General features: G+C 44.7%; 6 protein-coding genes across 9 annotated transcripts; 1 reads left to right on the top strand and 5 right to left on the bottom strand.

Annotated features, from left to right (window-relative positions):
* Positions 1-27366: 27366 nt before the first annotated feature.
* Positions 27367-28389, bottom strand: LOC109761667 (uncharacterized). Its single transcript, XM_020320489.1, has 4 exons — positions 28378-28389; positions 28051-28284; positions 27810-27962; positions 27367-27726 (listed from the first exon to the last, which is right to left on the bottom strand). Exons 1-4 carry the CDS (start codon positions 28387-28389, stop codon positions 27367-27369), a joined length of 759 nt encoding a protein of 252 aa, XP_020176078.1.
* A 2378-nt stretch (positions 28390-30767) lies between these two features.
* Positions 30768-32411, top strand: LOC109761677 (thylakoid lumenal 16.5 kDa protein, chloroplastic). Its single transcript, XM_020320498.4, has 4 exons — positions 30768-31521; positions 31637-31776; positions 31870-31942; positions 32027-32411. Exons 1-4 carry the CDS (start codon positions 31143-31145, stop codon positions 32134-32136), a joined length of 702 nt encoding a protein of 233 aa, XP_020176087.1. The 5' UTR covers positions 30768-31142; the 3' UTR covers positions 32137-32411.
* A 113-nt stretch (positions 32412-32524) lies between these two features.
* On the bottom strand, positions 32525-40584 carry LOC109761676 (uncharacterized). 4 transcript variants are annotated; one of them, XM_073505015.1, is made up of 9 exons: positions 40229-40584; positions 39910-40144; positions 39353-39813; positions 38684-38863; positions 37284-37389; positions 34092-34274; positions 33348-33824; positions 33158-33241; positions 32525-32855 (listed from the first exon to the last, which is right to left on the bottom strand). In XM_073505015.1, the coding sequence occupies exons 4-9, from the start codon at positions 38801-38803 to the stop codon at positions 32851-32853; spliced, it is 975 nt and encodes a 324-aa protein (XP_073361116.1). In that variant the 5' UTR covers positions 38804-38863; positions 39353-39813; positions 39910-40144; positions 40229-40584; the 3' UTR covers positions 32525-32850. The 4 variants fall into 4 exon arrangements, with proteins under 4 accessions (XP_073361116.1, XP_040250471.1, XP_020176085.1 ...); XM_040394537.3 differs by having other exon boundaries at positions 39910-40404; XM_020320496.4 differs by lacking the exons at positions 38684-38863; positions 39353-39813; positions 39910-40144; positions 40229-40584 and adding exons at positions 37722-37806; positions 37919-38224.
* Positions 40260-42653, bottom strand: LOC109761675 (putative pentatricopeptide repeat-containing protein At5g40405). The gene has a single exon (XM_040394536.2). It carries the CDS (start codon positions 42571-42573, stop codon positions 40345-40347), a length of 2229 nt encoding a protein of 742 aa, XP_040250470.1. The 5' UTR covers positions 42574-42653; the 3' UTR covers positions 40260-40344.
* A 424-nt stretch (positions 42654-43077) lies between these two features.
* Positions 43078-45018, bottom strand: LOC109761668 (tyrosine N-monooxygenase-like). Its single transcript, XM_020320490.3, has 2 exons — positions 44174-45018; positions 43078-43814 (listed from the first exon to the last, which is right to left on the bottom strand). The coding sequence occupies exons 1-2, from the start codon at positions 44975-44977 to the stop codon at positions 43179-43181; spliced, it is 1440 nt and encodes a 479-aa protein (XP_020176079.2). The 5' UTR covers positions 44978-45018; the 3' UTR covers positions 43078-43178.
* Positions 45019-50705: 5687 nt separating this feature from the next.
* LOC109761669 (tyrosine N-monooxygenase-like) lies at positions 50706-52771 on the bottom strand. Its single transcript, XM_020320491.2, has 2 exons — positions 51797-52771; positions 50706-51437 (listed from the first exon to the last, which is right to left on the bottom strand). Exons 1-2 carry the CDS (start codon positions 52769-52771, stop codon positions 50802-50804), a joined length of 1611 nt encoding a protein of 536 aa, XP_020176080.1. The 3' UTR covers positions 50706-50801.
* Between the last annotated feature and the right edge of the window lie 17985 nt (positions 52772-70756).

Below are 70756 nucleotides of genomic sequence, written 5' to 3'. Positions count from 1 at the left end.
ACCGTGGGCCTGCCAAACTAATCCAAATCTGAAAGGTTGGGATGTCGTTTATGAAGTGCCGCCACGTGCTAGACTATCTCCCCCAAAGGAAGAGGATTATGAACCTCACATTAACCCAGACACATATGAAGGAGAATTCTTCCAAGAGACACGTCTTTCCAAAAAGCGTTTCAAGAACCGCTATACTTCACCCCAAAACATTGAAGTAGACAGCGACAGTGAATCCGACATCACCCCAGAGGAGGAACCAGAAGAGCCGGAACAAGAAGAGGTTACTGCTGCGGATGACCTGTCATTGCTTGACCGATTACGTCAAGGTGGCCTTCCACATGTTGATGCCACTGAACCCTATGAGCCCGTCATTGAATGGACATTACTTGCTAGTCTTAACATTTGAGTGTCATCATGCTAACAAGACATTGGAAATGATCTTTGGTGCAGCGTAACTCCAGACAAGCATCGCACGATCCTTCTCCAGCTACCGACACGAGCCAGCCCGCTCCTACACCTCCTGGATCTTGGTAAGTTTATCTAGTGTTTTGCTTAACACATGCATAAAGACCTAGACTTAGCTTTATTTCCTCCAATGCTTACCATAATGACCTAGACTTAGCTTCTTCTCCTCCAAAATGACTTAATAAGCTTACTGACCTCCAAAACCATCCATTTTACCTAAGTTAGCTCTAAAACGATCTGTACTTAGCTTACTTATGTCAAAAATTGCATAATTAGCTTAGTTAGCTCATAGACGATCCATTTTACCTAAGTTAGCTCTAAAATGACCCATTTTACCTAGGTTAGCTTATAAATGATCCACTTCATCCAAGTTAGCTCAAAAATGACCCATTTTACCTAGATTATCTCCTAAATGATCCATTTTACCTACGTTAGCTTTAAAATGACCCATTTCAACTAGGTTAACTCCAAAATGACCCATCTTACCTAGGTTATCTCATAAACGATCCATTTCAACTAATTTAGCTCATAAACGATCCATTTCACCAAGTTAGCTAAAAAAACGATCCATTTCACCTAAATTAGCTCTTAAATGATCCATTTCACCTAAGTTAGCTCAAAAAGATCCATTTCAACTAAATTAGCTCATAAATGATCCATTTCACCTAAGTTAGCTCAAAAACGATCCATTTCAACTAAGTTAGCTCATAAATGATCCATTTCACCTAAGTTAGCTAAAAAACGATCCATTTCACCTTAGTTACCTCAAAAACGATCCATTTGACCTTAGTTAGCTCATAAACGACCCATTTCAACTAAGTTAGCTCATAAATGATCCATTTCACCTTAGCTAGCTCATAAACGACCCATTTCAACTTAGTTACCTCATATATGATCCATTTCACGTAAGTTAGCTCATAAATGACATACTCTTCTTGTTCTAGTCTTCTTCTTGTTCTAGTCTTCTTCTTGTTCTACTCTTCTTGTTCTAGTCACCTATTTCTAACTTTCTTATTTTGCCATTTTGCAGATTTCATTCACTTCATGGAAGCTACTCTTCTTGTTCTAGTCTTCTTGTTTATGTATGGATGGAACTTTGTTTATGTATGAAGGCTCTTTGTGATATGAATGGAACTTTGTTTATGTATGAAGGAACTTTGTTTATGTATGAAGGAACTTTGTTTATGGATGGAATTTTGTGATATGAATGCCTGTGAAATATATCTATATATGTCATATATATTTGCTGTGAAAATTGTTGGATTTAATAAAAAAACAGAAAAAAGAGCCAATATGCAGGCTCTTTGCCGTCTGCCACCGACGGCAACGGGCTCTTTGCCGTCTGCTGCGGACGGCAAAGAAGACACGTGGCATCCAGCTGTGCTTCCTGGGAGCTGACCCATTTGGTCAGTTTGCCTACAGTGGCAGACGGCAAAGAGTAAACGAGTTTGCCGTCAGCGGCGGACGGCAAAGGCCTGCCATGTAGTGACGTGTAGATGACATCATACGGCGGACGGCAAAGATAGTAGAAAGTTTGTCGTCCGCTGGCAGACGGCAAAGGCACTAGAAAGTTTGTCGTCCGCTGGCAGACGGCAAAGGCCTGCCGTTAGCCACTTAACGGACTGAGAGCACAATTATTGCCGTCCGCCCTCTTTGCCGTCCGCCGCAGACGGCAAAGGGCCTTTGTCGTCAGCCGCCAGGAAGCAGACGGCAAAGTAGCTGTTTACCGTAGCCTACTTTGTCGGAGCCTTTTGCCGTCCGTGGCTGACGGCAAAGGCCTTTGCTGTCCGCCGTTCATGCCTTTGCCGTCCGCCATGGCAGACGGCAAAATAGCTGATTCCTCTAGTGATGTATCCAGATTGAGACTTAGAGTCATCCGGATCAGTGTCAAAGCTTGCATCGACGTAACTCTTTACGACGAACTCTTTTATCACCTCCATAACCAAGAAATATTTCCTTAGTCCTCTAAGGATAATTTTGACCGCTGTCCAGTGATCTACTCCTAGATCACAATTGTACTCCCTTGCCAAAATCATGCTAAGGTATACAATAGGTCTGGTACACAACATAGCATACTTTATAGAATCTATGACTGAGGCATAGGGAATGACTTTTCATCCTCTTTCTATTTTCTGCCGTGGTCGGGTTTTTAGTCTTTACTCAACTTCACACCTTGCAACACAGGAAAGTACTCCTTCTTTGACTGTTCCATTTTGAACTACTTCAAAAATCTTGTCAAGGTATGTACTCATTGAAAAATCTTATCAAGCGTCTTGATCTATCTCTATAGATCTTGATGCCCAATATGTAAGCAGCTTCACTGAGGTCTTTCTTTGAAAAACTCCTTTCAAACACTCCTTTATGCTTTCCAAAAAAAATCTACATTATTTCCGATCAACAATATGCCATTCACATATACTTATCAGAAATGCTATAGTGCTCCCACTCACTTTCTTGTAAATACAGGCTTCTCAAAAAGTCTGTATAAAACCATATGCTTTGATCACAATATCAAAGCGTATATTCCAACTCCGAGATGCTTGCACCAGTCCGTAGATGGATCGCTGGAGCTTGCACACTTTGTTAGCACATTTAGGATTGACAAAACCTTCTTGTTGTATCATATACAACTCTTCTTTAAGAAATCCATTAAGGAATGCAGGTTTGACATCCATTTGCCAGGTTTCATAAAATGTGGCAATTGCTAACATGATTCGGACAGACTTAAGCATCGCTACGAGTGAGAAAATCTCATTGTAGTCAACACCTTGAACTTGTCAAAAACTTTTTGCGACAATTCGAGCTTTGTAGATAGTAACACTACTATCAGCGTCCGTCTTCCTCTTGAAGATCCATTTATTCTCAATGGCTTGCCGATCATCGGGCAAGTCAAGTAAAGTCCATACTTTGTTCTTATACATGGATCCCATCTCAGATTTCATGGTCTCAAGCCATTTCGCGGAATCTGGGCTCATCATCACTTCCTCATAGTTTGTAGGTTCGTCATGATCTAGTAACATGACTTCCAGAACAGGATTACCATACCACTCTGGTGCGGACCGTACTCTGGTTGACCTACGAGGTTCGGTAGTAACTTGATCTGAAGTTTCATGATCATCATCATTAGCTTCCTCACTAATTGGTGTAGGAATCACTGGAACTGATTTCTGTGATGAACTACTTTCCAATTCGGGAGAAGGTACAATTACCTCATCAAGTTTCACATTCCTCCCACTCACTTCTTTCGAGAGAAACTCCTTCTCTAGAAAGGATCCATTCTTAGCAACGAATATCTTGCCTTTGGATCTATGATAGAAGGTGTACCCAAAATTGGGTATCCTATGAAGACGCATTTGGGTTCGAACTTATCAGGTTCAAGCTTTTTCACATAAGCATCGCAATCCCAAACTTTAAGAAACGACAACTTGGGTTTCTTGCCAAACCACAGTTCATATGGTGTCGTCTCAACGGATTTAGATGGTGCCCTATTTAACATGAATGCAGTTGTCTCTAATGCATAACCCCAAAACGATAGTGATAAATCGGTAAGAGACATCATAGATCGCACCATATCTAATAAAGTACGGTTATGACGTTCAGACACACCATTACGCTGTGGTGTTCCAGGTGTTGAGGAACGTAGCAGAAATTCAAAATTTTCTACGCATCACCAAGATCAATCTATGGAGTAATCTAGCAACGAGGGGAAGGGGAGTGCATCTACATACCATTGTAGATCGCGATGCGGAAGCGTTGCAAGAACGCGGATGAGGGAGTCGTACTCGTAGCGATTCAGATCGCGGTTGATTCCGATCTAAGCACCGAAGAACGGTGCCTCCGCGTTCAACACACGTGCAGCCCGGTGACGTCTCCCACGCCTTGATCCAGCAAGGAGAGAGGGAGAGGTTGGGGAAGACTCCGTCCAGCAGCAGCACGACGGCGTGGTGGTGGTGGAGGAGCATGGAAATCCTGCAGGGCTTCGCCAAGCACCGCGGGAGAGGAGGAGGGAGAGGGGTAGGGCTGCACCATGAGGAAGATGTGTTCTCATCTGTATGGCAGCCCCAAAACCCCAATATATATAGGGGAGGGGGAGGGCTGCGCCCCCATCTAGGTTTCCCCCCCCCCAAGGGGTGCGGCCAGCCCTAGATGGGGCTTGGGGGGCGGCCAAGGGGGAGAGAGGGGGGCGCCCCACTAGATGGGCCTTAGGCCCATCTGAGTCTAGGGTTTCCCCCCTTCCCCCCTTTCCTGCGCCCTGGGCCTCTTATGGGGGGGTGCACCAGCCCACCTGGGGCTGGTCCCCTCCCACACTTGGCCCAGCAGCCCTCTGGGGCCGGTGGCCCCACCTGGTGGAACCCCGGGACCCTCCCGGTGGTCCCGGTACATTACCGATAGCACCCGAAACTTTTCCGGTGACCAAAACAGGACTTCCCATATATAAATCTTTACCTCCGGACCATTCCGGAACTCCTCGTGACGTCTGGGATCTCATCCGGGACTCCGAACAACATCCGGTAACCACATACATACTTTCCCTATAACCCTAGCGTCATCGAACCTTAAGTGTGTAGACCCTACGGGTTCGGGAACCATGCAAACATGACCGAGACGTTCTCCGGCCAATAACCAACAGCGGGATCTGGATACCCATGTTGGCTCCCACATGTTCCACGATGATCTCATCGGATGAACCACGATGTCGGGGATTCAATCAATCCCGTATTCAATTCCCTTTGTCTATCGGTATGCTACTTGCCCGAGATTCGATCGTCGGTATCCCGATACCTTGTTCAATTTCGTTACCGGCAAGTCTCTTTACTCATTCCGTAACTCACATCATCCCGTGATCAACTCCTTGGTCACATTGTGCACATTATGATGATGTCCTACCGAGTGGGCCCAAAGATACCTCTCCGTTTACACGGAGTGACAAATCCCAGTCTCGATTCGTGCCAACCCAACAGACACTTTCGGAGATACCTGTAGTGCACCTTTATAGCCACCCAGTTACGTTGTGACGTTTGGTACACCCAAAGCATTCATACGGTATCCGGGAGTTGCACAATCTCATGGTCTAAGGAAATGATACTTGACATTAGAAAAGCTCTTAGCAAACGAACTACACGATCTTGTGCTAGGCTTAGGATTGGGTCTTGTCCATCACATCATTCTCCTAATGATGTGATCCCGTTATCAACGACATCCAATGTCCATGGTCAGGAAACCATTACCATCTATTGATCAACGAGCTAGTCAACTAGAGGCTTACTAGGGACATGGTGTTGTCTATGTATCCACACATGTATCTGAGTTTCCTATCAATACAATTCTAGCATGGATAATAAACGATTATCATGAACAAGGAAATATAATAATAACCATTTTATTATTGCCTCTAGGGCATATTTCCAACAGTCTCCCACTTGCACTAGACTCAATAATCTAGTTCACATCGCCATGTGATTAACACTCATAGGTCACATCAGCATGTGACCAACATCCAAAGAGTTTACTAGAGTCAACAATCTAGTTCACATCACTATGTGATTAACACTCAATGTGTTCTGGTTTGATCATGTTATGCTTGTGAGAGAGGTTATTAGTCAACGGGTCTGAACCTTTCAGATCTGTGTGTGCTTTATGAATATCTATGTCATGCTACCACGCGCTACTTGGAGCCATTTCAAATAACTGCTCTACTATACGAATCCGGTTCACTACTCAGAGTCATCCGGATTAGTGTCAAAGTTCGCATCGACGTAACCCTTTACGATGAACTCCTTTTCACCTCCATAATCGAGAAAATTCCTTAGTCCACTAGATACTAAGGATAAGTTCGACCGCTGTCACGTGATCCTTTCCCGAATCACTATTGTACCCCTTGACCAACTCATGGCAAGGCACACTTTATGTGCGGTACACAGCATAGCATACTGTAGAGCCTACGTCTAAAGCATAGGGGACGACCTTCGTCCTTTTTCTCTCTTCTGCTGTGGTCAGGTCTTGAGTCTCACTCAATACTCACACCTTGTAACACATCCAAGAACTCCTTCTTTGCTGATCTATTTTGAACTCTTTCAAAATCATGTCAAGGTGTGTGTTATTTGAAAGTATCATCAGGCGTCTTGATCTATCTCTATAGATCTTGATGCCCAATATGTAAGCAGCTTTTATCCAGGTCTTCCTTTGAAAAACTCCTTTCAAACAACCCTTTATGCTTTCCAGAAATTTTACATCATTTCGGATCAACAATATGTCATTCACATATACTTATCAGAAATGTTGTAGCGCTCCCACTCACTTTATTGTAAATACAAGTTTCTAACAAACTTTGTATAAACCCAAAAACTTTGATCACTCCATCAAAGCGTATATTCTGACTCCGAGATGCTTGCTCTAGTCCATGGAAGGATCGCTGGAGCTAGCATACCTTTTAGCATCCTTAGGATCGACAAAACCTTTCTGATTGTATCACATACAACCTTTCCTTACGAAAACTGGTAAGGAAACTTGTTTTGACATCTATCTGCCAGATTTCATAAATGCAGCTAATGCTAACATGATTCCGACAGACTTAAGCATCGCTACGGATGGGAAAATCTCATCGTAGTCAATTCCTTGAACTTGTGGAAATACTCTTTGCCACAAGTCGAGCTTCATAGACGGTAACATTACCGTCCACGTCCGTCTTCTTCTCAAAGTTCCATTTATCTCGGATTTCATGGCTTCTAACCATTTGTCGGAATATGGGCCCACCATCGCTTCTCCATAGCTCATAGGTTCATCGTTGTCCAACAACATGACTTCCAAGACAGGATCACGTACTACTCTGAAGTATTACGCATCCTCGTCGTCCTACGAGGTTTGGTAGTGACTTGATCCGAAGTTTCATGATCACTATCATAAGCTTACACTTCAATTGGTGTAGGTGCCACAGGAACAACTTCCTGTGCCCTGCTACACACTAGTTGAAGTGACGGTTCAATAACCTTATCAAGTCTCCACCATCCTCCCACTCAATTCTTTCGAGAGAAACTTTTCCTCAAGAAAGGACCTGTTTCTAGAAGCAATTACTTTTGCTTCCAGATCTGAAATAGGAGGTATACCCAACTGTTTTGGGTATTCTATGAAGACGCATTTATCCGCTTTGGGTTCGAGCTTATCAGCCTGAAACTTTTTCACATAAGCATCGCAGCCCCAAACTTTTAAGAAACGACAACTTAGGTTTCTCTAAACGGTGTCGTCTCAACGGAATTGCGTGGTGCCCTTTTTAAAGTGAATGCGGTTGTCTCTAATGCCTAACCCATAAACGATAGTGGTAATTCGATAAGAGACATCATGGTATGCACCATATCCAATAGGGTGCAGTTATGATGTTCGGACACACCATCACACTATGGTGTTCCAGGCGGTATTACTTGTGAAACACTTTCCACAATGTCTTAATTGTGTGCCAAACTCGTAACTCAGATACTCATCTCTATGATCATATCACAGACATTTTATCCTCTTGTCACGACGATCTTCAACTTCACTCTGAAATTACTTGAACCTTTCAATAATTCAGACTTGTGTTTCATCAAGTAAATACACTCAGCATCTACTCAAATCATCTGTGAAGTAAGAACATAACGATATCCACTGCATGCCTCGGCACTCATTGGACTGCATACATCAAAATGTATTACTTCCAATAAGTTGCTCTTTTGTTCCATCTTACTAAAAACGAGGCCTTTCAGTCATCTTGCCCATGTGCTATGATTTGCATGTCTCAAGTGATTCAAAATCAAGTGAGTCCAAACGATCCATCTGCATGGAGTTTCTTCATGCATATATACCAATAGACATGGTTCGCATGTCTCAATCTTTTCAAAAAAAACGAGTGAGTCCAAAGGTCCATCAACATGGAGCTTCTTCATGCGTTTTATCCCAATATGACTCAAATAGCAGTGCCACAAGTTTGTGGTACTATCTTATATCTTTTGGCATGAACATGTGTATCACTACGATCGAGATTCATTTTAGGTGCAAGACCATTGAAGGTATTATTCAAATAAACAGAGTAACCATTATTCTCCTTAAACGAATAACCGTATTGCGATAAACATAATCCAATCATGTTTATGCTCAACGCAAACACCGAATAACAATTATTTAGGTTTAACACCAATCTCGATGGTAGAGGGAGCATGCGACGCTTGATCACATCAACCTTGGAAACACTTCCAACACATATCGTCATCTCACCTTTAGCTAGTCTCCGTTTATTCCGCAGCTTTTATTTCGAGTTACTAACACTTAGCAACCGAACTGGTATCTAATACCCTGGTGCTGCTAGGAGTACTAGTAAAGTACACATTCATATAATGTATTGAAGGAAATATGCCCTAGAGGCAATAATAAAGTATTATATATTTCCTTATATCATGATAAATGTTTATTATTCATGCTAGAATTGTATTAACCGGAAACATAATACATGTGTGAATACATAGACAAACAGAGTGTCACTAGTATGCCTCTACTTGACTAGCTCGTTAATCAAAGATGGTTATGTTTCCTAGCCATAGACATGAGTTGTCATTTGATTAACAGGATCACCTCATTAGGAGAATGACGTGATTGACTTGACCCATTCCGTTAGCTTAACACCCGATCGTTTAGTATGTTGCTATTACTTTCTTCATGACTTATACATGTTCCTATGACTATGAGATTATGCAACTCCCGTTTATCGGAGGAACACTTTGTGTGCTACCAAATGTCACAACGTAACTGGGTGATTATAAAGGTGCTCTACAGGTGTCTCCAAAGGTACTTGTTGGGTTGGCGTATTTCGAGATTAGGATTTGTCACTCCGATTGCCGGAGAGGTATCTCTGGGCCCACTCGGTAATGCACATCACTATAAGCCTTGCAAGCATTGTGACTAAATGAGTTAGTTGCGGGATGATGTGTTACAGAACGAGTAAAGAGACTTGCCGGTAACAAGATTGAATTAGGTATCGAGATACCGACGATCAAATCTCGGGCAAGTAACATACCGGTGACAAAGGGAACAACGAATGTTGTTATGCGGTCTGACCGATAAAGATCTTCGTAGAATATGTGGGAGCCAATATGGGCATCCAGGTCCCGCTATTGGTTATTGACCGGAGACGTGTCTCGGTCATGTCTACATAGTTCTCGAACCCGTAGGGTCCGCACGCTTAAAGTTACGATGACAGTTTTATTATGAGTTTATGTATGTTGATGTACCGAAGGAGTTCGGAGTCCCGGATGAGATCGGGGACATGACGAGGAGTCTCGAAATGGTCGAGACGTAAAGATCGATATATTGGACGACTATATTCGGACTTCGGAAAGGTTCCGAGTGATTCGGGTATTTTTCGGAGTACCGGAGAGTTACGGAAATTCGTATTGGGCCTTAATGGGCCATACGGGAAAGGAGAGAAAGGCCTCAAAAGGTGGCCGCACCCCTCCCCATGGTCTGGTCCGAATTGGACTAGGGAAGGGGGGCGCACCCTTCCTTCTTTCTCCTTCCCCCTTCCCTTCTCCTACTCCAACAAGGAAAGGAGGAGTCCTACTCCCGGTGGGAGTAGGACTCCCCCCTATGGCGCGCCTCTCCTCTTGGCCGGCTTCCTCCCCCTTGCTCCTTTATATACGGGGGCAGGGGGCACCCCAGAGACACAACAATTGATCCTTGAGATCTCTTAGCCGTGTGCGGTGCCCCCCTCCACCATATTACACCTCGATAATACCGTTGCGGAGCTTAGGCGAAGCCCTGCGTCGGTGGAACATCATCATCGTCACCACGCCGTCGTGCTGACGAAACTCTCCCTCAACACTCAGCTGGATCGGAGTTCGAGGGACGTCATCGAGCTGAACGTGTGTAGAACTCGGAGGTGCCGTGCGTTCGGTACTTGATCGGTCGGATCGTGAAGACGTACGACTACATCAACCGCGTTGTGTTAACGCTTCCGCTATCGGTCTACGAGGGTACGTGGACAACACTCTCCCCTCTCGTTGCTATGCATCACCATGATGTTGCGTGTGCGTAGGAAATTTTTTGAAATTAGTACGTTCCCCAACAGTGGTATCAGAGCCTGGTTTTATGCGTTGATGCTATGCACGAGTAGAACACAAGTGCGTTGTGGGCGATATAAGTCATACTGCTTACCAGCATGTCATACTTTGGTTCAGCGGTATTGTGAGATGAAGCGGCCCGGACCGACATTACGCGTACGCTTACGCGAGACTGGTTTCACCGTTCGGAGCACTCGTTGCTTAAAGGTGACTGGCGGGTGTCTGTCTCTCTCACTTTAGTTGAACCGAGTGTGGCTACGCCCGGTCCTTGCGAAGGTTAAAACAGCACCAACTTGACAAACTATCGTTGTGGTTTTGATGCGTAGGTAAAAACGGTTCTTGCTAAGCCCGTAGCAGCCACGTAAAACTTGCAACAACCAAGTAGAGGACGTCTAACTTGTTTTTGCAGGGCATGTCGTGATGTGATATGGTCAAGACATGATGTGATATAATTTGTTGTATGAGATGATCATGTTTTGTAACTGAGTTATCGGCAACTGGCAGGAGCCATATGGTTGTCGTTTTATTGTATGCAATGCAATCGCCATGTAATGCTTTAATTTATCACTAAGCGGTAGCGATAGTCGTAGAAGCATAAGATTGACGAGACGACAACGATGCTACGATGGAGATCAAGGTGTAGCGCCGGTAACGATGGTGATCATGACGGTGCTTCGGAGATGGAGATCACGAACACGGTGCTTCGGAGATGGAGATCACAAGCACAAGATGATGATGGCCATATCATATCACTTATATTGATTGCATGTGATGTTAATCCTTTATGCATCTTATCTTGCTTTGTTTGACGGTAGCATTATAAGATGATCCTTCACTAAATTATCAAAGTATAAGTGTTCTCCCTGAGTATGCACCATTGCGAAAGTTCTTCGTGCTGAGACACCACGTGATGATCGGGTGTGATAGGCTCTACGTTCAAATACAACGGGTGCAAAACAGTTGCACACGCGGAATACTCAGGTTAAAATTGAAAAGCCTAGCATATAACAGATATGGCCTCGGAACACTGAGACCGAAAGGTCGAGCGTGAATCATATAGTAGATATGATCAACATAGTGATGTTCACCATTGAAAATACTCCATCTCACGTGATGATCGGACATGGTTTAGTTGATATGGATCACGTGATCACTTAGAAGATTAGAGGGATGTCTATCTAAGTGGGAGTTCTTAAGTAATATGATTAATTGAACTTAAATTTATCATGAACTTAGTCCTGATAGTATTTTGCAAATTATGCTGTAGATCAATAGCTCGCGTTGTCACTTCCCTGTTTTATTTTTGATATGTTCCTAGAGAAAATTATGTTGAAAGATGTTAGTAGCAAAGATGCGGATTGGATCCGTGATCTGAGGATTATCCTCATTGCTGCACAGAAAAATTATGTCCTTTATGCACTGCTAGGTGACAGACCTATTGCAGGAGCAGATGCAGACGTTATGAACGTTTGGCTAGCTCAATATGATGACCCAACTTGATAGTTTAGTGCACCATGCTTAACGGCTTAGAATCGGGACTTCAGAGACGTTTTGAACATCATGGACCATATGAGATGTTCCAGGAGTTGAAGTTAATATTTCAAGAAAATACCCGAGTTGAGAGATATGAAGTCTCCAACAAGTTCTATAGCTAAAAGATGGAGGAGAATCGCTCAACTAGTGAGCATGTGCTCAGATTGTCTGGGTACTACAATCGCTTGAATCAAGTGGGAGTTAATCTTCCAGATAAAATAGTGATCGACAGAATTCTCTAGTCACCATCACCAAGTTAGTAGAACTTCGTGATGAACTATAGTATGTAAGGGATGACGAAAGTAATTCCCGAGTTCTTCGCGATGCTGAAATCGACGAAGGTAGAAATCAAGAAAGAGCATCAAGTGTTGATGGTTAACAAGACCACTAGTTTCAAGAAAAGGGCAAAGGGAAGAAGGGGAACTTCAAGAAGAACGGCAAGCAAGTTGCTGCTCAAGTGAAGAAGCCTAAGTCTGGTCCTAAGCCTGAGACTAAGTGCTTCTACTGCAAAGGGACTGGTCACTGGAAGCAGAACTACCCCAACTATTTGGTGGATAAGAAGGATGGCAAAGTGAACAAAGGTATATTGGATATACATGTTATTGATGTGTACTTTACTAGTGTTTATAGCAACCCCTCGGTATTTGATACTGGTTCAGTTGCTAAAGAGTAGTAACTCGAAACGGGAGTTGCAGTATAAACAGAGACTAGTAAAAGGCGAGGTGACGATGTGTGTTGGAAGTAGTTCCAAGATTGATATGATCATCATCGCACACTCCCTATACTTTCGGGATTAGTGTTGAAACTAAATAAGTGTTATTTGGTGTTTGCGTTGAGCATGAATATGATTTGATCATGTTTATTGCAATACGGTTATTCATTTAAGTTAGAGAACAATTGTTGTTCTGTTTACATGAATAAAAACCTTCTATGGTCATACACACCAACGAAAATGGTTTGTTGGATCTCGATCGTAGTGATACACATATTCATAATATTGAAGCCAAAAGATGCAAAGTTAATAATGATAGTGCAACTTATTTGTGGCACTGCCGTTTAGGTCATATTGGTGTAAAGCGCATGAAGAAACTCCATACTGATGGGATTTTGGAATCACTTGATTATGAATCACTTGATACTTGCGAACCGTGCCTCATGGGCAAGATGACTAAAACACTGTTCTCCGGAACTATGGAGAGAGCAACAGATTTGTTGGAAGTCATACATACAGATGTATGTGATCCAATGAATATTGAGGCTCGTGGCGGATATCGTTATTTTCTCACCTTCACAGATGATTTGAGCAGATATGGGTATATCTACTTGATGAAACATAAGTCTGAAACATTTGAAAAGTTCAAAGAATTTCAGAGTGAAGTGGAAAATCATCGTGACAAGAAAATAAAGTTTCTATGATCTGATCGTAGAGAAGAGTATTTGAGTTATGAGTTTGGCCTTCAGTTAAAACAATGTGAAATAGTTTCACTACTCACGCCACCTGGAACACCACGGTGTAATGGTGTGTTCGAACGTCGTAATCGTACTTTATTAGATATTGTGCGATATATGATGTATCTTACCGATCTACCACTATCGTTTTGGGGTTGTGCATTAGAGACAGCTGCATTCACGTTAAATAGGGCACCATCAAAATCCGTTGAGACGACGCCTTATGAACTGAGGTTTAGCAAGAAACCAAAGTTGTCGTTTCTTAAAATTTGGGGTTGCAATGCTTATGTGAAAAAGGTTTCATCCTGATAAGCTCAAAACCCAAATCGGAGAAATGTGTCTTCATAGGATACCCAAAGGAGACAGTTGGGTACACCTTCTATCACAGATCCGAAGGCAAGACATTCGTTGCTAAGAATGGATCCTTTCTAGAGAAGGAGTTTCTCTCGAAAGAAGTGAGTGGGAGGAAAGTAGAACTTGATGAGGTAACTGTACCTGCTCCCTTATTGGAAAGTAGTTCATCACAGAAATCTGTTCCTGTGACTCCTACACCAATTAGTGAGGAAGTTAATGATGATGATCATGAAACTTCAGATCAAGTTATTACTGAACCTCGTAGGTCAACCAGAGTAAGATCCGCACCAAAGTGGTACGGTAATCCTGTTCTGGAGGTTATGTTACTAGACCATGACGAACCTACAAACTATGAAGAAGCGATGGTGAGCCCAGATTCCGCAAAATGGCTTGAGGCCATGAAATCTGAGATGAGATCCATGTATGAGAACAAAGTGTGGACTTTGGTTGACTTGCCCGATGATCGGCAAGCAATTGAGAATAAATGGATCTTCAAGAGGAAGACGGACGCTGATAGTAGTATCACTATCTACAAAGCTAGAATTGTCGCAAAAAGGTTTTCGACAAGTTCAAAGTGTTGACTACGATGAGAGTTTTTCACTCGTATCTATAATTAAGTCTGTCCGAATCATGTTAGCAATTGCCGCATTTTATGAAATATGGCAAATGGATAAACAAAATTGCATTCCTTAATGGATTTATTAAAGAAGAGTTGTATATGATGCAACCAGGAAGTTTTATCAATCCTAAAAGTGCTAACAAAATATGCAAGCTCCAGGGATCCATCTATGGACTGGTGCAAGCATCTCGGAGTTGGAATATACGCTTTGATAAGTTGATCAAAGGATATAGTTTTATACAGACTTGCGGTGAAGCCTGTATTTACAAGAAAGTGAGTGGGAGCACTACAACATTTCTGATAAGTATATGTGAATGACATATTGATGATCGGAAATAATGTAGAATTATTCTGCAAAGCATAAAGGAGTGTTTGAAAGGAGTTTTTCAAAGATAGACCTCGGTGAAGCTGCTTACATATTGAGCATCAAGATCTATAGAGATAGATCAAGACGCTTGATAAGTTTTTTCAATGAGTACATACCTTAACAAGATTTTGAAGTGGTTCAAAATGAAATAGTCAAAGAAAGAGTTTCTTGCCTGTGTTACAAGGTGTGAAATTGAGTAAGACTCAAAACCCGACCACGGCAGAAGATAGAAAAAGAATGAAAGTCATTCCCTATGCCTCGGCCATAGGTTCTATAAAGTATGCCATGCTGTGTACCAGATCTATTGTATACCCTACACTGATTTTGGCAAGGGAGTACAATAGTGATCTAGGAGTAGATCACTGGACAGCGGTCAAAATTATCCTTAGTGGAATAAGGAAATGTTTCTCGATTATGGAAGTGACAAAAGGTTCGTCGTAAAGGGTTACGTCGATGCAAGTTTTGACACTAAATCTAGATGACTCTAAGTCTCGGTCTAGATACATATTGAAAGTGGGAGCAATTAGCTAGAGTAGCTCCGTGCAGAGCATTGTAGACATAGAAATTTGCGAAATCCTTATGGATCTGAATGTGACAGACCCGTTGACTAAAATTATCTCACAATCAAAACATGATCACACCTTAGTACTCTTTGGGTGTTAATCACATAGCGATGTGAACTAGATTATTGACTCTAGTAAACCCTTTGAGTGTTGGTCACATAGAAATGTGAACTATGGGTGTTAATCACATGGTGATGTGAATTATTGATATTTAATCACATGGCGATGTGAACTAGATTATTGACTCTAGTGCAAGTGGGAGACTGAAGGAAATATGCCCTAGAGGCAATAATAAAGTATTATATATTTCCTTATATCATGATAAATGTTTATTATTCATGCTAGAATTGTATTAACCGGAAACATAATACATGTGTGAATACATAGACAAACAGAGTGTCACTAGTATGCCTCTACTTGACTAGCTCGTTAATCAAAGATGGTTATGTTTCCTAGCCATAGACATGAGTTGTCATTTGATTAACAGGATCACCTCATTAGGAGAATGACGTGATTGACTTGACCCATTCCGTTAGCTTAGCACCCGATCGTTTAGTATGTTGCTATTGCTTTCTTCATGACTTATACATGTTCCTATGACTATGAGATTATGCAACTCCCGTTTACCGGAGGAACACTTTGTGTGCTACCAAACGTCACAACGTAAATGGGTGATTATAAAGGTGCTCTACAGGTGTCTCCAAAGGTACTTGTTGGGTTGGCGTATTTCGAGATTAGGATTTGTCACTCCGATTGTCGGAGAGGTATCTCTGGGCCCACTCGGTAATGCACATCACTATAAGCCTTGCAAGCATTGTGACTAAATGAGTTAGTTGCGGGATGATGTGTTACGGAACGAGTAAAGAGACTTGCCGGTAACAAGATTGAATTAGGTATCGAGATACCGACGATCAAATCTCGGGCAAGTAACATACCGGTGACAAAGGGAACAACGTATGTTGTTATGCGGTCTGACCGATAAAGATCTTCGTAGAATATGTGGGAGCCAATATGGGCATCCAGGTCCCGCTATTGGTTATTGACCGGAGACGTGTCTCGGTCATGTCTACATAGTTCTCGAACCCGTAGGGTCCGCACGCTTAAAGTTACGATGACAGTTTTATTATGAGTTTATGTATGTTGATGTACCGAAGGAGTTCGGAGTCCCGGATGAGATCGGGGACATGACGAGGAGTCTTGAAATGGTCGAGACGTAAAGATCGATATATTGGACGACTATATTCGGACTTCGGAAAGGTTCCAAGTGATTCGGGTATTTTTCGGAGTACCGGAGAGTTACGGGAATTCGTATTGGGCCTTAATGGGCCATACGGGAAAGGAGAGAAAGGCCTCAAAAGGTGGCCGCACCCCTCCCCATGGTCTGGTCCGAATTGGACTAGGGAAGGGGGGCGCACCCTTCCTTCTTTCTCCTTCCCCCTTCCCTTCTCCTACTCCAACAAGGAAAGGAGGAGTCCTACTCCCGGTGGGAGTAGGACTCCCCCCTATGGCGCGCCTCTCCTCTTGGCCGGCTGCCTCCCCCTTGCTCCTTTATATACGGGGGCAGGGGGCACCCCAGAGACACAACAATTGATCCTTGAGATCTCTTAGCCGTGTGCGGTGCCCCCCTCCACCATATTACACCTCGATAATACCGTTGCGGAGCTTAGGCGAAGCCCTGCGTCGGTGGAACATCATCATCGTCACCACGCCGTCTTGCTGACGAAACTCTCCCTCAACACTCGGCTGGATCGGAGTTTGAGGGACGTCATCGAGCTGAACGTGTGTAGAACTCGGAGGTGTCGTGCGTTCGGTACTTGATCGGTCGGATCGTGAAGACGTACGACTACATCAACCGCGTTGTGTTAACGCTTCCGCTATCGGTCTACGAGGGTACGTGGACAACACTCTCCCCTCTCGTTGCTATGCATCACCATGATCTTGCGTATGCGTAGGAAAAATTTTGAAATTACTACGTTCCCCAACATGTATATCCAATATACTTCTGTCGACCTTGCCTGCCTTCTCATCTACCAAGTATCTAGCGTAGTTCTGCTTCAGTGACCGTTCCCCTCATTATAGAAGCACTTAGTCTCGGGTTTGGGTTCAACCTTGGGATTCTTCACTAGAGCAGCAAATGATTTGCTGTTTCATGAAGTATCCCTTTTGCCCTTGCCCTTCTAGAAACTAGTGGTTTTACTAACCATCAACAATTGATGCTCCTTCTTGATTTCTACTTTCACGGTCTCAAACATCGCGAGTTACTCAAGGATCATCATGTCTATCCCTGATATGTTATAGTTCATCACGAAGCTCTAATAGCTTGGTGGCAGTGACTATGGAGAACCATCACTGTCTCATCTAGAAGATTAACTCCCACTCGATTCAAGCGATTGTGGTACTCAGACAATCTGAGCACATGCTCAACGATTGAGCTTTTCTCCCTTAGTTTGCTGGCTTAAGAAACTTGTCAGAGGTCTCATACCTCTTGACGTGGGCATTAGTCTGAAATCCCAATTTCAGTCTTCGGAACATCTCATATGTTCTGCGACGTTTCAAAAACGTCTTTGGTGCCACAATTCTAAACCGTTAGCATTACGCACTGAACTATCACGTAGTCATCAAAACGTGTATGTCAGGTGTTTCGCAACATCTACAAACGACGCTGAGGTTCAGCACACCGAGCGGTGCATTAAGGACATAAGCCTTCTGTGCAGCAATGAGGACAATCCTCAGTTTACGGACCCAGTCCGCATAATTGCTACTATTAACTTTCAACTAAATTTTCTCTAGGAACATATCTTAAATAGTAGAACTAAAGCGTAAGCTATGACATAATTTGCAAAGACCTTTTGACTATGTTCATGATAATTAAGTTCATCTGATTAATGAACTCCCACTCAGATAGACATCCCTCTAGTCATCTAAGTGATACATGATCCGAGTCAAACTAGGCCGTGTCCGATCATCACGTGAGACGGACTAGTCATCATCGGTGAACATCTCTATGTTGATCGTATCTACTATACGACTCATGTTCGACCTTTCGGTCTCTTGTGTTCCGAGGCCATGTCTGTACATGCTAGGCTCGTCAAGTCAACCTAAGTGTTTCGCATGTGTTCCGAGGCCATGTCTGTACATGCTAGGCTCGTCAACACCCGTTGTATTCGAACGTTAGAATCTATCACACCCGATCATCACGTGGTGCTTCGAAACAACGAACCTTCGCAACGGTGCACAGTTAGGGGGAACACGTCTCTTGAAATTTTTAGTGAGGGATCATCTTATTTATGCTACCGTCGTTCTAAGCAAATCAGATGTAAACATGATAAACATCACATGCAATCAAATAGTGACATGATATGGCCAATATCATTTTGCTCCTTTGATCTCCATCTTCGGGGCACCATGATCATCTTTGTCACCGGCATGACACCATGATATCCATCATTGTGTCTTCATGAGGTTGTCACGCCAACGATTACTTCTACTTCTATGGCTAACGCGCTTAGCAATAAAGTAAAGTAATTTACATGGCGTTATTCAATGACACGCGGGTCATACAAAAAATAAAGACAACTCCTATGGCTCCTGCCGGTTGTCATACTCATCGACATGCAAGTCGTGATTCCTATTACAAGAATATGATCAATCTCATACATCACATATATCATTCATCACATCTTCTGGCCATATCACATCACAAGGCACATGCTGCAAAAACAAGTTAGACGTCCTCTAATTGTTGTTGCAAGTTTTTACGTGGCTTGTATAGGTTTCTAGCAAGAACGTTTCTTACCTACGTAAGACCACAACGTGATATGCCAATTTCTATTTACCCTTCATAAGGACCCTTTTCATTGAATCCGTTCCGACTAAAGTGGGAGAGACAGACACCCGCTAGCCACCTTATGCAACTAGTGCATGTCAGTCGGTGGAACCTGTCTCACGTAAGCGTACGTGTAAGGTCGGTCCGGGCCGCTTCATCCCACACTGTCGTCGAAACAAGATAAGACTAGTAGCGGCAAGAAGAATTGGCAACATCTACGCCCACAACTGCTTTGTGTTCTACTCGTGCATAGAAACTACGCATAGACCTAGCTCATGATGCCACTGTTGAGGAACGTAGCAGAAATTCAAAATTTTCTACGCATCACCAAGATCAATCTATGGAGTAATCTAGCAACGAGGGGAAGGGGAGTGCATCTACATACCATTGTAGATCGCGATGCGGAAGCGTTGCAAGAACGCGGATGAGGGAGTCGTACTCGTAGCGATTCAGATCGCGGTTGATTCCGATCTAAGCACCGAAGAACGGTGCCTCCGCGTTCAACACACGTGCAGCCCGGTGACGTCTCCCACGCCTTGATCCAGCAAGGAGAGAGGGAGAGGTTGGGGAAGACTCCGTCCAGCAGCAGCACGACGGCGTGGTGGTGGTGGAGGAGCGTGGAAATCCTGCAGGGCTTTGCCAAGCACCGCGGGAGAGGAGGAGGGAGAGGGGTAGGGCTGCGCCATGAGGAAGATGTGTTCTCATCTGTATGGCAGCCCCAAAACCCCAATATATATAGGGGAGGGGGAGGGCTGCGCCCCCATCTAGGGTTCCCCCCCCCCCAAGGGGTGCGGCCAGCCCTAGATGGGGCTTGGGGGGCGGCCAAGGGGGGAGAGAGGGGGGCGCCCCACTAGATGGGCCTTAGGCCCATCTGAGTCTAGGGTTTCCCCCCTTTCCTGCGCCCTGGGCCTCTTATGGGGGGGAGCACCAGCCCACCTGGGGCTGGTCCCCTCCCACACTTGGCCCAGCAGCCCTCTGGGGCCGGTGGCCCCACCTGGTGGACCCCCGGGACCCTCCCGGTGGTCCCGGTACATTACCGATAGCACCCGAAACTTTTCCGGTGACCAAAACAGGACTTCCCATATATAAATCTTTACCTCCGGACCATCCCGGAACTCCTCGTGACGTCCGGGATCTCATCCGGAACTCCGAACAACATTCGGTAACCACGTACATACTTTCCCTATAACCCTAGCGTCATCGAACCTTAAGTGTGTAGACCCTACGGGTTCGGGAACCATGCAAACATGACCGAGACGTTCTCCGGCCAATAACCAACAGCGGGATCTGGATACCCATGTTGGCTCCCACATGTTCCACGATGATCTCATCGGATGAACCACGATGTCGGGGATTCAATCAATCCCGTATTCAATTCCCTTTGTCTATCGGTATGCTACTTGCCCGATATTCGATCGTCGGTATCCCGATACCTTGTTCAATTTCGTTACCGGCAAGTCTCTTTACTCGTTCCGTAACTCACATCATCCTGTGATCAACTCCTTGGTCACATTGTGCACATTATGATGATGTCCTACCGAGTGGGCCCAGAGATACCTCTCCGTTTACACGGAGTGACAAATCCCAGTCTCGATTCGTGCCAACCCAACAGACACTTTCGGAGATACCTGTAGTGCACCTTTATAGCCACCCAGTTACGTTGTGACGTTTGGTACACCCAAAGCATTCGTACGGTATCCGGGAGTTGCACAATCTCATGGTCTAAGGAAATGATACTTGACATTAGAAAAGCTCTTAGCAAACGAACTACACGATCTTGTGCTAGGCTTAGGATTGGGTCTTGTCCATCACATCATTCTCCTAATGATGTGATCCCGTTATCAACGACATCCAATGTCCATGGTCAGGAAACCGTAACCATCTATTGATCAACGAGCTAGTCAACTAGAGGCTTACTAGGGACATGGTGTTGTCTATGTATCCACACATGTATCTGAGTTTCCTATCAATACAATTCTAGCATGGATAATAAACGATTATCAGAACAAGGAAATATAATAATAACCATTTTATTATTGCCTCTAGGGCATATTTCCAACACCAGGTGCGTGAGTTGCGAAACTATTCCACATTGTTTCAAATGAAGACCAAACTCGTAACTCAATTATTCGTCTCCGCGATCAGATCGTAGAAACTTTATTTTCTAGTTACGATGATTTTCCACTTCACTCTAAAATTCGTTGAACTTTTCAAATGTTTCAGACTTATGTTTCGTCAAGTAGATATACCCATATCTGCTCAAATCATCTGTGAAGGTCGGAAAATAACAATACCTACCGCGAGCCTCAACACTCATCGGATCGCATACATTAGTATGTATTATTTCCAATAAATCAATTGCTCGCTCCATTGTTCCGGAGAACGGAGTCTTAGTCATCTTGCCCATGAGGCATGGCTCGCAAGCATCAAGTGATCCATAATCAAGTGATTCCAAAAGCCCATCAGCATGGAGTTTCTTCATGCGCTTTACACCAATATGACCTAAACGGCAGTGCCACCAATATGTTGCACTATCATTATCAACTTTGCATCTTTTGGCATCAATATTATGAATATGTGTATTACTACGATCGAGATTCAATAAACCATTCACCTTGGGTGTATGACCACAGAAGGTTTTATTCATGTAAACAGAATAAAAATTATTCTTTGACTTAAATGAATAACCGTATTGCAATAAACATGATCCAATCATATTATGCTCAACGCAAACACCAAATAACATTTATTTTAGGTTCAACACTAATCCCGAAGGTAAAGGGAGTGTGCGATGGTGATCTTATCAACCTTGGAATCACTTCCAACACACATCGTCACCTTGCCCTCAACTAGTCTCTGTTTATTTTGCAACTCCCCTTTCGAGTTACTACTCTTTGCAACTTAACCAGTATCAAATACTGAGGGGTTGCTATAAACACTAGTAAAGTACACATCAATAACATGTATATCAAATATACTTTTGTTCACTTTGCCATCCTTCTTATCCGCCAAGTATCTAGGGCAGTTCCACTTCCGGTGACCATTTCCTTTGCAGTAGAAGCACTCAGTTCCAGGCTTGGGTCTAGCTTTGGGCTTCTTCATGGGAGCAGTGACTTGCTTGCTATTCTTCTTTGGAGTTCCTCTTTCTTTCCCTTTGCCCTTTTCTTGAAACTAGTGGTCTTGTCAACCATCAACACTTGATGTTATTTCTTGATTTCTACCTTCGCCGATTTCAGCATCGCGAAGAGCTTGGGAATTACTTTCGTCATCCCTTGCATATTATAGTTCATCACTAAGTTCTAGTAACTTGGTGATATTGACTAGAGAACTTTGTCAATTACTATCTTATCTTGAAGATTAACTCCCACTTGATTCAAGCAATTATAGTACCCGGATAATCTGAGCACATGCTCACTGGTTGAGCTATTCTCCTCCATCTTGTAGGCAAGGTACTGTCAGAGGTCTCATACCTCTCGACACGGGCATGAGTATGAAATACCAATTTCAACTCTTAGAACATCTTATATGCTCTGTGGCGTTCAAAACGTTTTGAAGTCCCGGTTCTAAGCCATAAAGCATGGTGCACTAAACTATTAAGTAGTCATCATACCGAGCTTTGTCAAACGTTCATAACGTGTGCATCTGCTCCTGCAATAGGTCTGTCACCTAGTGGTGCATCAAGGACATAATTCTTCTGTGCAGCAATGAGGATAATCCTCGGATCACGGACCAAGTCCGCATCATTGCTACTAACATCTTTCAACATAGTTTTTCTCTAGGAACATATCAAAAATAAACGGGGAGCTACATCGCGAGCTATTGATCTACAACATAGTTATGCAAATACTATCAGGACTAAGTTCATGATAAATTAAAGTTCAATTAATCATATTACTTAAGAACTTCCACTATGATAGACATCCCTCTAATCATCTAAGTGATCACGTGATCCACATCAACTAAACCATGTCCGGTCATCACGTGAGATGGAGTAGTTTTCAATGGTGAACATCACTATGTTGATCATATCTACTATATGATTCACGCTCGACCTTTCGGTCTCAGTGTTCCGAGGCCATATCTGCATATGCTAGGCTCGTCAAGTTTAACCTGAGTATTCTGCATGTGCAAAACTGGCTTGCACCCATTGTATGTGAACGTAGAGCTTATCACACCCGATCATCACGTGGTGTCTCGGCACGACGAACTGTAGCAACGGTGCATACTCAGGGAGAACACTTGTACCTTGAAATTTAGTGAGAGATCATCTTATAATGCTACCGCCGTACTAAGCAAAATAAGATGCATAAAGGATAAACATCACATGCAATTAATATAAGTGATATGATATGGCCATCATCATCTTGTGCCTTTGATCTCCATCTCCAAAGCACTGTCATGATCACCATCGTCACCGGCTTGAAACCTTGATCTCCATCGAAGGATCGTTGTCGTCTCGCCAACTATTGCTTCTACGACTATCGCTCCCGCTTAGTGATAAAGTAAAGCAATTACATGGCAATTGCATTTCATACAATAAAGCGACAACCATATGGCTCCTGCCAGTTGCCGATAACTGTGTTACAAAACATGATCATCTCATACAACAATTTATATAATCACGTCTTGACCATATCACATCACAACATGCCCTGCAAAAACAAGTTAGACGTCCTCTACTTTGTTGTTGCAAGTTTTACGTGGCTGCTACGGGCATAGAAATAACCGTTCTTACCTATGCATCAAAAACCACAACGATTTTTCATCAAGTTTGCTGTTTTAACCTTCAACAAGGACCGGGCGTAGTCACACTCGATTCAACTAAAGTTGGAGAAACAGACACCCACTAGCCACCTGTGTGCGAAGCACGTCGGTAGAACCAGTCTCGCGTAAGCGTACGCGTAATGTCGGTCTGAGCCGCTTCATCCAACGATACCGCTGAATCAAAGTATGACATGCTGGTAAGCAGTATGACTATTATCGCCCACAACTCTTTGTGTTCTACTCGTGCATATAATATCTACGCATAGACCTGGCTCGGATGCCACTGTTGGGGAACGCAGTAATTTCAAAAAAAATCCTACGCACACGCAAGATCCATCTAGGTGATGCATAACAACGAGCGGGAGAGTGTGTTCACGTACCCTCGTAGACCGAAAGCGGAAGCGTTTAGTAACGTGGTTGATGTAGTTGAAGGTCTTCACGATCCAACCGATCCAAGTACCGAACGCACGGTACCTCCACGATCTGCACACGTTCAGTTCGGTGACGTCCCTCGTACTCTTGACCCAGCTGAGGCCGAGGGAGAGTTTCGTCAGCACGACGGCATGGTGACGGTGATGATGAAGTTACCGACGCAGGGCTTCACCTAAGCTCTACAATGATATGACCGAGGTGGAAATCTATGGAGGGGGGCACCACACACAGCTAAGACAACTGTCAACTTGTGTGTTCTAGGGTGCCCCCGTATATAAAGCAGCAAGGGGGAGGCCGGCCGACCCTCATGGGGCGCGCCCCAAGTAGGATTCCTACTAGGAATCCTATTCCTAGTAGGTTTCCAACAAGGGAAGAGAGAGGGGAAGGAAGGAGAGGGAGCGAGGGGAGGGAAAGAGGGGGCGCCGCCCCCCTTCTAGTCCAATTCGGACTCCTCAAGGGGGGCGTGCGGCCAGCCCTATGGGCCCCTCCTCTCTCTCTCACAAGGCCCATGTTGGCCCATTAGTTCCCCTGGGGTTCCGATAACCCCCCGGCACTCCGATATTTATCATGTGACCCTCGGAACTCATCCGGTGTCCGAATAACATCGTCCAATATATCAATCTTTATGTCTCGACCATTTTGAGACTCCTCGTCATGTCTTTGATCACATCCGGGACTCCGAAATACCTTCGGTACATCAAAACGCATAAACTCATAATACCGATCGTCATCGAACGTTAAGCGTGCGGACCCTACGGGTTCGAGAACTATGTAGACATGACCAAGACTCATCTCCGGTCAATAATCAATAGCGGGATCTGGATGCTCATATTGGTTCCTACATGTTCTACGAAGATCTTTATCGGTCAAACCGCATAACAACATACGTTTTTCCCTTTGTCATCAGTATGTTACTTGCCCGAGATTTAATCGTCGGTATCTCAATACCTAGTTCAATCTCGTTACCGGCAAGTCTCTTTACTCGTTCCATAATGCATCATCCCGTAACTAACTCATTAGTCACATTGCTTGCAAGGCTTATTGTGATGTGCATTACCGAGAGGGCCCAGAGATACCTCTCCGACAATCGGAGTGACAAATCCTAATCTCGATCTATGCCAACTCAACAAACATCATCGGAGACACCTGTAGAGCATCTTTATAATCACCCAGTTACGTTGTGACGTTTGATAGCACACTAAGTATTCCTCCGGTATTCGGGAGTTGCATAATCTCATAGTCATAGGAACATGTATAAGTCATGAAGAAAGCAATAGCAATAAACTAAACGATCATTATGCTAAGCTAACGGATGGGTCTTGTCCATCACATCATTCTCTAATGATGCGATCCCGTTCATCAAATGACAACACATATCTATGGCTAGGAAACTTAACCATCTTTGATTTACGAGCTAGTCAAGTAGAGGCATACTAGGGACACTCTGTTTGTCTATGTATTCACATATGTACTAAGTTTCCGGTTAATACAACTCTAGCATGAATAATAAACATTTATCATGATATAAGGAAATATAAATAACAACTTTATTATTGTCTCTAGGGCATATTTCCTTCACAGGTTCCTCCACGATGGCCGGAGTGGCGAGATCCGCCACGAGCGACGAGATCTGGCACCACGCGGCCGACGCCATCGCCCAAACCCACCGTCGACCGATCCCGCCGCCGCCGGGAGCCCGCACGCTGCCGGGAATCCCACACCCATGGATCTGGGTGCCCGTGCACTGCCGCGAGCCCGTCGCCTCCGAGATCCGCCACATCGTCGGGAGGACCGCACCCCACGGATCAGGACGTCCGCGCCGCCGTAGATCCGGGAGAGGGAGGAGAGACCCTCCGCCGCCGCCGTCGCACGCACGGGCTTTGCCCGGCGCCGACCATCGGCAACGGTGGAGGGGGAGAAGGGCGCTGGAGGGTTACTAGGCAGCGGCGGCTGAGCCCTCCCCAGCCGCCCGCGGGGGAGGTGTCGCGAGAGGACGCTTGGAGGGTTACTAGGCGTCGCGGCCTAAAATTCATTGAGATGATACGTAGTTTTTTTGAAGGGGGAAGAACTCCATGCCGACATGCACATCCAACATCTTCTACATAGAACTTACCATCAGGGATATGATCCCATAGAACAAGTCATGCTGTCAATTGAAATTTAGCATGGTTCGCAACCAGATAACACATATGTGAACTTAATTGAGATCAAAATCAATAACAACAAGCACATTTTGACTTGTGTAGTGCTTTCTACCCGCATATGTCGCAGTCTGTGAGTTTGGCACTTTAGCAATCACATGACTATCATCTATTGCGCCAATACAATCCTTTCATGGCATGAAGACTATTATGGCTCACAACAATATAAGCATATCATTCGAAGAACTAATAGGAAGTATTGCTCAACTTGAAATATGGATACCGTCTATAGCTCATGTGTATCTTCATAGGAGTCTGACTAGTAGGTGCCTTGATCACCCCTCCTCTCAGTGTACCAGTGGTGTTTCAAAGATCCGCGTCGGAGACCTACTCCCAGCCCACAACCACACATTAGATTAGATGAAAACCTTCTTTGTAGCCAAATTTCTCGAGGGAGGGGTGATGACGATGGACGTCTTCGGCTCGCTTCAATGCTTGTAGTCGTCGCTATGTGGGATGTGGATGTAAGTTTTATTATTTTTAGTATTCGTTATACTACCATAATTGATGAATAATAAATTAAAAGTTTTCCAAAAAAAAAAGATCTCAAAGGTTTACATACGCAAAGAGATTCATACTGTTATTATTCTTTGTCAGCCTCCAACAATTGATTCGGCTGTGTCACTTGCTCTATTACTCCAAGGGCCTCTGTAATCGAGCAAAGTGACACAACCGAACCAATTATATCATTATCATTTCATAATAAAAACGTGTCGTCGATCAATCTGTAGACTCCAAGGGCCCCCCGTAGAAGAACTGGCCATCGGCCATGTCAGTAGCCACGTAGATATTCGGATCAGTCATGTACGTCGGCAGTTGTCCCGTCACCGGCGAAGCGTTGCCGCTCCGGTCGATGAACTGCACGTCACTGATGGACGCGGCGGCCACGTTGGTGGGGAGGTAGCCGCTGCCCATGGGAGCCAGGTCCGTGGCGCGGGTCTGCACGAAGCCGCCGAACTGGATGCGCGACGCCCGGTCCGCCATCCCTCCGGCGAAGAGTGACCTTGGGAAACGGCCGATCAGCGCCAGGCCGTCCGCGTTGAGCCCGCAGTACGCCAGCCAATCTCCCAGCTCACCGTCCTGCATTACAATTTAGATTAGACTAAGTTGAACGTGGAAATTAGCAGATCTTTGAACGGTGGTTTGGACTGGTATATACGTACCTTGATGACTTTGATCGTGATGGTTTGCTTGGGTCCTCCGGGCTGGGAGACGGCCTGAATCACGTCGCCCAGAGCCATGGGCGCGCCCTCTTCAGGCTGGAAGCCGACGGCGCAGTCCGCGTTGCGGCAGAAAGCTCTCTGAAATCCATCACTCTGCGCCACCAAAGTTCACCAAGAATACGATCAGAAATCACTCGAACTCGACACAACACAAACTGGATGATTCCGGCCGGTCGCTCACCGTCCAAGTAGCGGCCAGGCGAGTGCGGGAATCGCCGTAGACGGACGGCGCAGCCTCCCAGCCGATCTGGATGGCGTTGTAGTTGGCCGCCGCGCCGTCGCCGTCGTGGATGAGCCAGACCGAGGCCAAGCTGTACTGCTCAGGGCTCAGAGCCAGGCCGTACACGTCCAGCGTCATGATGAAGCCGTAGTAGCCCTCGTCCGATGCTTCTGCTGCTGCCTGGTGCTGCGCAAACTGCAAACCAGAGAATTATAGTACTACAGAAAGAATGATGGTTCTTTGCATATACTGGGGTATATCTCTACGACCAGTCACCGTATTACGTACGTAGCCTATCATGGCGTCACCAGATTCAGCGTCGAGTGGTGAAACTTGACCGAGCAGCCATCTCTGGATCGTTTCGTTGCTGGACCTTTGGGCTTCCACCTGAGTCGATCATCAACGAACCGACGTGCGAAAATTGGAGAACTATTGTAAAAGCTGCTGATAGACGTAATACGTACCGCCAGATCGACCGCATAGCGTAAGTGTTTGCTGCAAGAAACTCCATTGACACCAAGATACTACTCTACTTGCCTGCTGTTTGGTTGGGTGGAGCCGAGAAGCATTGGTTCCGCAGCCGGCTAAAAGCGCCATCCACACGGCTGCAACGAAAGTAAATACGCACCCATCGCCTCGGCTTGCTTCGTGGAATTAATCACGGGGAAGACAACGCCGGCGTAGTCGATTGGCAAAGACCGGCGCCGCACGAGCTTTTATATGGGCGCGCGGTTCATCGCGTCGATTATTTTTCCTTTTTGGAGAAAAGATTCCTTAACATTTTTTTGGAAAATCTTGGGTAGGAGTAAGATGAATGCCCTTACATCCGGCAGTATGCATTAATTGGGGTGTACGTAGTTGCAGTTCAATTTTTGGAAAGGTAAAAGCTGCCCAATAACAACAGTTACGGTTCCACGGATTTGATCCATATGCGATTTTGGACTCTTCTGATCTCTGCTCGTTGCTTACTGTTCCCTCCATTTACAATTATAACATGTTCTAACGTTTTCCTGATTCGGATGTATACAAACGTATTTTAATGTTCTTGTTCACTCATTTCAATGTGCATTAGTCTATATTGAAATATTTAAAACATCTTATAATTTTGTACGATGAGGTAGTGTTTTCGGTTAAACATGAGATAAGTACATTGTGCCTAAACTTGCGCTCGATGATCAATTTTTTTTTCTTGCGGGAAACTTTTGGTCTATTCATTTTCAATCATGGTAGTATTGTAGACACCAGAAATAATAAAAATTATATCCAGATTTGTAGACCACCTAGCGACGACTACAAGCACTAAAGCAAGCCGAAGGCGTGCTGCCGTCATCGCCCCTCCCTCATCGGAGCCGGGCACAACTTGTTGTAGTAGACAATCGGGTCAGAAAGTCGTCATGCTAAGGCCCCATAGGACCAACGCACCAAAACAACAACCGCCGCCGATGAAGAGAAACTTAGATCGAAAGGATCCAACCTGAAGACACATGAACAAAGACGAACAAAGATCGGATCCGAGCAGATCCATCAAAGACAACCACATACCGAATCTCGCGAGATCCGCCAGAGACACACCTCCACATGATCTTCCAAGATGCTAGACGCACTACGGGGACGAGGGCCGGTGGGGGGTACTTTATTCCATCTTCAGGGAGCCGCCGTCGTCTCGTCTTCTAAACAGGACACAAACTCTAATAAAACTTGAAGAAACACCTAAAAACGAAGCTCTCACGCCGACAAAGGCCGGGATCCACCACGCACCCATGGCCATAAATCCATAAGAGACGTGGTAGATCGGCGGCATCGCCGACGGGGGTAGAAACCCTAGCCGCCTTTCCTTAGGAGGAGAGACGTAGGGAGAAGATTAACCATGCTCGATGATCACTTTGATACCTAAAGTTATAAAACACACGGAACTCAACCTTGCATCAGCGTGCGAATACAGTTCCTCCTCCCATATAAGCTACTAGAGTGGCGCGCGGACGTATATTATTGGCCCATTGTCAGTGGATGGGAGTTGGGGAGGTGTTGGGTTTTTTTTGTAAGGAAGGCGCTCCTAAAATTATCAAATTTATCTGTTTTCTTATTATGGAACTCAAAAACCAAAGGACAAATTCCTCAATTGTCCTATGATCCATTTCTTTAAATGACATGGATGAACAGTGTGACCATAGAAAAATATCACATTATTCCTATATTTTTTCCTTCATATTTCCTACAAAATCAAATGGGCCCTTTTTAAAGGGAAATCAAATAGGCCTTTAATACTCTATTTTTTAGGATAATAGGCCATTAAATACTATGAGTATGTGTGTTTAACTCTTTTTTAACACGGTACAATATAGATGCTCACATACACAATCATACACTTACGCCTATGAACACATACACGCATACCCTATACCCCTATGCCCACCTCCGAGATACTGAGCCGGCACAATATCTTGAGATTGACAAAGTCATCACAGACGCCTCATAGTCGAGGGAGACATCTGCTCTCATTGAACAAATATCGTCGAGAAGGCTAAAATAAATTCAGTAAAATGCAAGCATCAATGCTAAGCCTAGCACTTGAACTTTGGTGGGCTAATTCCACCACAAAGAAAATAATCATGCGAGGTACCCTCCGTACCCTCTGTTCCCAATGTTTAACATTGTCCTTCGTATCTGCTGCGCGCTCCGCCTGTGCACGCGCCGATGTGCGCGTGTGCGGGACGTGACCTACGTACGCGCGGCGCGGAGGCGGCTGGTGCCCCGGCTGCCGCGCGCACCCGACGCGGCCAAGGGGGTTCGTTCGTCGTCCGCGAGAGGCCACAGCCCACGCACGTAGTACGTGTCTCAAAGCGTCTCCCTGCCCACACTGGCGCGGCCGACGACTGAGGCTAACCCGTCTGTGGCTGTGACGATCGCGGCGAGATATAGCGAGGATAAGGGGAGGGACACGCACTTCCATCCCATTCGACCATCTCATTCCGCATTCCGATTTCCCCACACGACGCCGGCCGCAGTTCCTCACCAACCTCCTGAGCGAGCCAAGCGCTCTCTCCGTCGATCGTATGGTTCCCATGGTCACCGAGGCGTGGACGCTCGCCGGGTGCGGCGGGGCCGCGGCGTCCAAGCCTTTGCCGGCTCAGGACGTCCCCGTGCTGCTGCATCCTACCGCCAAGAAACCCGCCTCGTCGAGAGCGGTGGCCGTGGCGAAGAGCGCAGGCCAGGATGGCCGGCGCGACGCCGCCGTCGTCGGGAGGCGCCGGGGCATCGCGTCGTGCCTGCTGGCCGCGCTCGCGCTGGCCGGCTCCTCCTCCGCCGGCGGCGCCGCGCGGGCCGCCATCCTGGAGGCCGACGACGACCTGGAGCTGCTGGAGCGCGTCAAGGAGGACAAGAAGAAACGGCTCCAGAAGCAGGGGATCATCAACTCCTCCGCCGCCGAGACAGGTCGGTCAGCTTGTGGTTACTAAACACACTAATAGCTTAGCTGCATGTAATAACCATCTGATCAATGCTCTACGAATTAGTACTCATAATACTAGCAATTAATCCTTAACCACAGGGTACTTGCAGGACCTGGTGTACAAGCTGAGCAAGGTGGGGCAGGCCATTGACAAGGACGACCTCGCCGCCGCCGGCGACGTCCTCGGCCCCGCCTCCGACGCGCCGTGGGTGCAGAACGTCAATGCAGCTTTCTCCAAGGCAAAACCCTTGTAACAAAAACACAGATACTTGCACACAGAACTGTTTTGACTGCAATTCCAACTGATTTCTATCACTGTATGTGCGCAACAGTTCAGCTCAAGCACCGAGGAGAAGAGTGCAGTGGACAGCTTCAACTCCTCGCTGTCCTCCTTATTCACATCAGGTATGTACTTCTTCATCAGTTCTTCGCTCTAGCACTGGAAGAATTAGGAAATGGTGATCATCTCGCTTTCCGTTCTTGTTGTAGTGAGCAAGAGCGACATCAACTCGTCCAAGTCGGCGTTCGTATCGTCAGCGACGGCGCTGGAGAAATGGGTGGAGCTGGCCGGACTCACCGGCAAGCTCAAAGGCTTCTGAATTTTCCGAGACAACTGAATTGCTGTCTGACGAGTACATACCTACCTACCTACCTGGAGATGATGTTTTCCTTCAAGCGCTGGCTTGATGTTGTTCTCCATGCCACTGATACATGTATCGATTCTATCATAACCACGGCTTCGACGGAAGAACAATCTGTTAGAATCACAATTCCCGCTGTTTTTCTTCCCCTTGTTGAGATGTAAGACACTGTTCGTGTCAAGAAATTGTTTGCAGTGTATTAGGATATTAAGCAAAAATAAAAAGTTTCTCTATGTCTCTCTAGTGCCTGTTTGCAACATATTCATGCGTGTTTTCGCACCGAGATTCCGATGTGGCGCATATATGAAACTGATGTATGTTCATGCTAAGTTCCTGACCATAGCCATCACAAATCAAACTCTCTCGTCAGCATTCACTTGAAATTAATAAACTTCTGTTGTACATGCCAGACAAGAACATAACCCATTAACCCAGCAAATTTAACATCACAGCTACTAATGCTGATCTTACAGCACAACACCAATGTACAAGGCAGGGCACAACTACAATACCTTCGGCAAGCGACCGGGGGCCAGATCTGCTGCATCTTTTGATCAAGTTACAACTCATCCCATACTCTACATTACAAGACATCGGAACTGATAAGGGAAAAGGCTAGCATGAAAGTTGCTCAAGTTCTCCATGAATATGTACAAAAAGGTGGGTAGCTGCTCAGCCTGCAGACACAGCATAAGAAAATACAAGGGAGAAGAACTTCAGTTGATTAAATTAGTTCTCTCATAAGAAGTGTCTAATAGCTGTAATAGCACACTGCTAACATGCACCCACAGCATGTATAATAACTGAAAAATACACATCAAGCATGCACAGACAGTCGCAGGCACCAAACTAATGCAAGAGGACCCGGGGCCTCTCAATTTTCGAAAAAAAAAAGAAGTAATTACAGTGGAGGTGGTGGCATGCGCTAATATAACTCATGGCTGGCTCTGGAAAAGAAGACTGGACGAAAATGGATTACCTGTATGTTCTCCACCTGTAGAATCTGAGAAGTTATTTGGCTCAGATGAGAGAAATGGCGACCTGCCATAATTCTCTAATACTTCTGCAGACAACAAAATGGTAAACAAATAATGTATACAGCCAATAGACTTTAGGTGAAAAGGTACTAAAAAAACAAAGCAATGGAAAACTCTCTCCTATTAATGTACCTGTATTTTGATTGAACCCCTCTGTTAAGTCTGAAAAACTGAAATTCCGGGGAATCTGGCTCAAGAAGCCAAATGACGATGACTCCATATCCAAAAGTGCATCATTCAGTGGTTGCCCGTTCAAATCTGAGCTGCTAAAGGAACCACCCGAGGCATCGCCAATTGATTGGCATGATTCAAGGAAAGCGTTCCCACAGAAAGCAAAATCAGCGTTGCTCGAATAGCTTGACTCTGTCTTTATTGTTGTACCATTATTATCTGCACCATACAGCAGAGCAGATGCATTTTGGGCTGGTAGCACGTTGGTTGAAGCATCCATGCTACTATGAGGACCATGAATGTCTTTACCACCATAAATTGAATGATCACCAGATGATGTTCCATTTACTAAACCACCTGAACTTCCATTGCGCATCACACCATTTGGCATTGCAGATATGGGACCAGACTCTGGTAAAAAGCACGAGTTTTGCTTCACTGAAACAAGGAAAATAGCAGACCATGTTAAAATGTTATTGATCAGCAAGTCAATACAACATGGAAAGCAGAGGCAACAAACATAGCCCTCTTGAGCAGCAATACCACTTTGACAAAGTAAACATAAACTTCTTGAGTAAGTTAGAGACTACTTTCCACTTGTTTCTACATTACTTAAATGGTGAGAGAGAATTACATTATCACACCAGATAAAGACAAAGAGACACCACAGAAAGCTCTAAAGCTGGGAGGAAAAAAATGTCTTACATGTTGTGGAGTTGGAGCCATTAGTAAGAGGCATAGAAGGGATCCCTGAAGAATAGTCTTTGTTCATAAGCTGGAACTGATCCTCAAGAAGCTTGTTGAAGGCCGTTATTTGATTCTTAAGCATCAGCCTCAAATAGTATGCCTTAAAAAATTCACGGTTCTCTTCCTCAAGTTTTTGCCAAACTGGAAAGAACAGAGTAAGAACAAAACATTAAGGAGAATAACAACAGAAGAAACACACATTTCTACGAAGGGTGCAATATACGAGGGGATCCTTGAAGTTGTGGGGTGGTTCGTCTAGGTTCGTGTACCCCCAAAGTGCATATTAGGTCCCTGGTGTGCCATAAATCATGTCCTTAACGGACCAATGAGGCGATTTCATGCCAAACATGTGCAATCGAAGGTTGCACCAACACATTCAAAACTACAGAAGTTCGTTTTGTTTTATACAGCAGAACTGCGATATACAGTTACATACCACCCATAATCATAGTATTATGGCATCCCATCTCGTCACCATAACAAGGATAATACCGGTGTGGTGCCTGTCAAGGCCAAGACGGTGACCCTCGCAACAAAACATGCCTGTGGCGTCCGCCACAGAGGCATGGTGTCTATTTGCAATCAAAGTGGCGAGGTTGGAGTCGTCTTATGCGATTTCCGACGACACGAGCAGAGTGCATGGAAAGTGGAAGCAGGGGTGGGAGGGAAATAGCAGCCAGGTACGAGAAATAGCCAGGATGGCAGGGAATCATCCTTCTCTCTGGCCAGAGAGAGAGAGAGAGAGAGAGAGAGAGAGAGAGAGAATCGGCCATTGGGCTTCTCTCTGACCTTGCTGTGGCGGCCCGCACATCTAGTTCCACCATCCCCCATCCAGTTCCGCCCAGTTCCAGGTCGGAGGCGCGTCTTCCCGTCTGTCACTTCTCCGCCCAGCTCCAGGACGGAGGCGAGCATCAGCGCCACCTCCTTCCATCCCCATCCACTGATCCACAGATCGATGCAGGTGCAGCACACCTCTCCAGCCAGCTTCAGCGCCAACTCCGGCGAGGTAAGCTAGCCCTCCCTCCTCCTCCTCCCCTGTCTTCTTCCTGCCTCTTCCTCCCCGTCTCTCTTCTTCCCCTATGCTGTGATGCCCTCCTCCTCTGCTGGGATATGCTCTGTTTCTTTTTCTGCAAAGCTCTTCTGTTCTGTACATGTTGTGACTAATATATATGTAGAAATACAGTGCATACTTTAATCTTACTGCCTTTGATTATTTAATCTTGCTCATTGCAATCCACATGTACTGCTAGTATATCTGTGGGCAGTGGCTAGTGCAGTGCATCTTCTCTGCTTATTTAATCTTGCTCATTGCTAATTGCCATGTAGAGTTGTGAACTGAACACATTTAGCATATACTTTAGTGGTGCAAGTGGAAAGAAGACAGTGTGTGCTACATGGCCAACAACAAGGTATAGTCATGTACAACTCAATTAGTGAATTAACTTGTTATCAACTTGTCATATAAAGTTAGGTTTTTCTATGTAGTGATCTAATTTGCTACCACACAAAGTCAGGACATGTCTATGATGTCGCCTCGTCATATGCCATAAGTGTTAAGAGTTATGAGCAAAGTCGGTCACCACAAGATTCACTACGGCATAAAAACTATGCCCATAATTGGCTTGGCAAATATTTTTAAGTATTAGATTGATATGGAGCTTTGTGTCCCACTGCTTGGTAGTTACACATGCATTTTCAGTAACAAAATCCTATTGCCAGTTCAGAAAGTCACGGGCAGCTTGTTAGAACTTACAAAGTTGATGCTATGATTCATATTTTGTGACTTGTGTTCCACAAACAGGCTATATGTTACCAATTACTTAATGATCTATCTTTACTAAAACTGAATGTTGTATTTCCACTCAAACTTCACTAGCAATTGTAATGAAAATGAGCGGTGTACAAAATATTCGCTGACAGATCAGTTAACTGGCCAATTAATCCCTGTTCAGTGGGCCACCAAGTAGCCGATTTACTGATTTATCAGCATAACTGGCTGATTCACCTATTAAACCCCTACATGCCAGCCGGCCGAGCAGTTACCAGTTAGCGATTTCCTGAACATTTTAAATGAGTGGTCCTAATAAACCAGGTGTGCTGCCTATTGGTGGTTAAGGAAACAGTCTTTGATTCACTCACCTAAGTCAAACTAAAGCTCCAACACAGAACGGGGTCAAAGAGAAGGCTTTGATGACCTTTATGTAGGCCAGAAGGGTTTTCAGCAACTTTGCAAAAAACATGGGCGCTATATCTTTCACCAGGTGAGTCACATTGACAAAAGAAGACACAGAAGTGGGATTGGGATGGCTAATTAGCAAATTATTCCACATTAGGGGCATTGAAGTGCACTTCGAGAGTACAGGGACCCAGGTGAACTGATGCCATAAGTTTGAGGACTTACGAGATAGAATGAGATTTAATATTTTGGAGGGATGAAAGAGAATGCTCATGAAGTTCGGGGAATTTTATCCATGCCAGTTCCACTTAACATGTTCAAACATTTTCACATGTACGCTACTTAGTAGGTCTGTTATCATGCTAATGGAGCTACAGTCCACTGGTAAACCTTCAGCACAAAGCAGCTCATGCAAATCAATCTTCAAACAATTGGGATGTTGAACATGAATACATGATGTCTTGTTTGTGTTATTTGCCAACAAAGTCCACATTATGAGCCTATCAACTGAATCTTCTACATCTACACAAGCATTCTGCTAGTGCTTATGTTGTGTCGTCAAGTTGCACAATTTCAAGGCACAAATGGGAACTAGGAAATATTTCTGTTGGCATAAATACATAAGGAGGCACAAATGAAGAGAACATATTGTGGTTTGCAAGATGTTTCCATTATGTTACAGAATTATGCTAATGAATTCTGAGAGGTCAAAAGGAGGGGAACTGAACATTTTCTGCCAGGTTTATTTTAAAAACAGAAGATTTATCTAGCCATCATATAACAATTCTTGACGCAACACTGGAGACATGGTTTGTACCAAAAGCATTGATTTATTCTGTGCAAACCAGAAACTGCCCACGGTTTCAGCCATCCGTCCAATTACATATATGAACTATGATGTTGTTTACCAATCCTGGGAGCTCATAGCTACTAGGCTAAAGATATTTCTGAGCGTATAAAGTAAAGACCATTACCAAGTTCAGTAAAGCTCGGTTCTATCTTGGCCTCAAGGGAGAGGGTATCAATCACTTCTTTCTGGTTCATATACAGCTGGAGACAGCGCTCGATGAGATTCTGGACCTGCACCAGCAGTTACTAGCAACATGAGTCATCGATACATGCAAGCAACCACTTACTAATTTTAACTATCACATATGCCGAAACAAGAGCCATGAAAAGTCAGCTCCCCAACCCACAAGCAAAAAAAAAAACAAATATCAGTTGCCTGCTACTTTGCGTTTCAGCATCAACAAGCAATAGCACATGTCGCGCATGATATATTGACCTAGGCCGCAGCTAGCTTGAACGGAAAGGAATCAGCAGAAAAATGAACGAGAATGCAGCAGAGCAGAGGTAGTGTTAGTCAGTTGTGAAATGATGATACTGACGAGCTGTATGTCCTGGCGAGAGACCTTGCGGACGTCCTCCCCCGACATGTCGCCGCCTGCGCGCTCCCTGCTCCAGCCCTAATCCCTTCCTCGGCCCCTTCCGCTCTCCCTGGTAGGAACAACCGAACAAGCAACCAAGCTTGGGGGTGAGACCCGGGGCGGATCTAGACGACGCACCCAGAAATCACGAAGGCCAGCGTGGGATGGACACGAGCTCATACCTCAAACCCAACGGCGGGATAGAGGCTGGGACGGGGTGGGGGGTAGACAGCAGGAGCGCGGCGTGCCGCCGGCGAGGAAGAGCGGGACCGGCGACGGGCGTTGAGGCGGGGGCGGGGGCGGGACTGAGGCGTCGGCGGTGAGACGGCACGGCGGCGGAGTCGCAGGGGGCTCGGGCTGATCGATCCGGTCTTGTTGGCTATGCGAGGAGCTGGGAAAAGGGGGCCGGAAAGGGGGTGGGGAAGAAGAAAGGGGAGGAGCGACGGAGCAAGTGGTGTGGTGTGGTGTGGTCTGGATGGGGAGAAAGCGGGCCGGAGGAGGGCCCGGATTCCTAATCTGCTGCTAGTGATGAGGCTTTTCGCACGGAATCTGCTATCAAATACAGTGCCCTCAAACATACTCCGGAAAAAGAAAGTTTTGGTGGGCTGGAGATTCTCATAGATCGCTGTAAATAAATAATAGTGGGAAAACACTATCGAAAGGGTTTGGATTGACCAAGCATGTTACTGTTGCTAGGGTTAGTTATATGCAAGTACTTTCAGCAAATAGGCAGTAGAACACATACACCTCTGTGTTTCAGTGTCAAAATAATAATAATCGGTGTAGTGTTCAATCAAGCAAATGCACACTATATTCGGCCCGTGATCATCAGCCCGGTCCAACCACCGTAAAACAGAAACCAGATTGTTGGTGAAGAACAAAATATAGGCTTTCCCTAAATAAAATATATGTACACAAAAGGCGCATTATATATGTTTCAGACACACCAGTTTCTGCAGTGGACTTGCCAGCGATGCTGCGATGTATCCATCCTCCTGCACCGGCCCCTGTACCCCACCACACTGAAATGCTCCATCCGATTCCCTTCCCTGCGCTACCAAGCCCATTCAACTTGTGTCTCAACAGCTCAACTCAAAGCACCCCAATCTGAAGCAGACGATAGTTTCCTGCAATGGTCAGGCAGGCAGGCACCTGAATCAGTAACACAGAAACCAGATTAAAGGGTTGAAAGTTGAAACTCCACACTTCAGCGAAGCCAGATCGGGACAGACGGCTAAAATTATAAAGGCAAGTGAAGTTCTCATCCCTGAGTCAAACATGGAAGAAATGATCAAGGTTCAGAACAATCAATGGTCTGACTGGCAGGTGACGTGTTCAGATCAGGCCGCTCAGATTCGAGGCCCAAACTAATCCAGAATACAACTAGCATTGAGCATGTCCCGACATATAAATAATTAAAGAGAGGTCAGCAAGAAAAATAATGCGGTTTGTGCGAGGATCAGATTCTTGCCAGCTCGGTAGGATGACAAGAAGATTCACGATATGCTGTTGGGAGAAATGGCATCTCGAGAGAGTAACCGGCTATGGCGCCGATATGGTTTTGATCTCATGCACTAAACTACAGGTCTCATCTTGGTTAAGCTATGGGCACTGACCTTCACTTATTGGCTTCTTTGCCCACATGGCATCTCTTTCATCCTTGCAGCACTTATTTTTCTTGTCCACAACATCTTAAAAGAAGTTTGATACCTGCAAAATGGTGTCTGGATGTTTCCCCAACATCTAGAGAAGTCACCCAGGGGCTTGCTGGTTTGCACCATGGTCGATGGGTTAGCCAGCCTTGGTTCGATCCACAGCTCTACCTTAATAATATTGATGATGACTAGTTCCTCCTGGGTACCACTCCTTTTGACTTCTCCCAGCATCTATCAGCATGTTTGCAGCTCTCTTTCCCAGCACATTTTCATCATGTGCTTCGTAGCTCCATAAAAGTGAATTCCAGACCTTGGGGAAAGGAAGCCATAGGAATTCCACTTTGCCTCACCGAGCGTCGAGCATGGAATCATGGCTGCAGGGTGCCGTGGATGTGCCACCTCCTTTGTCTACATTTTTTACCCTGAAATGCCACAGAAAAGAAACCACCAGAGTTACTGGGCAGGCCTGTTCAGTAGTCTATATGTCCCACCTAGACTATTGACTTCGGCTTACTTACCCTTGGAGTCACCGGGCTGGCCTTTTCATTAACATGGCAACAAGTGACAGAACTGCAGATCAGGAAACAAGGGCAGCCATACAGATTACACGAGAAGAACATGGATAACATTCACTTCCATCAGTTCGATCTCCACCTGGACTATGTGTGTGATGAATGTTACCATGTGAAGAGGAGCTCATTTCCAGTGAGCCAACTGGTAGGTATTCATCAGTGTGACACAACTGACCTTTTCCTGATAAAGTAGCCAGTGCTCTCAGAAGATGAATATGTGTAATCACTCTAACTTAAATGGCACATCGAAGAGAACAGAGGATACCTTTGGCAACTGGGAATCACGACCTGAAAGCTACTCTGAAGATGGAATAGTATTATGTTTAGTGTTTCCTCATCCTTCAAGCTTTACACCAGGACCAGCGCCTTACAAAACGTTAATCACCAAAAATCATTGCAAGAACATGCTCCACCCCTGAAGTGATGGAACCGACTCCGGTCTCTAACAATGATTTCCCGGTTCCAAAGCCTTGAGATCAACTTGATTGCAGAGTGGCAGTCCTCGCAGACCCGGAGATTCTTTATGATATGAACCGGCAGGTTTGGTGCTAGACTGATGAGGCCAAATGCAATGGCCAATTTCTCACTGTGTGCTAAAAGTGCCTGTTCTTTCTCTTCCTCATCGACATCCACTGTTATCTGCGACGTGATAGGTGAATATCCTACTGACTTTAACCTGCATCTAATCTCCTCCATCATTACAATAATCTCCATTATGCGTGGATGCGATCGGTCACCAACTATAAACTTATGCACCCGCCCAGCCACAGCAATCGAGCTGTAACCTGCAGTCTTCTTCACACCCCTTTCTTCCATCAATCTCCTTATTTTTGATGCATCTTCCCATTGCCTAGAATCAATGTAAATGTTATACATCTGGACATACACAGCATCCTCAGCTGGCTCTAGCTTCAGAAGATGATTTGCAGCATTTCGAGCTAGGTCAACATTCTTGTGGACTCTACAAGCACTCAAGATGGAGCCCCATATCACAGCATTTGGCTGCATTGGCATGGTCCGCACAATATCCATAGCTTCATCCAGAAGTCCACTGCGGCCCAGCAAATCTATCATGCAGCCATAGTGCTCAATTTGGGGGCGTATATTGTGCACCAATCTCATCTCGTCGAAGTACAGACGCCCTTCATCCAGTAGGCATGAATGACTACATGCAGTCAGAACAGCAATGTATGTAACTGAATTGGCATGAAAGCCATCACACTTCATCCAGAAGAAGTGCTCCAGAGCAGCCATACCCATCCCATTGAATGCGAGACCTCCAATCATGGCGCTCCAAGTGTGAACATCTCTCACACTCATCTGTTTGAAAGCAACAGTCGCCTCTTCCACCCTCCCACACTTCATGTACATGTCCAAGAGTGCAGTACCGAGGTAAACATCTCTTTCCACCAGCCTCTGCTCAATGCAAGCGTGCAAGGCCCTGCCCTGTGGCAATGCACCTAAACTTGCTGAAGCAGTTAGAAGGCCCACCATGGTAAAATTATCAGCACGCAAACCATGTCTCCTCATCTTTGTGAAAAGAAGTAGCGCTTCTCTAAGCCGGCCACCATGGATGTACCCAGTGATCAACGAGTTAAATGTGATGATGTCATGGTCCTCCATCTGGTCAAACAGAGAGCGTGCAATGTCAACATGGCCTACCTTGCAGTATCCATCGATCATAGCATTCCATGGCTGGGGTCCTCGGCCCCTACCTAAAGCATCAAAAACCTCCCTTGCACGGCCAATGTTACCACACTTGGCATACATGTCGATGAGCGCAACTACAAGTCTGTCACTCACCAACATCCTCCTCTCCCCAACCAGCATGTGCAGCGAGCATCCAAAATCCAAATCCTTCAGCTGAGCACATGCCGAGAGCACGCCAATCACGGTAACCTCATCCGGTGCAATGCCATCAGAAAGCATGCGGTTGAAGCAATCCACAGCATCAGCGGCCCGGCCAGCACGCGAGTATGCCGAGATCAAACCAGTCCAAGCGACCACGTTCCTCGCCGGAGCCTGCGCCAGAAGGCGCCGCGCATCATCGAGCAGCCCCGTCTTGGCCAGCCCACTGATGACCGTCGTCCAGGCAACCGCGTCCTTCACAGAGGCCTCGTCGAAAGCCCGCCGGGCATCGCCGGGGAGCCCAAGCTCAGCGTACATATGGATGAGAGGGCTCGCGATGAGCGGCACGGCAGAGGGAAGCATGGTACGGAAGCACGCGGCGTGCAGCATCCGGCACAGGAGGACGTGCGCGCGGCCGCGGGAGCAGCACTTGAAGAGGAAGTGGAACGTGAAGGCGTCGGGGGGCACGCCCCCGCGGCGCATACGCCGGTAGAGGAGGAACGGGTGCTCAGGTCCCGAGGAGGCGCGGAAGCAAGCGCGGAGCGCGGTGTCGAAGAGGAAGGTGGAGCAGGGCATTCGGTCGAACAGGCTGAGCGCGTAGCGGAGGTGGAGCGGGTCGCCGGGGGAAATGCAGCTGGCGAGGGAGTTGAGGAGGTGCGCGGCGGAGGGCTGGTTGAGGAGGCGGCCGGAGGCGGTGAGGACAGCGTGGAGCTCCGTGGCCTGCCGGACGGAGCGAGGGGTCGGCCATGGCGCCCGGGTCATCTCACGTCGCGGCTGCTCGCGACGAAGAAAGACGGCCGTGTTTTCTTTATTTTATGATGATGAAGTGGGCTCGTGCTTCTGTTTAGCTGCCCATCTGAATACGTCTCTCATTGTGACACTCGACCAAACTCACAGGCCGGCCCATCTGTCTGTTTTCAACCGGACTTTTTATTTCGATATCACCTCATCTTCTATGCTGCCCCGCCTGGGACTTGGGCCGGAAGAAACAACTCAAATGGAGTTGCCCTATATGCGCCGACCTACTTTCATCCTTCGTTGGTGATATAAAGAGCATCATCTTGTATACATTTAATCTCTATTTGTCCAAAATTAATACTAGATGGGTGGTTGTTTGCCTATCACATACTGTTCCAATGCTTTGGACAAGCCTAGGACGATCCAGCGGCGCATGAAAGAAACTGGCTCGCTCGTACGTGAAACATACAAAACCAAAATAGCTAGCATACGTGAAAATCAATCAAAGTGGAACGAAACAAAGCGGGATGAAAAAAAGAATATTTCCTTCCTTTATTAGTAAATATAGATTCATCAAAAAAAATAGCTAGCATACTCGCCATATCGGTGATTCGTAGCTCGTTATTTGCTCAATAATGCATGAGAGGGTAGAGGTGCACTGGAAGACGTGGCTCAGCATGTAGCACTAACGGCTTCTCTATGAAGAGGTCGTGCTTGGACTCGCTGAGATTGATGGCCGACACCCCAGCCGGTTTGGTCCAGGTGAAGCCATGCAGGAGCCTGCCAAAGAGCATGACACTCATGGTTGTTCCTAGTGATGTCGCGATGCATCCCCGTCGTCCGGTGCTGAAGGAGATGAACCGCAATTCGCTCTCAGCAAGCACCACATTGATGTTGTCTCCCATATGGCGCTCCGGCTTGAAGCGGAGCGGTTCATCCCAGACAGTGGGGTTCCGGCCCAGGGCCAGCCGGCTGAGGATGACGTTGCTACCCTTGGGCACGCGGTAGCCCGCAACAATGGTGTCGACAATCGCGACGTGCGGCAGGTTGAAGGGAGCGATTGGGTGGAGGCGAAATGCCTCACGTATGCACGCCTTGAGATAGTTGAGCTGCATGATGTCCGACTCTTGCACCGGTCGCTCGCGACCGACCACCCGGTCCATCTCCTCCACCGCCTTGGCCAGCAATTCTGGGTTGTTCACCATCTCCGCCAGCGCCCACTCCACTGCGTTTGACGGGTTATCTATGGCCGCTAATATTATGCCCTGCATGCATTCCATGGCGATAAATGTAAGTTATTACAATTTATACCTTTGCATAAAGAGAGATTACATTGAATAATTGGAAATTTAAATACAATTTAAGTTGAAATCACATCAAAATGGTAGAAAATTACAATAATGCTATGTTTAAACTATTAATTCATAATTTCATATTCTATTGTTTCCATTTTCTAACACCTGCGAAATACGGTATAAGATCTAGTATTTAATAGTGTGAGCTATTACCTTTTCTCATGGATGACGTATTAGTACTTTGTAGGACTATGAGGCAATTGGTCACTAAATTCAATCTAGGCCCTTGAGCCATCTTAAAATTTCTCATTAATTAATATTTTGCTTACCTTGGACTGTGCTTTGACCTCATTGATGTTGAGCAACGGCTTGCCGTCACCGTCGGCGAGCGTGATGAGAACGTCAAGGAAGTCCTGGACCCCGTCCTGCCTCTCGCCGCTGTTCCACTGCCTCCAACGCTCTTCGATGACCACGTCGTGCAGTCTATCCACTTTTGTGTTGGTCTCCTTAATAATTTTCTCGTGACCGTCGAGATCTAGGCCAAGTAGACACGGGAGGTAGTCGCTGACGCAGAACGCGAAGGTGAACCCTAGGAGGGCGAAGGAAGCGTCCATGTGCTCCACCTCCATCGGCCCCGGCCCGCCGTCCGGCTGAGGCTCCCCGAAGTACCGTTGGCCGAAGACAAGCCGGCGGATGACGTTGCCGCAGTAATGCCGCGCGACGTGCCTGACGTTGACGTTGGCTAGTCCCGACGTTGAAGATGACAACCCCCGGGCGGTGAGGTTGTAGATGTAGCGCGTCAAGTTGTCAGCTTCGTCGGCGCGCTTGTCGTGGAGCCACTTGTGACGGGAGGGGCAGATGATCTCAGAGGTGAGCACCTTGCGCATCTTCATCCACTGGTCACCGAACGGTGAGAGCACGGCGTCCTTGTACCCGCTGCTGATGGCGCCGGAGGCGAAGGTGAGTGGGCGGGACGAGAAGTTTTTGTCCTGCTTCTTGAGCACCTCCCTTGCGATCTTGGGACATGTGATCGGGACGACGTGGACGCCGCCGAGGCGGAAGCAGGCGATGTCGGTGCCCATATCCTTCATCACGCGATGGATCCAACGAAACGCCGGCTTGTTGACCACCATCTCGGGCAGGCTACCCACCACTGGCCACGGCCATGGCCCCGGCGGAAGTGGAAGCGGCACCGTCGCCGATGAGCACGTGCCACAGCGTACCTTGCTCTTGGTAATGGCAAGGTATATGAGTGTTATTACGATGAGCAGCTGGGACACAACAAAGCAACAGCAAACCAGCATTGTGGAGACTACTGCTTGCAGAGTGCACACAGGTTTGCGAGGTAGCTACCCTTGTTATTGTTGCATAGGGAAGCCAACTTTGCTCTCCGTGCTGCTCTGCCCATGAGGGCGAGACCCCTCTTTATATGTTACCTCCGTCCCAAAAAATTGGCTTAGATTTATTAAATACGAAGGTATTTACGTATCTAACACTAAAACATGTCCAGATATATTCCTCATGTGTGGATCGATCGTTTACCACATTTATCACATGGCATTTCAAATGTATTTATCCTGAACTAATAATAATAATTGTCTACAGAATGAAAATTCTTCTGTTTGTAGATTGTCTTATATTTATTTAGATACGAAGGATGATACTAATAATAATAATTGTTTATCCAAACGTAGTCAAAACAGAATAAAAAACTTCTATTTATAGATTGCCTTATATTTATCTAGATACGAAGGCTAATACTAATAATAATAATTGTCTATCCAAACTTAATCAAAACAGAATAAAAAATCTTCTATTTATAGATTGTCTTACTTTATCTAGATACGAAGGATGATATTAATAGTAATGATTGTCTATCCAAAAGTAATCAAAATATAATAAAACATCTCCTATTTGTAGATTATCGAGAGTACTTATCCGAAAACTAACCATAATTGTCTTTCCAAAAGTATTTCAGACGCCAGGATGATGGACCATATGAGCAGCTTTCGGTTTGAAGAGATGGTCGGACCATGCATCCGGGATTCAATGAGATGCTACATCGAGACCTCCCATTTAGCGTTGTACGCGCCAGCGAACGACGAAGCGCGTAACCCCCGCTCCCCCGCGCCGACTCATGGGCTGGCCCATGTGTGGGTAGGGAAAGCGGAAGCATCTTTTTTTTTTTGCTTTTCTAAATTGTTTTCCATTGTAAGGCTAATTCGGGATTTCGATATAGTTACAACTTGTGAAATGTTGGTGAATTCGAAAATTGTTGATGATTTGAAAAAAATGTTCGCGAAATGATAAATGCTGACGGAATTAAAAAATGTTCACCAAATTCCAAAAAATTCTTGAATTCAAAAAATGTTTGTTATTTCAAAGGAATGTACATTTTTTTGAATTTGATGAACATATTTTGAACATCCATAAACAAATTTGGCATTTTATAAAAATAATAATTTGATGAACAAAATTTGTATTGAAGAACAGTTTTTGAAAAAATTATGAACAAAATTTGAATTTGATGAACAGATTTGTAATTCAGTGAACAAATTTTGAATGTGATGAACATTTTTCGCAAACAATGAACACAAAAAGAATCCGATGAACATTTTTTTAGTTCGATGAACAAATTTTGAACTTTTATGAACATTTTTTAAATTTGATGAAAAAAATTGAATTCGATGAACATTTTCTAGATTGTTGAACATTTTTTTACGTGGTTGAACATTTTTAGAATTCGATGAAAAAAAGGTGTTAACGAATTCAAAAATAAAAATTGCAAAAAATAGTCAAAAAGTGAAGGGGAAGAAAATAGAAAATAAAAAGAAAAAGAAAAAAATGAAAAATGAAAGAAACAATAAGAAAAGAAAGAAAAGAAAAACGAAAAACCAGTATAGAAAACATAAAAAACAAAAAAAAATGGTTCTGGGAGGGTTCTAGAACCTTCTGAAAACCGGTGGCAAAATAAACCGCAAAATAGGCCGGCAGATACCCTGAACGGGGAGCCCGGCCAGGGGAGGGGGGGGGTGCGTGCTATGTTGCTAGCGGGCGACCTACGCGCTGTATTGGATCCCGCTGCTACATCATGCATGGGACATGCATGCACGACGCAAGGAACAGTGGGCTCATGGGCCTCCTTGTAGCAGGTTAAAAGATGTGTCCAAGCACATGCAGAACTGGGTACGTACCTACTGACTTCGGTTCGGTGTGGCTTGAAAAAGACCTGCATGAGCTCTTCCTTAGGGAAGAAGTGATGCAGCGGCTAGAGGGGCGACCGCAACACCAAGTTCTTGCAAAATAGGGCATCACACAGGGGCCGTAAAAACACGATTCTAAGAGCATCTCTAACAGGTGCGCAACCGCACGCCGCGCAAAAATTTTTTTACAACGTTAAAATAGTGTTTTTTTGCGTGAAGCAGGGCGCTGGCTCCAGCAGCTGCAGTAAAATATGGCACGCGCGAGCAGCTTCAAAAGGCGCGCTAATTTACAGAGCGCACGAGCAGCCGGCGCTTGCAAATATGATTTTCACATGTCCATTTGACAATATGATGATGTTTCAAACATTAAACAAATGTGCAAAACAAAGACATAGCATAGTTCACTTGCACGGCATAGTTCAAAATCACCCAACCAAGTTCATGACAATTAAAAGTTTGCACAAACAAATGGCACATCAACAATCATGCCACATCACTCATCATCGTCCTCTTCTTCCTCCGATTATTCCTACTCATCCGAAAACGATTCTTCCTCCTCCTCTTCATTTTCAAGCGCCGCATCATCATCGGGAGCTCGGATGGTGTTCGTAAGATCTCCAACGGGATAATGAGAAGGTATGTGAGGCACACAGGAAGACATGCGTCCACCTATGTCACCCAGAGTTGCTTCCATGCCTCCCATGAGAGACCCAAAACTCATGCCTCCCATGGTAGCTTTGAAGCCACCCATGCCTCCCAGCCGCCCATGGTAGCTCCGAAGCCACCCATGCCTCCCGTAGGTGCTCCCATGCCTCCCATGGTAGCTCCGAAGCCACCCATGCCTCCCATTGGTAGCTCCCATGCCTTCCATGGCCATGTCTCTTTTTTGTACTACGACTTCTTCAGGGGAAAGAATGACGTACTCCTTTTGCCTATCATCGAGTTTAGATGTGTCCATGAAGAACAAGTGCTTCTCCCATTTCAATAATCTAGATCGCTCCTTCATGGCCAATTTCTTCTCCTCCAATGCCACCCTCCTCTCCTCGGCCTCTGTATCTTGGCTCCTTGTCATCATCCTCACCTCGTTTGCTTCCTTTCGTGCCTTCACAATAGCTTCCATAGCATTCTTTAAATCATCACCTCCTCTCTTCTTCTTCTTCTTCTTCTTCTTCTTCTTATTCTTCTTCTTCTTCATCTTTCTTGCCTCCATTTGGTCTCTTTGGTTTGGAGTAGGCAACCGAGTTTGGTGTAGGGCTTCTCTTGCCGCCATCACTTGATGCCTCCTCCTCCCCTCATCATCATCCAAATCAATAGTTTCCTTGCTTTTCTTGCTCTCCTCTTGGTCATCACGGGGCTTCCATTTCTCTTCATCCTTCAACACATTGTAGCAACGGGCCAACACAAATGGTCTCCCTTTCTTGACCTTCCCTTTCTTGGTCTTCTTCTCTTCTCCTTGAAATAAGTTTTATGCAATAGTGACCTACAAACAAAAGAACAAGTTAGCACTTGAAACACCAAAAAAGAAGCATGAACATGGAAGGAACATAAAGACATGACACTTACCCTATCTCTATCATTAATGCCAATTGAGTTTATCGTGTCAACCGCCTTCTCAGGTTGTGACAAATGGCACGCATCATTTGTCACAGCATGTGAGTTTTCTCTTTTTTCGTAGATCCGTTTATTCAAAACATTTTATCTCTTAAATCATGCGTCCAAATCTCGAACCGTTTTCACCGTTCGATTCCTCGTGTCGAGATCTTAAAAACTAGATACCATGTTGATAGGTTTTAATGAACTTTTTTTTCATGAAAAAACTGGACGAAAAAACCGAACTAGGAGCACGGTTTTTTCCCTTTTCGAAAGAGGCATGGTCGTGCCTCTAGCGGAATCACAACCGTGCCTCTCGCGGAAGCAAAACCGTGCCTCTCACGGAAGGAAAAAAACAAAAAAAATGCATTTTTCTTTTTCGAAAGAGGCACGGCCGCGCCTCTCGCAAAATCACAACTGTGTCTCTCGCGGAAGCAAAATCGTGCCTCCCGCGGAAGCAAAAAAAAATAGAAAACGCGTTTTTTTCATTTTCGAGAGGCATGGCCGTGCCTCTCGCGAAAGCACAACCGTGCCTCTCGTGGAAGGAAAACCGTGCCTCTCACGAAAGCACAACCGTGCCTCTCGCGGAAGCAAAACCGTGCCTCTCGCGGAAGCACAACCGTGCCTTTCGCGGAAGAAAAAAAAGCGCGCTTTTTCACGCAATTTGGAATTTTTTGGCCTAAAAGCTGTGGAAAACCAAAACGTCGAAAAAACCCCAAATAAACCATTTAAAAAGCCGAAAACGCATGCGAAAAGAATTAAAATACGAAGGGAGCGTCCAGAGCGCGACACGTGGCGGGGCGGCTGAGAGCGTGCCAAGTGGCGCTGATCGTTGCGAGGTTCCCGAAGGAGCCCTCGTCAACTAGTTGCTCCCTTTTTATTCTGTTGCTTTCGTTGTATTTGGTTCAACTTTTGTTGTGCTGATTTTCTGGTTTTTTCTTCCATGGTTTGATTCCATTCTTGTATTTCTTGGGCTTTTTGTTGTTTTTTCCTTGAGGTTTTTATTTTTGATTTTTATTTCAGTTTTCTTTTTTCCTTTTGATTTACTAGCACATATGCCCGTGTGTTGCAACGCGGGACAAACATTAGTCTTTATCATCAAAATTAATTGCAAGAAATACAAGATCCCTAGAGAGAGAGGTAGCTCTCTGGTGGCACGGGCTTTGGTGGACACCTCGGCGTGTCATCACCCATGATTTCATGTTTCGTGAGTGTGGCGACGAGCTGGTCGTATGCGTCAAGTGTGGAAATTGCGAGTTCCTCCTCATCCTTAAATGCCTCCTCAGTCTACCCCACCCATCTGCTTCTCGCCTTTGGTGTAAATTATAATGATTTAGCCCACGAGTCCTTTAATTATGCACCATGCACATCGGCATGAGTTTGCAAGTTTAATCACGTCTTTATTTCTTCCATTGGCCCATAATAGTCTTGAATCTTTAATCGGGTCTTCATTTCTTTCATTGGCCTACGATCTCAGATATTTAGTTGGGTTTTCACTAGTTCCATTGGCCCATAATCACAGATCTTTAATCGTGTTTGTATTGCTTTCATTGGCCCATAATCTCAGATCTGATCATCCTCAAAATGTGCGTCCTCATTGCATACCTCACTCTCTGAGTTTTCTAATGTTTTTAGGCTGCTTATTGATTCCCATGGCAATTTGCTAGCGTATATAAACTTGTAGGATTAAAAGTAAGAAAACTATGTGGTACTATTTAATTGATGAACCAAATTAGAAAGACTATTAGGCTGTTATGCTGCCCCGCCTGGGACTTGGGCCGGAAGAAACAACTCAAATGGAGTTGCCCTATATGCGCCGACCTACTTTCATCATTCGTTGGTGATATAAAGAGCATCATCTTGTATACATTTAATCTCTATTTGTCCAAAATTAATACTAGATGGGTGGTTGTTTGCCTATCACGTACTGTTCCAATGCTTTGGACAAGCCTAGGACAATCCATCGGCGCATGAAAGAAACCGGCTCGCTCGTACGTGAAACAGACAAAACCAGAATAGCTAGCATACGTGAAAAATCAATCGAAGTGGAACGAAACAAAGCGGGACGAAAAAAGAATATTTCCTTCCTTTATTAGTAAATATAGATTCATCAAAAAATAGCTAGCATACTCGCCATATCGGTGATTCATAGCTCGTTATTTGCTCAACAATGCATGAGAGGGTAGAGGTGCACTGGAAGACGTGGCTCAGCATGTAGCACTAGCGGCTTCTCTATGAAGAGGTCGTGCTTGGACTCGCTGAGATTGATGGCTGACACCCCAGCCGGTTTGGTCCAGGTGAAGCCATGCAGGAGCCTGCCAAAGAGCATGACACTCATGGTTGTTCCTAGTGATGCCGCGATGCATCCCCGTCGTCCGGTGCTGAAGGAGATGAACCGCAATTCGCTCTCAGTAAGCACCACATTGATGTTGTCTCCCATATGGCGCTCCGGCTTGAAGCGGAGTGGTTCATCCCAGACGGTGGGGTTTCGGCCCAGGGCCAGCCGGCTGAGGATGACGTTGCTACCCTTGGGCACGCGGTAGCCCGCAACAATGGTGTCGGCAATCGCGACGTGTGGGAGGTTGAAGGGAGCGATTGGGTGGAGCCGAAATGCCTCACGTATGCATGCCTTGAGATAGTTGAGCTGCATGATGTCCGACTCTTGCACCAGTCGCTCGCGACCGACCACCCGGTCCATCTCCTCCACCGCCCTGGCCAGCAATTCTGGGTTGTTCACCATCTCCGCCAGCGCCCACTCCACTGCGTTTGACGGGTTATCTATGGCCGCTAATATTATGCCCTGCATGCATTCCATGGAGATAAATGTAAGTTATTACAATTTATACCTTTGCATAAAGAGAGATTACATTGAATAATTGGAAATTTAAATACAATTTAAGTTGAAATCACATCAAAATGGTAGAAAATTACAATAATGCTATATTTAAACTATTAATTCATAATTTCTTATTCTATTGTTTCCATTTTCTAACACCTGCGAAATACGGTATAAGATCTAGTATTTAATAGTGTGAGCTATTACCTTTTCTCATGGATGACGTATTAGTACCTTGTAGGACTATGAGGCAATTGGTCACTAAATTCAATCTAGGCCCTTGAACCATCTTAAAATTTCTCATTAATTAATATTTTGCTTACCTTGGACTGTGCTTTGACCTCATCGATGCTGAGCAACGGCTTGCCATCACCGTCGGCGAGCGTGATGAGAACGTCAAGGAAGTCCTGGACCCCGTCCTGCCTCTCGCTGTTGTTCCACTGCCTCCAACGGTCTTCGATGACCACGTCGTGCAGTCTATCCACTTTTGTGTTGGCCTCCTTAATAATTTTCTCGTGGCCGTCGAGATCTAGGCCAAGTAGACATGGGAGGTAGTCGCTGACGCAGAACGCGAAGGTGAACCCTAGGAGGGCGAAGGAAGCGTCCATGTGCTCCACCTCCATCGGCCCCGGCCCGCCGTCCGGCTGAGGCTCCCCGAAGTACCGTTGGCCGAAGACAAGCCGGCGGATGACGTTGCCGCAGTAATGCCGCGCGACGTGCCTGACGTTGACATTGGCTAGTCTCGACGTTGAAGATGACAACCCCCGGGCGGTGAGGTTGTAGATGTAGCGCGTCAAGTTGTCAGCTTCGTCGGCACGCTTGTCGTGGAGCCACTTGTGACGGGAGGGGCAGATGATCTCAGAGGTGAGCACCTTGCGCATCTTCATCCACTGGTCACCGAACGGTGAGAGCACGGCGTCCTTGTACCCGCTGCTGATGGCGCCGGAGGCGAAGGTGAGTGGGCGGGACGAGAAGTTTTTGTCCTGCTTCTTGAGCACCTCCCTTGCGATCTTGGGACATGTGATCGAGACGACGTGGACGCCGCCGAGGCGGAAGCAGGCGATGTCGGTGCCCATATCCTTCATCACGCGATGGATCCAACGGAACGCCGGCTTGTTGACCACCATCTCGGGCAGGCTACCCACCACTGGCCACGGCCATGGCCCCGGCGGAAGTGGAAGCGGCACCGTCGCCGATGAGCACGTGCTACAGCGCACCTTGCTCTTGGTAATGACAAGGTATATGAGTGTTATTACGATGAGCAGCTGGGACACAACAAAGCAGCAGCAAGCCAGCATTGTGGAGACTGCTGCTTGCAGAGTGCACACAGGTTTGCGAGGTAGCTACCCTTGTTATCGTTGCGTAGGGAAGCCAACTTTGCTCTCCGTGCTGCTCTGTCCATGAGGGCGAGACCCCTCTTTATATGTTACCTCCATCCCAAAAAATTGGCTTAGATTTATTAAATACGAAGATATTTACGCATTTAACACTAAAACATGTCTAGATATATTCCTCATGTGTGGATCGATCGTTTACCACATTTATCACATGGCATTTCAAATATATTTATCCTGAACTAATAATAATAATTGTCTACAGAATGAAAATTCTTCTGTTTGTAGATTGTCTTATATTTATTTAGATACAAAGGATGATACTAATAATAATAATTGTTTATCCAAACGTAGTCAAAACAGAAAAAAAACTTCTCTTTATAGATTGCCTTACATTTATCTAGATATGAAGGCTAATACTAATAATAATAATTGTCTATCCAAACTTAATCAAAATAGAATAAAAAATCTTCTATTTATAGATTGTCTTACTTTATCTAGATACGAAGGATGATATTAATAGTAATGATTGTCTATCCAAAAGTAATCAAAATACAATAAAACATCTCCTATTTGTAGATTATCGATAGTACTTATCCGAAAACTAACCATAATTGCTTTCCAAAAGTATTTCAGACGCCAGGATGATGGACCAAATGGGCAGCTTTCGGTTTGAAGAGATGGTCGGACCATGCATCCGGATTCAATGAGATGCTACATCGAGACCTCCCATTTAGCGTTGTACGCTCCAGCGAACGATGGAGCGCGTAACCCCCGCTCCCCCGCGCCGACTCATGGGCTGGCCCATGTGTGCGTAGGGAAAGCGGAAGCATCTATTTTTTTGTTTTTTTAAATTGTTTTCCATTGTAAGGCTAATTCGGGATTTCAATATAGTTACAACTTGTGAAATGTTCGTGAATTCGAAAATTGTTGACGATTTGAAAATAATGTTCGCGAAATGATAAATGCTGACGGAATTAAAAAATGTTCACCAAATTCCAAAACATTTCTTGAATTCAAAAAATGTTCGTTATTTCAAAGGAATGTACATTTTTTTGAATTTGATGAACATATTTTGAACATTGATAAACAAATTTGGCATTTTATAAACATTTTTTTATTTGATGAACAAAATTTGTATTGAAGAACATTTTTGAAAAAATTATGAACAAAATTTGAATTTGATGAACATAATTGTAATTCAGTGAACAAATTTTGAATGTGATGAACATTTTTTGAAAACAATGAACAAAAAAAGAATCCGATGAACATTTTTTTAGTTTGATGAACAAATTTTGAATTTTTATGAACATTTTTTAAATTTGATGAACAAAAAATTGAATTCGATGAACATTTTCTGGATTGTTGAACATTTTTAGTATTCGATGAAAAAAGGTGTTAACGAACGCAAAAATAAAAATTGCCAAAAATAGTCAAAAATTGAAGAGGAAGAAAATAGAAAATAAAAAGGAAAAGAAAAAATGAAAAAAAGGAAAAATGAAAGAAACAATAAGAAAAGAAAGAAAAAATTTAAAAGAAAAGGAAAACGAAAAACCAGTATAGAAAACATAAAAAAAAACGGTTATGGGAAGGTTCTGGAACCTTCTGAAAACCGGTGGCAAAATAAACCGCAAACGGACAGGCAGATACACCGAACGGGGAGCCCGGCCAGGGGAGGGGGGTGCGTGCTATGTTGCTAGCGGGTGACCTACATGCTGTATAGGATCCCGCTGCTACATCATGCATGGGACATGCATGCATGACGCAAGGAACAATTGGCTCATTGGCCTCCTTGTAGCAAGTTAAAAGATGTGTCCAAGCACATGCAGAACTGGGCACGTACGTACTGACTTCGGTTTGGTGTGGCTTGAAAAAGACCTGCATGAGCTCTACGACAGGGAAGAAGTGATGCAGCGGCCAGATGGGCGACCGCAACACCAAGTTCTTGCAAAATAGGGCATCACATAGGCACCGTAAAAACACGATTCTAAGAGCATCTCTAACAGGTGCGCAACCGCACGACGCGCAAAAACTTTTTTACAACGTCGAAATAGTGTTTTTTTACGTGAAGTAGGGCGCTGGCTCCAGCAGCCGCAGTAAAATATGGCACGCGCGAGCAGCTTCAGAAGGCGCGCTAATTTACAGAGCGCACGAGCAGCCGGCGCTTGCAAATATGATTTTCACATGTCCATTTGACAATATGATGATGTTTCAAACATTAAACAAATGTGCAAAACAAAGACATAGCATAGTTCACTTGCACGGCATAGTTCAAAATCACCCAACCAAGTTCATGACAATTAAAAGTTTGCACAAACAAATGGCACATCAACAATCATGCCACATCACTCATCATCGTCCTCTTCTTCCTCCGATTATTCCTACATCCGAAAACGATTCTTCCTCCTCCTCTTCATTTTCAAGCGCCGCATCGTCATCGGGAGCTCGGATGGTGTTCGTAAGATCTCCAACGGGATAATGAGAAGGTATGTGAGGCACACAGGAAGACATGCGTCCACCCATGTTACCCGGAGTTGCTCCCATGCCTCCCATGAGAGACCCAAAACTCATGCCTCCCATGGTAGCTCTGAAGCCACCCATGCCTTCTATGGTAGCTCCGAAGCCACCCATGCCTCCCGTAGGTGCTCCCATGCCTCCCATGGTAGCTTCGAAGCCACTCATGCCACCCATGCCTCCCATTGGTAGCTCCCATGCCTCCCATGGCCATGTCTCTTTTTTCTAAGACTTCTTCAGGGGAAAGAATGACGTACTCCTTTTGCCTATCATCGAGTTTAGATGTGTCCATGAAGAACAAGTGCTTCTCCCATTTCAATAATCTAGATCGCTTCTCCATGGACAATTTCTTCTCCTCCAATTGCACCTTCCTCTCCTCGGCAGCCACCCTCCTCTCCTCGGCCTCCGCATCTTGGCTCCTTGTCATCATGCTCTCCTCTTGGTCATCATGGGGCTTCCATTTCTCTTCATCCTTCAACACATTGTAGCAACGGGCCAACACAAATGGTCTCCCTTTCTTGACCTTCCTTTTCTTGGTCTTCTTCTCTTCTCCTTGAAAAAGTTCTATGCAATAGTGACCTACAAACAAAAGAACAAGTTAGCACTTGAAACACCAAAAAAGAAGCATGAACATGGAAGGAACATAAAGACATGACACTTACCCTATCTCTATCATTAATGCCAATTGAGTTTATCGTGTCAACCGCCTTCTCAGGTTGTGACAAATGGCACGCATCATTTGTCACTACATGTGAGTTTTCTCTTTTTTCGTAGATCCGTTTATTCATAACATTTTATCTCTTAAACCGTGCGTCCAAATCTCGAACCGTTTTCACCGTTCGATTCCTCGGGTCGAGATCTTAAAAACTAGATACCATGTTGATAGGTTTTAACGAACTTTTTCTTCACAAAAAAACTGGACAAAAAAACCGAACTAGGAGCATGGTTTTTCCCTTTTCGAAAGAGCACGGTCGTGCCTCTAGCGGAATCACAACCGTGCCTCTCGCGGAAGCAAAACCATGAGTCTCATGGAAGGAAAAAAAAACAAAAAATGCGTTTTTTCCTTTTTGAAAGAGGCATTGTCGTGCCTCTCGCAAAATCACAACCGTGTCTCTCGCGGAAGGAAAAAACAGAAAACCCGTTTTTTCGTCTTCGAGAGGCACGGCCGTGCCTTTCGCGGAAGCAAAACCGTGCCTCTCACGGAAGCACAACCGTGCCTCTCACGGAAGCAAAACCGTGCCTCTCGCGGAAGAAAAAAATGCACTTTTTCGGGCATTTTTTTTGGGCCTAAAAGCTGTGGAAAACCAAAATGTCGAAAAAACCCCAAATAAACCATTTAAAAAGCCGAAAACGCGTGCGAAAAAAATTAAAATACGAAAGGAGCGTCCAGAGCGCGACACGTGGCGGGGCGGCTGAGAGCGCGCCAAGTGGCGCTGATGGTTGCGAGGCTCCCGAAGGAGCCCTCGTCAACTAGTTGCTCCCTTTTTATTCTGTTGCTTTCGTTGTATTTGGTTCAAATTTTGTTGTGCTGAGTTTGTGGTTTATTCTTCCAAGGTTTGATTCCATTCCGGTCTTTCTTGGGCTTTTTGTTGGGTTTTTTTTCCTTGAGGTTTTTATTTTTGATTTTTATTTCAGTTTTCTTTTTTCCTTTTGATTTACTAGCACATATGCCCATGTGTTGCAACGCGGGACAAACATTAGTCTTTATCATCAAAATTAATTGCAAGAAATAAAAAATCCCTAGAGAGAGAGGTAGCTCCCTGGTGGCACGGGCTTTGGTGGACACCTCGGCGTGTCATCACCCATGATTTCATGTTTCGTGAGTGTGGCAACGTGCTGGTCGTATGCGTCAAGTGTGAAAATTGTGAGTTCCTCCTCGTCCTTAAATGCCTCCTCGGTCTACCCCACCCATCTGCTTCTCGCCTTTGGTGTAAATTATAATGATTTAGCCCACGAGTCCTTTAATTATGCACCATGCACATCGGCATGAGTTTGCAAGTTTAATCATGTCTTTATTTCTTCCATTGGCCCATAATAGTCTTGAATCTTTAATCGGGTCTTCATTTCTTTCATTGGCCTACAATCTCAGTTATTTAGTTGGGTTTTTAGTAGTTCCATTGGCCCATAATCACAGATCTTTAATCGTGTTTGTATTGCTTTCATTGGCCCATAATCTCAGATCTGATCATCCTCGAAATATGTGTCTGATACGTCTCCAACGTATCTATAATTTTTGATTGCTCCATGCTATATTATCTTCTGTTTTGGACATTATTGGGCTTTATTATTCACTTTTATATTATTCTTGGGACTAACCTATTAACCGGAGGCCCAGCCCAGAATTGCAGTTTTTTGCCTATTTCAGAGTTTCGCAGAAAAAGAATATCAAACGGAATGAAACCTTCGGGAACGTGATTTTCGGAACGAACATGATCCAGGAGACTTGGACCCTACGTAAGAGAAGCTTCCAGGAAGCCACGAGGTAGGGGGGCGCGCCTACCCCCCCAGGCGCGCCCTCCACCCTCGTGGGCCCCACGTTGCTCCACCGACGTAGTTCTTCCTCCTATATATACCTACGTACCCCCAAACGATCAGATATAGAGCCAAAAACCTAATTCCACCGCCGCAACCTTCTGTACCCACGAGATCCCATCTTGGGGCCTGTTCCGGAGCTCCGCCGGAGGGGGCATCCATCACGGAGGGCTTCTACATCAACACCATAGCCTCTCCGATGAAGTGTGAGTAGTTTACCTCAGACCTTCGGGTGCATAGTTAGTAGCTAGATGGCTTCCTCTCTCATCTTGGATCTCAATACAATGTTCTCCCCCTCTCTCATGGAGATCTATTCGTTGTAATCTTCTTTTGCGGTGTGTTTGTTGAGACCGATGAATTGTGGGTTTATGATCAAGTTTATCTATGATCAATATTTGAATCTTCTGAATTCTTTTATGTATGATTGGTTATCTTTGCAAGTCTCTTCGAATTATCAGTTTGGTTTGGCCTACTAGATTGATCTTTCTTGCAATGGGAGAAGTGCTTAGCTTTGGGTTCAATCTTGCTGTGTCCTTTCCCAGTGATAGTAGGGGCAGCAAGGCACGTATTGTATTGTTGCCATCGAGGATAACAAGATGGTTTTTTTTATCATATTGCATGAATTTATCCCTCTACATCATGTATCTTCCTTAAGGCGTTACTCTGTTCTTATGAACTTAATACTCTAGATGCATGCTGGATAGCGGTCGATGTGTGGAGTAATAGTAGTAGATGCAGGCAGGAGTCGGTCTACTTGTCTCGGACGTGATGCCTATATACATGATCATACCTAGATATTCTCATAACTATGCTCAATTCTGTCAATTGCTCAACAGTAATTTGTTCACCCACCGTAAAATACTTATGCTCTCGAGAGAAGCCACTAGTGAAACCTATGGGCCCCGGGTCTATCTTCATCATATTAATCTTCCAACACTTAGTTATTTCCTTTGCTTTTTACTTTGCTTTTATTTTACTTTGCATCTTTATCATAAAAATACCAAAAATATTATCCTATCATATCTATCAGATCTCACTCTCGTAAGTGACCGTGTAGGGATTGACAACCCCTTATCGCGTTGGTTGCGAGGATTTATTTGTTTTGTGTAGGTGCGAGGGACTCGCGCGTAGCCTCCTACTGGATTGATACCTTGGTTCTCAAAAACTGAGGGAAATACTTACGCTACTTTGCTGCATCACCCTTTCCTCTTCAAGGGAAAACTAACGCAGTGCTCAAGAGGTAGCAAGAAGGATTTCTGGCGCCGTTGCCGGGGAGGTCTACGCAAAAGTCAACATACCAAGTACCCATCACAAACCCTTATCTCCCGCATTACATTATTTGCCATTTGCCTCTCGTTTTCCTCTCCCCCACTTCACCCTTGCCGTTTTATTCGCCCTCTCTTTTTCATTCGCCTCTTTTTCGCTTGCTTTTTGTTTGCTCGTGTGTTGGATTGCTTGTTTGTCACGATGGCTCAAGATAATACCAAATTATGTGACTTTACCAATACCAACAATAATGATTTCCTTAGCACTCCGATTGCTCCTCTTACCGATACTGAATCTTGTGAAATCAATGCTGCTTTGTTGAATCTTGTCATGAAAGATCAATTCGCCGGCCTTCCTAGTGAAGATGCCGCTACTCATCTAAATAGCTTTGTTGATTTGTGTGATATGCAAAAGAAGAAAGATGTGGACAATGATATTGTTAAATTGAAGCTATTTCCTTTTTCGCTTAGAGATCGTGCTAAAGCTTGGTTTTCGTCTTTGCCTAAAAATAGTATTGATTCTTGGAATAAGTGCAAAGATGCTTTTATCTCTAAGTATTTTCCTCCTGCTACGATTATCTCTCTTAGAAACGATATTATGAATTTTAAGCAACTTGATCACGAACATGTTGCACAAGCTTGGGAGAGGATGAAATTAATGATACGTAGTTGCCCTACTCATGGTTTGAATTTGTGGATGATTATACAATTTTTTTATGCCGGATTGAATTTTGCTTCTAGAAATCTTTTAGATTCAGTCGCGGGAGGCACTTTTATGGAAATCACTTTAGGAGAAGCTACTAAACTCCTAGATAATATTATGGTTAATTATTCTCAATGGCACACTGAAAGATCTACTAATAAAAAAGTGCATGCGATAGAATAAATTAATGTTTTGAGTGGAAAGATGGATGAACTTATGAAATTATTTGCTATTAAGAGTGTTTCTTCTGATCCTAATGATATGCCTTTGTTTACTTTGATTGAGAATAATAATGAATCTATGGATGTGAATTTTGTTGGTAGGAATAATTTTGGTAACAACGCGTATAGAGGAAACTTTAATCCTAGGCCTTATCCTAGCAATTCCTCTAATAATTTTGGTAATTCCTACAACAATGCTTATGGAAATTTTAATAAGATGCCCTCTGAATTTGAGACTAGTGTTAAAGAATTTATGAATTCGCAAAAGAATTTCAATGCTTTGCTTGAAGAGAAATTGCTTAAAGTTGATGAATTGGCTAGGAACGTTGATAGAATTTCTCTTGATGTTGATTCTTTAAAACTTAGATCTATTCCTCCTAAGCATGATATCAATGAGTCTCTCAAAGCCATGAGAATTTCCATTGATGAGTGCAAAGAAAGAACCGCTAGGATGCGTGCTAAGAAAGATTGCTTTATGAAAGCGTGTTCTTCAAATTTCTATGAAAATAAAGATGAAAATCTAAAAGTTATTGATGTGTCCCCTATTAAATCTTTGTTTTGCAATATGAATCTTGATAATGATGGGACTGAATATGATCCACCTTTACATAGAAGGCGTTCCAAAAATTCGGAGTTTTTAGATCTTGATGCTAAAATTGATAAAAGTGGGATTGAAGAAATCAAAACTCTAGATATTAATAAACCCACTGTTTTGGATTTCAAGGAATTTAATTATAAGAATTGCTCTTTGATAGATTGTATTTCCTTGTTGCAATCCGTGCTAAATTCTCCTCATGCTTATAGTCAAAATAAAGCGTTTACTAAACATATCGTTGATGCGTTGATGCAATTTTATGAAGAAAAGCTTGAGTTGGAAGTTTCTATCCCTAGAAAACTTTATGATGAGTGGGAACCCACTATTAAAATTAAGATTAAGGATCATGAGTTCTATGCTTTATGTGATTTGGGTGCTAGTGTTGAAGGAATATGCCCTAGAGGCAATAATAAAGTTATTATTTATTTCCTTATATCATGATAAATGTTTATTATTCATGCTAGAATTGTATTAACCGGAAACATGATACATGTGTGAATACATAGACAAACAGAGTGTCACTAGTATGCCTCTACTTGACTAGCTCGTTGATCAAAGATGGTTATTTTTCCTAGCCATAGACATGAGTTGTCATTTGATTAACGGGATCACATCATTAGGAGAATGATGTGATTGACTTGACCCATTCCGTTAGCTTAGCACTCGATCGTTTAGTATGTTGCTATTGCTTTCTTCATGACTTATACATGTTCCTATGACTATGAGATTATGCAACTCCCGTTTACCGGAGGAACACTTTGTGTGCTACCAAACGTCACAACGTAATTGGGTGATTATAAAGGTGCTCTATATGTGTCTCCAAAGGTACTTGTTGGGTTGGCGTATTTCGAGATTAGGATTTGTCACTCCGATTGTCGGAGAGGTATCTCTGGGCCCTCTCGGTAATGCACATCACTTAAGCCTTGCAAGCATTGCAACTAATGAGTTAGTTGTGGGATGATGTATTACGGAACGAGTAAAGAGACTTGCCGGTAATGAGATTGAACTAGGTATTGAGATACCGACGATCGAATCTCGGGCAAGTAACATACCGATGACAAAGGGAACAACATATGTTGTTATGCGGTCTGACCGATAAAGATCTTCGTAGAATATGTGGGAGCCAATATGAGCATCCAGGTTCCGCTATTGGTTATTGAACGGAGACGTGTCTCGGTCATGTCTACATAGTTCTCGAACCCGTAGGGTCCGCACGCTTAACGTTTCGATGACAGTTATATTATGAGTTTATATGTTTTGATGTACCGATGGTTGTTCAGAGTCCCGGATGTGATCACGGACATGACGAGGAGTCTCGAAATGGTCGAGACATGAAGATTGATATATTGGATGACTATATTCGGACACCGGAATGGTTCCGGGGGTTATCGGATATATACCGGAGTACCGGGGGGTTACCGGAACCCCCCGGAGGCTATTGGGCCTCATGGGACCAATTGGTGGAAGGAGGGGGGGCGGCGCCCCCCTTTCCTTTCCCCCTCTCTCCTTCCCTCTCCTCTCCTAGTCCAACAAGGAAGGGAGGGAGTCCTACTCCCGGTGGGAGTAGGACTCCTCTTGGCGCGCCTCCTTCTGGCCGGCCGCACCTCCCCCTTGCTCCTTTATATACGGGGGCAGGGGGGCACCCCATAGACACAACAATTGATCTCTTGATCTCTTAGCCGTGTGCGGTGCCCCCTCCACCATAATCCACCTCGATAATATCGTAGCGGTGCTTAGGCGAAGCCCTGCGTCGGTAGAACATCATCATCGTCACCACGCCGTCGTGCTGACGAAACTCTCCCTCAACACTCGGCTGGTTCGGAGTTCGAGGGACGTCATCGGGCTGAACGTGTGCTGAACTCGGAGGTGCCGTGCGTTCGGTACTTGATCGGTCGGATCATGAAGACGTACGACTACATCAACCGCGTTGTGCTAACGCTTCCGCTTTCGGTCTACGAGGGTACGTGGACACACTCTCCCCTCTCGTTGCTATGCATCACCATGATCTTGCGTGTGCGTAGGAATTTTTTTGAAATTACTACGTTCCTCAACAGTGGCATCCGAGCCTGGTTTTATGCGTTGATGTTATATGCACAAGTAGAACACAAGTGAGTTGTGGGCGATATAAGTCATACTGCTTACCAGCATGTCATACTTTGGTTCGGCGGTATTGTTGGATGAAGCGGCCCGGACCGACATTACGCGTACGCTTACGCGAGACTGGTTCTACCGACGTGCTTTGCACACAGGTGGCTGGCGGGTGTCAGTTTCTCCAACTTTAGTTGAACCGAGTGTGGCTACGCCCGGTCCTTGCGAAGGTTAAAACAACACCAACTTGACAAACTATCATTGTGGTTTTGATGCGTAGGTAAGAACGATTCTTGCTAAGCCCGTAGCAGCCACGTAAAATTTGCAACAACAAAGTAGAGGACGTCTAACTTGTTTTTGCAGGGCATGTTGTGATGTGATATGGTCAAGACATGATGCTAAATTTTATTGTATGAGATGATCATGTTTTGTAACCGAGTTATCGGCAACTGGCAGGAGCCATATGGTTGTCGCTTTATCGTATGCAATGCAATCGCCCTGTAATGCTTTACTTTATCACTAAGCGGTGGCGATAGTAGTAGAAGCATAAGATTGGCGAGACGACAACGATTCTACGATGAAGATCAAGGTGTCGCGCCGGTGACGATGGTGATCATTACGGTGCTTCGGAGATGGAGATCACAAGCACAAGATGATGATGGCCATATCATATCACTTATATTGATTGCATGTGATGTTTATCTTTTATGCATCTTATCTTGCTTTGATTGACGGTAGCATTGTAAGATGATCCCTCACTAAATTATCAAAGTATAAGTGTTCGCGCTGAGTATGCACCGTTGCGAAAGTTCTTCGTGCTGAGACACCACGTGATGATCGGGTGTGATAGGCTCTACGTTCAAATACAACGGGTGCAAAACAGTTGCACACACGGAATACTCAGGTTAAACTTGACGAGCCTAGCATATAACAGATATGGCCTCGGAACACTGAGACCGAAAGGTCGAGCGTGAATCATATAGTAGATATGATCAACATAGTGATGTTCACCATTGAAACTACTCCATCTCACGTGATGATCGGACATGGTTTAGTTGATATGGATCACGTGATCACTTAGAAGATTAGAGGGATGTCTATCTAAGTGGGAGTTCTTAAGTAATATGATTAATTGAACTTTAATTTATCATGAACTTAGTCCTGGTAGTATTAGCATATCTATGTTGTAGATCAATAGCTCGCGTTGTTGCTTCCCTATGTTTTATATATGTTCCTAGAGAAAACTAAGTTGAAAGATGATAGTAGCAATGATGCGGACTGGGTCCATGATCTGAGGTTTATCCTCATTGCTGCACAGAAGAATTATGTCCTTGATGCACCGCTAGGTGACAGACCTATTACAGGAGCAGATGCAGACGTTATGAACGTTTGGCTAGCTCAATATGATGACTACTTGATAGTTTAGTGCACCATGCTTAACGGCTTAGAATCGAGACTTCAAAGTCTTTTTGAACGTCATGGACCATATGAGATGTTCTAGGAGTTGAAGTTAATATTTCAAGCAAATACCCAAGTTGAGAGATATGAAGTCTCCAACAAGTTCTACAGCTAAAAGATGGAGGAGAATAGCTCAGGCAGTGAGCATGTGCTCAGATTGTCCGGGTACTACAATCTCTTGAATAAAGTGGGAGTTAATCTTCCAGATAAGATAGTGATTGACAGAATTCTCTAGTCACCATCACCAAGTTAGTAGAACTTCGTGATGAACTATAATATGCAAGGGATAACAGAAACAATTCCCAAGCTCTATCTGATGCTGAAATCGGCGAAGGTAGAAATCAAGAAAAACATCAAGTGTTGATGGTTGACGAGACCACTAGTTTCAAGAAAAGGGCAAAGGGAAGAAGGGGAACTTCAAGAAGAACGGCAAGCAAGTTGCTGATCAAGTGAAGAAGCCCAAGTCTGGTCCTAAGCCTGAGACTAAGTGCTTCTACTGCAAAGGGACTGGTCACTGGAAGCGGAACTACCCCAAGTATTTGGTGGATAAGAAGGATGGCAAAGTGAACAAAGGTATATTTGATATACATGTTATTGATGTGTACTTTACTAGTGTTTATAGCAACCCCTAGGCATTTGATACTGGTTCAGTTGCTAAGAGTAGTAACTCGAAACGGGAGTTGCAGAATAAACAGAAACTAGTAAAAGGCGAGGTGACGATGTGTGTTGGAAGTAGTTCCAAGATTGATATGATCATCATCGCACACTCCCTATACTTTCGGGATTAGTGTTGAAACTAAATAAGTGTTATTTGGCGTTTGCGTTGAGCATGAATATGATTTGATCATGTTTGTTGCAATACGGTTATTCATTTAAATTAGAGAATAATTGTTGTTCTGTTTACATGAATAAAACCTTCTATGGTCATACACCCAATAAAATGGTTTGTTGGATCTCGATCGTAGTGATACACATATTCATAATAATGAAGCCAAAAGATGCAAAGTTAATAATGATAGTGCAACTTATTTGTGGCACTGCCGTTTAGGTCATATTGGTGTAAAGCGCATGAAGAAACTCCATGCTGATGGGATTTTGGAATCACTTGATTATGAATCACTTGATGCTTGCGAACCATGCCTCTTGGGCAAGATGACTAAAACGCCGTTCTCCGGAACAATGGAGCAAGCAATAGATTTGTTGGAAATCATACATACAGATGTATGTGGTCCGATGAATATTAAGGCTTGCGGCGGGTATCATTATTTTCTGACATTCACAGATGATTTGAGCAGATATGGGTATATCTACTTGATGGAACACAAGTCTGAAACATTTGAAAAGTTCAAAGAATTTCAGAGTGAAGTGGAGAATCATCGTAACAAAAATAAAAGTTTCTACGATATGATCGCAGAGATAAAATATTTGAGTTACGAGTTTGGCCTTCAGTTAAAACAATGTGAAATAGTTTCAGTACTCACGCCACCTGGAACACCACAGTGTAATGGTGTGTCTGAACGTCGTAACCGTACTTTATTAGATATGGTGCGATCTATGATGTCTCTTACCAATCTACCACTATCGTTTTAGGGTTATGCATTAGAGACAGCTACATTCACGTTAAATAGGGCACCATCTAAATCCGTTGAGACGACACTGTATGAACTATGGTTTGGCAAGAAACCTAAGCTGTCGTTTCTTAAAGTTTGAGGTTGCAATGCTTATGTGAAAAAGTTTCAACTTGATAAGCTCAAACCCAAATCGGAGAAATGTGTCTTCATAGGATACCCAAAAGAAAATGTTGGGTACACCTTCTATCACAGATCCGAAGGCAAGATAGTCGTTCCTGAAAATGGATCCTTTCTAGAGAAGGAGTTTCTCTCGAAAGAAGTGAGTGGGAGGAAAGTAGAACTTGATGAGGTAACTGTACCTGCTCCCTTATTGGAAAGTAGTTCACCACAGAAACCGGTTCCTGTGACACCTACACCAATTAATGAGGAAGCTAATGATGATGATCATGAAACTTCAGATCAAGTTACTACCGAACCTCGTAGGTCAACCAGAGTAAGATCCGCACCAGAGTGGTACGGTAATCCTGTTCTGGAGGTCATGTTACTTGACCATGACGAACCTACGAACTATGAGGAAGCGATGATGAGCCCAGATTCCGCAAAATGGCTTGAGGCCATGAAATCTGAGATGGGATCCATGTATGAGAACAAAGTATGGACTTTGATTGACTTGCCCAATGATCGGCGAGCCATTGAGATTAAATGGATCTTCAAGAGGAAGACGGACGGTGATAGTAGTGTTACTATCTACAAAGCTAGAATTGTCGCAAAAGGTTTTCGACAAGTTCAAGGTGTTGACTACGATGAGAGTTTCTCACTCGTATCTATGCTTAAGTCTGTCCGAATCATGTTAGCAATTGCCACATTTTATGAAATCTGGCAAATGGATAAACAAAACTGCATTCTTTAATGGATTTATTAAAGAAGAGTTGTATATGATGCAACCAGAAGGTTTTGTCAATCCTAAAAGTGCTAACAAAATATGCAAGCTCCAGCGATCCATCTATGGACTGGTGCAAACATTTCGGAGTTGGAATATACGCTTTGATAAGTTGATCAAAGCATATAGTTTTATACAGACTTGCGGTGACGCCTGTATTTATAAGAAAGTGAGTGGGAGCACTACAACATTTTTGATAAGTATATTTGAATGACATATTGTTGATCGGAAATAATGTAGAATTATTCTGCAAAGCATAAAGGAGTGTTTGAAAGGAGTTTTTCAAAGAAAGACCTCGGTGAAGCTGCTTACATGTTGAGCATCAAGATCTATAGAGATAGATCAAGACGCTTGATAAGTTTTTTTTTCAATGAGTACATACCTTGACAGGATTTTGAAATAGTTCAAAATGGAACAGTCAAAGAAAGAGTTCTTGCATGTGTTACAAGGTGTGAAGTTGAGTACAGACTCAAAACCCGACCACGGCAGAAGAATAGAAAGAGAATGAAGAGTCATTCCCTATGCCTCAGTCATAGGTTCTATCAAGTATGCTATGCTGAGTACCAGACCTATTGTGTACCTCACCATAAGTTTGGCAAGGGAGTACAATAGTGATCTAGGAGTAGATCACTGGACAGCGGTCAAAATTATCCTTAGCGGAATAAGGATATATTTCTCGGTTATGGAGGTGATAAGGAGTTCGTCATAAAGAGTTACGTCGATGCAAGCTTTGACACCGATCTGGATGACTCTAAGTCACAATCCAGATACATATTGAAAAGTGGGAGCAATTAGCTAAAGTAGCTCCGTGCAGAGCATTGTAAACATAGAAATTTGCAAACTACTTACGGATCTGAATGTGACAGACCCGTTGACTAAAATTATCTCACAAGCAAAACATGATCACACCTTAGCACTCTTTGGGTGTTAATCACATAGCGATGTGAACTAGATTACTGACTCTAGTAAACCCTTTGGGTGTTGGTCACATGTCGATGTGAACTATGGGTGTTAATCACATAAAGATGTGAACCATTGATGTTAAATCACATAGCGATGTGAACTAGATTATTGACTCTAGTGCAAGTGGGAGACTGAAGGAAATATGCCCTAGAGGCAATAATAAAGTTATTTTTTATTTCCTTATATCATGATAAATGTTTATTATTCATGCTAGAATTGTATTAACCGGAAACATGATACATGTGTGAATACATAGACAAACAGAGTGTCACTAGTATGCCTCTACTTGACTAGCTCGTTGATCAAAGATGGTTATGTTTCCTAGCCATAGACATGAGTTGTCATTTGATTAACGGGATCACATCATTAGGAGAATGATGTGATTGACTTGACCCATTCCGTTAGCTTAGCACTCGATCGTTTAGTATGTTGCTATTGCTTTCTTCATGACTTATACATGTTCCTATGACTATGAGATTATGCAACGCCCGTTTACCGGAGGAACACTTTGTGTGCTACCAAACATCACAACGTAACTGGGTGATTATAAAGGTGCTCTATAGGTGTCTCCAAAGGTACTTGTTGGGTTGGCGTATTTCGAGATTAGGATTTGTCACTCCGATTGTCGGAGAGGTATCTCTGGGCCCTCTCGGTAATGCACATCACTTAAGCCTTGCAAGCATTGCAACTAATGAGTTAGTTGTGGGATGATGTATTACGGAACGAGTAAAGAGACTTGCCGGTAATGAGATTGAACTAGGTATTGAGATACCGACGATCGAATCTCGGGCAAGTAACATACCGATGACAAAGGGAACAACGTATGTTGTTATGCGGTCTGACCGATAAAGATATTCGTAGAATATGTGGGAGCCAATATGAGCATCCAGGTTCCTCTATTGGTTATTGACCGGAGACGTGTCTCGGTCATGTCTACATAGTTCTCGAACCCGTAGGGTCCGCACGCTTAACGTTTCGATGACAGTTATATTATGAGTTTATATGTTTTGATGTACCGAAGGTTGTTTGGAGTCCCGGATGTGATCACGGACATGACGAGGAGTCTCGAAATGGTCGAGACATGAAGATTGATATATTGGATGACTATATTCGGACACCGGAATGGTTCCGGGGGTTATCGGATATATACCGGAGTACCGGGGGGTTACCGGAACCCCCCAGAGGCTATTGGGCCTCATGGGCCCAATTGGTGGAAGGAGGGGGGGGGGGGCGCCCCCCCTTTCCTTTCCCCCTCTCTCCTTCCCTCTCCTCTCCTAGTCCAACAAGGAAGGGAGAGAGTCCTACTCCCGGTGGGAGTAGGACTCCTCTTGGCACGCCTCCTTTTGGCCGGCCGCACCTCCCGCCCTTGCTCCTTTATATACGGGGGCAGGGGGGCACCCCATAGACACAACAATTGATCTCTTGATCTCTTAGCCGTGTGCGGTGCCCCCCTCCACCATAATCCACCTCGATAATATCGTAGCGGTGCTTAGGCGAAGCCCTGCGTCGGTAGAACATCATCATCGTCACCACACCGTCGTGCTGACGAAACTCTCCCTTAACACACGGCTGGATCGGAGTTCGAGGGACGTCATCGGGCTGAACGTGTGCTGAACTCGGAGGTGCCGTGCGTTCGGTACTTGATCGGTCGGATCGTGAAGACGTACGACTACATCAACCGCGTTGTGCTAACGCTTCCGCTTTCGGTCTATGAGGGTACGTGGACACACTCTCCCCTCTCGTTGCTATGAATCACCATGATCTTGCGTGTGCGTAGGATTTTTTTTGAAATTGCTACATTCCCCAACAAGTGTTTCCACTATTCCCAAAACTTTGTGCGATTTGCTAGATTTCCGTGATTTTGACGATTGCTCTTTAAACTTGCACCTTGCGGATTCTACTATTAAGAAACCTATGGGAAGAATTAATGATGTTCTTATTGTTGGAAATAGGAATTATGTGCCCGTAGATTTTATCGTTCTTGACATAGATTGCAATCCTTCATGTCCAATTATTCTTGGTAGACCCCCAAGATAATTTAAGGACACCAAAAAGCCAAAGCTTGGGGATGCCCCGGAAGGCATCCCCTCTTACGTCTACTTCCATCGGTAACTTTACTTGGAGCTATATTTTTATTCACCACATGATATGTGTTTTGCTTGGAGCGTCTTGTATGATTTGAGTCTTTGCTTTTTAGTTTAACACAATCATCCTTGCTGTACACATCTTTTGAGAGAGACACACATGATTCGGAAATTATTAGAATACTCTATGTGCTTCACTTATATGTTTTGAGTTATATAGTTTTGCTCTAGTATTTCACTTATATTTTTTAGAGCACGGTGGTGGATTTGTTTTCACTACAAAAAAAGACACATCCGTGACATTTTGGGCCGCACAATTTTTTTCTGTCATACATATGACACTTCTATGACGATAATTGTGACAAAACCCGGTATCATCATAGATGTGGTGGGCTCCTACTTCTATGAAAAAAATCATGACAGAAAATGGGCTTTTCGTCCTGGGCGGGCCGGAGACGCAGCTGTATGACATTCTTTGGGCCGTCCATGACGGAAAAAACCATGGTAGAAGCGAGGGGGAGGAAAATTTCGGGGAGTTCCCGGTTACGGTGGGAGGTCGGGGGCCGAGCGATGCGCGTTTCTCTCGTACACGTGCGCGCGTGTGTGCGAGGCGTTGGCTCTAACTGAACCCGAGCGAGGCGTTGGGCTCTAACTGAACCCGAGCGATTGCACTGCAGGCTACGCGTTACTGAACCTGAGCGATCGATCGATGGCTGTTAACTGAACCCGATTGAGCGATTCCTTCGCTACTGCTGCTAACTGAAGCCGATCGATTGGATGAACAGTGAATGTTGCGGGGGGGTTGGATGAACAGTGAGCGGTGGCATTGCCTCTGGATGAACAGGACCCCGTGGTGTGGTGGAGGGCTGGATGAACAGTAGACGGTGGAGGGGTGCCCGTGGAGGGGTGGTTGAATAGGACCTCGTGGTGTGGAGAGCTGGATGAACAGTAGACGGTGGAGGGGTGCCCGTGGAGGGGTGGTTGAACAGTAGCCGGTGGAGTAGCGCGCGGTGGA

This window comes from Aegilops tauschii, chromosome 7 (assembly GCF_002575655.3).
Source record: "Aegilops tauschii subsp. strangulata cultivar AL8/78 chromosome 7, Aet v6.0, whole genome shotgun sequence".
NCBI classification, from domain to species: Eukaryota; Viridiplantae; Streptophyta; class Magnoliopsida; order Poales; family Poaceae; genus Aegilops; species Aegilops tauschii.
Note: the sequence above shows the minus strand (reverse complement) of the source record. Positions and strands in the feature narration are given on the sequence as shown.

What these genes read in the sequence shown, in the direction of transcription:
- LOC109761667 (XM_020320489.1), bottom strand. An exon ending in GCCTGGCCGCTACTTGGACG is followed by an intron (nt 27,963 to 28,050) that starts GTGAGCGACCGG and finishes TTGGTGGCGCAG; the next exon opens with AGTGATGGATTTCAGAGAGC. An exon ending in TCACGATCAAAGTCATCAAG is followed by an intron (nt 27,727 to 27,809) that starts GTACGTATATAC and finishes ATTGTAATGCAG; the next exon opens with GACGGTGAGCTGGGAGATTG.
- LOC109761677 (XM_020320498.4), top strand. Translation starts at nt 31,143, where the DNA reads ATGGTTCCCATGGTCACCGAGGCGTGGACGCTCGCCGGGTGCGGCGGG. An exon ending in TCAATGCAGCTTTCTCCAAG is followed by an intron (nt 31,777 to 31,869) that starts GCAAAACCCTTG and finishes TGTGCGCAACAG; the next exon opens with TTCAGCTCAAGCACCGAGGA. An exon ending in GTCCTCCTTATTCACATCAG is followed by an intron (nt 31,943 to 32,026) that starts GTATGTACTTCT and finishes TTCTTGTTGTAG; the next exon opens with TGAGCAAGAGCGACATCAAC.
- LOC109761676 (XM_073505015.1), bottom strand. Translation starts at nt 38,803, where the DNA reads ATGGGCTTGGTAGCGCAGGGAAGGGAATCGGATGGAGCATTTCAGTGT. An exon ending in ACCGAGCTTTACTGAACTTG is followed by an intron (nt 34,275 to 37,283) that starts GTAATGGTCTTT and finishes TGTTCTTTCCAG; the next exon opens with TTTGGCAAAAACTTGAGGAA. An exon ending in TGGCTCCAACTCCACAACAT is followed by an intron (nt 33,825 to 34,091) that starts GTAAGACATTTT and finishes TCCTTGTTTCAG; the next exon opens with TGAAGCAAAACTCGTGCTTT.
- LOC109761675 (XM_040394536.2), bottom strand. Translation starts at nt 42,573, where the DNA reads ATGACCCGGGCGCCATGGCCGACCCCTCGCTCCGTCCGGCAGGCCACG.
- LOC109761668 (XM_020320490.3), bottom strand. Translation starts at nt 44,977, where the DNA reads ATGGTGGTCAACAAGCCGGCGTTTCGTTGGATCCATCGCGTGATGAAG. An exon ending in AGGTCAAAGCACAGTCCAAG is followed by an intron (nt 43,815 to 44,173) that starts GTAAGCAAAATA and finishes GAATGCATGCAG; the next exon opens with GGCATAATATTAGCGGCCAT.
- LOC109761669 (XM_020320491.2), bottom strand. Translation starts at nt 52,771, where the DNA reads ATGCTGGCTTGCTGCTGCTTTGTTGTGTCCCAGCTGCTCATCGTAATA. An exon ending in AGGTCAAAGCACAGTCCAAG is followed by an intron (nt 51,438 to 51,796) that starts GTAAGCAAAATA and finishes GAATGCATGCAG; the next exon opens with GGCATAATATTAGCGGCCAT.